This window comes from Macadamia integrifolia, chromosome 12 (assembly GCF_013358625.1).
Source record: "Macadamia integrifolia cultivar HAES 741 chromosome 12, SCU_Mint_v3, whole genome shotgun sequence".
In the NCBI taxonomy this organism is placed as follows: Eukaryota; Viridiplantae; Streptophyta; class Magnoliopsida; order Proteales; family Proteaceae; genus Macadamia; species Macadamia integrifolia.
The window spans coordinates 23985943-24056465 of record NC_056568.1 but is presented as its reverse complement, the minus strand read 5'-3'; the positions used below and the strand labels follow the sequence as shown (position 1 = coordinate 24056465).

The 70523-nt window shown below is 37.0% G+C and overlaps 7 protein-coding genes, 1 long non-coding RNA gene and 1 pseudogene across 11 annotated transcripts in view; 7 read left to right on the top strand and 2 right to left on the bottom strand.

Annotated features, from left to right (window-relative positions):
* Positions 1-598, top strand: part of LOC122057208 (sodium/hydrogen exchanger 1-like) — a 4584-nt gene extending 3986 nt beyond the window's left edge. Inside the window, exon 7 of the mRNA XM_042619234.1 lies at positions 86-598. Within this exon, the coding sequence (XP_042475168.1) occupies positions 86-403 (318 nt within the window). The 3' untranslated portion in view covers positions 404-598. The remainder of the gene's footprint in view (positions 1-85) is intronic.
* A 690-nt stretch (positions 599-1288) lies between these two features.
* On the top strand, positions 1289-4700 carry LOC122094815 (annotated as a pseudogene).
* Positions 4701-6198: 1498 nt separating this feature from the next.
* On the top strand, positions 6199-8172 carry LOC122094703 (BI1-like protein). 2 transcript variants are annotated; one of them, XM_042665302.1, is made up of 4 exons: positions 6199-6543; positions 6612-6725; positions 7343-7743; positions 7910-8172. In XM_042665302.1, the coding sequence occupies exons 1-4, from the start codon at positions 6375-6377 to the stop codon at positions 7928-7930; spliced, it is 705 nt and encodes a 234-aa protein (XP_042521236.1). In that variant the 5' UTR covers positions 6199-6374; the 3' UTR covers positions 7931-8172. The 2 variants fall into 2 exon arrangements, with proteins under 2 accessions (XP_042521236.1, XP_042521235.1); XM_042665301.1 differs by lacking the exon at positions 7910-8172 and having other exon boundaries at positions 7343-7816.
* A 12790-nt stretch (positions 8173-20962) lies between these two features.
* LOC122057235 (RNA demethylase ALKBH10B) lies at positions 20963-25175 on the top strand. Of its 2 annotated transcripts, none has more exons than XM_042619268.1 (7): positions 20963-21621; positions 22487-22605; positions 22891-23008; positions 23110-23226; positions 23388-23503; positions 23646-23800; positions 24241-25175. In XM_042619268.1, exons 1-7 carry the CDS (start codon positions 21060-21062, stop codon positions 24722-24724), a joined length of 1671 nt encoding a protein of 556 aa, XP_042475202.1. In that variant the 5' UTR covers positions 20963-21059; the 3' UTR covers positions 24725-25175. The 2 variants fall into 2 exon arrangements, with proteins under 2 accessions (XP_042475202.1, XP_042475201.1); XM_042619267.1 differs by having other exon boundaries at positions 22484-22605.
* Positions 25176-30815: 5640 nt separating this feature from the next.
* On the top strand, positions 30816-32638 carry LOC122094814. The gene is made up of 4 exons (XM_042665411.1): positions 30816-30923; positions 31611-32163; positions 32253-32327; positions 32373-32638. Exons 1-4 carry the CDS (start codon positions 30816-30818, stop codon positions 32636-32638), a joined length of 1002 nt encoding a protein of 333 aa, XP_042521345.1.
* A 3870-nt stretch (positions 32639-36508) lies between these two features.
* LOC122058102 (BSD domain-containing protein 1-like) lies at positions 36509-40290 on the bottom strand. Of its 2 annotated transcripts, none has more exons than XM_042620571.1 (2): positions 38608-40290; positions 36509-36950 (listed from the first exon to the last, which is right to left on the bottom strand). In XM_042620571.1, exon 1 carries the CDS (start codon positions 40102-40104, stop codon positions 38692-38694), a length of 1413 nt encoding a protein of 470 aa, XP_042476505.1. In that variant the 5' UTR covers positions 40105-40290; the 3' UTR covers positions 36509-36950; positions 38608-38691. The 2 variants fall into 2 exon arrangements, with proteins under 2 accessions (XP_042476505.1, XP_042476506.1); XM_042620572.1 differs by having other exon boundaries at positions 36509-36931.
* A 1707-nt stretch (positions 40291-41997) lies between these two features.
* Positions 41998-51992, bottom strand: LOC122058227 (calcium-binding protein 39). Its single transcript, XM_042620808.1, has 11 exons — positions 51655-51992; positions 51102-51266; positions 50899-51017; positions 49623-49697; positions 49035-49128; positions 48871-48930; positions 46672-46737; positions 46485-46583; positions 44295-44339; positions 43065-43167; positions 41998-42630 (listed from the first exon to the last, which is right to left on the bottom strand). The coding sequence occupies exons 1-11, from the start codon at positions 51772-51774 to the stop codon at positions 42542-42544; spliced, it is 1035 nt and encodes a 344-aa protein (XP_042476742.1). The 5' UTR covers positions 51775-51992; the 3' UTR covers positions 41998-42541.
* Positions 51993-60531: 8539 nt separating this feature from the next.
* On the top strand, positions 60532-61738 carry LOC122057341. The gene is made up of 2 exons (XR_006133507.1): positions 60532-60761; positions 60909-61738. It is a non-coding gene; the product is annotated as an uncharacterized LOC122057341 (long non-coding RNA).
* A 7891-nt stretch (positions 61739-69629) lies between these two features.
* Positions 69630-70523, top strand: part of LOC122057340 (glutathione synthetase, chloroplastic-like) — an 8062-nt gene continuing 7168 nt past the window's right edge. The window contains exons 1-2 of the mRNA XM_042619396.1: positions 69630-70300; positions 70397-70523. The exon at positions 70397-70523 is cut by the window's right edge and continues 43 nt beyond it. Coding sequence (XP_042475330.1) covers positions 69911-70300; positions 70397-70523 — 517 coding nt within the window. The 5' untranslated portion in view covers positions 69630-69910. The remainder of the gene's footprint in view (positions 70301-70396) is intronic.

Here is a 70523-nt window from a genome sequence, read left to right as displayed (position 1 = left end):
CTTTAGTCCATTGTAGATTTTGAGGTATGTAGAAGGTGATTCTCTGAAAACTAACATACTCTCGAATATGAATGCTTCTGTTTAGGTCTTTGGATCGATAACAAAGCCTCTGATTGATGCTTTGCAAAAGCCATCAAATGTGAATGCAGCTGAACTCCCGAGCTTTGAAGAACTTCATATCCCACTTCTTGAAGATGGAGGGCCAAGTGATGAGGGTGTCCAACAAACAATCCCCAGGAGAGGTAGTCTAAGCTTGCTAATAAGCCACCCCACATCAACTGTTCACTTCTTCTGGAGGAAATTTGATGACAGATTCATGAGGCCAGTGTTTGGAGGCCGGGGTTTTGTACCATTTGTTCCTGGTTCACCAACTGGTGAAGAAGTAGAACCTTCTCAAACTTGAAGGCTTAGCTGTTTACTTGTGTCTTGTAGCATATAATCGAACTTTTTCACCATTTCTTCATTTGAGTTGGTTAGGATAAGTTCACATTCCTATGGTCTGTTTCATATTAAATAAATCTGAGTCCTATTTTCGTAGGAATCATTGGCAGGTCTTGTAGTTCATTTAAAAAATAAATGAATTTGCTTTTTTCATTAATATGGCTTAGAAAAAAAAAAAAAGAAGAAGAAAAAGAAAAAGAAAGGACAAAGGTAAAAGAATAGAATGTATTAGAATTTCGCATGCCAATTAAACGGATGTAAGGGGGAGAGTGTCTCATGATTTGTGTAAACAATCTTCACAATCCACATGGTTAGGGAGGAGAAAGAGATTCTCTGGGAGGGATTTTTTTTCCCATTATTTATAATTCAAAATGTGTCATCTTTTTTACTTTAGGCTATGTTTGGATATCAGGAAAAGAAAAAAAAATAATACAAAAGGTATAATTACACTTCTGAGAAGATGCCTTTTCAAAAAAAGTGGGCGGGGAAGGTCGTTGCTTTGACAGGTATCAGTATGTATTGCAGATTGCAGTTGTCTTTGTGTTCTTGGAAATTTCCTCTCACCTTCCAGCCATATGGGAAGCAGAAAACGATTATGGATTTTTTTCATTGTAGGAAATGACTAAATTATCCAAAAAAATTGAAAAAAAACCAGGGTCTAGTAAAATGTAATCCTTCTCCTGTCCCAGTCTCCTGATGGCAATTTCGTCAACCTATTAACTTCCTTTGTTTTCCCTGTCTATATATATTTTTCCCCGCCAAGTTCAAATCTTGTTATTCAAATTCATATTTCACAGGCGATCCAGATTTCAGATTCCAGATTAGAGAGAGAGAGAGAGAGAGAGCTATGGAGGACTTACAGGAGGGGACGCTTTACCCTGTATTGAGCCATGGAGAGAACGAGGCGGAGCTTCGATGGGGATTTATACGGAAGGTTTATGGAATTCTGTCTGCCCAAATCGTCCTCACCACCATCGTCTCTTCGGCGACCCTCTTTTACTCTCCCATCAATGAATTCCTCTGGAGAAGCTCCAATCGATTTTCCTTCTCTACGTTCTTGCCCTTAATTCGTAATATCATCTCTCTCTCTCTCTCTCTCTCTCTCTCTCTCCATTTGAACAAAAACAGTTAAATAAGGGATGTAATCGGGTCGGGATGGGCCAGATCCTGCCCATCCCTGATTTAGGGCTTGAAAAATCCAACTTTGACATGCTCATTGGGCCGGGCAGGGCCAGGCTGACTCTGATTCACCATGACCACACGGGTAGGGGAGAGGGAGATACTGGGGCTGGGCTGGGCTCGTCTGGGCTGGGCTAGGGATAAGAAAAACAAGACAGGGCCATGCTCAGCCCGAGGCCTCAACCTTGGTCCGACCCTAACTCAGGATAAAAAATTCCCAACCTTAATCTGCCCTAAAGGTGATGGTATCTCAACCCAGCACTCATTGTAATAAAAATTCCCAACCTTGACCTGACCTCAGGGTGATGGTATCTCAACCATAGTTATCAATTCGGCCGAATAATTCGCGAACCGAATTTTTCTGAATTTTATCAAAAATTCGGACCGAATCCAAATTAAAAATTAAATTCTTTAAAATTCGCGATTTTTTCCAAAATGAATATAAATCGCGAATAATTCGGACCGAATCCGAATTAAACGGAATTATTCGGTCCATTTAAACATTATTTAAAAAAAAAACCAAAAATAAAAAATAAAAAAATAAAAAAACAATTTAAAAAAAAAAAAAAAAAGATTTTTTGACCGCTTTTTTGACCGAATCCTTAAATTAATCGTCCGAATTATTCCGAATAATTCTCCGTCCGAATAATTCCCGAATCCGAATTTGCTAACTATGATCTCAACCATAGTTAGTAAAATATGAGTATCATACACGTATAATATGTGCATTCGAACGTTTAATTCAAAAGTTCATAATTTGACGTATCAATCTAAAAAAACCGTTTAATATGCAGATTTTAAAGATAATTGTATTATACATGAATAATACTCGTATAATACGTTACATACTCAATAAAACTTTTGGATTAAAAAAAAAAATTGAGATTAACCCAAATGGGCCAAATCCCGATTCCCAACCCTTGTCTTCTATCAAAAACCCTAATCGATCGAAATTATAACCCTCCTTCTTCCCTCATCTAAGTAAACCAAAAAAAGGAGGAACCCTTGCCCCATTGACCCCTTCTCTTCTATCTCTGTTCTTGGCGGCCAACGACCGAGGGCGATAGGTAAGACATCAATACCCCTTGCTTTCATTCTCTTCTCTATTTCTCTTCCTATCGATTGTTGAAAACCCAATCAACCCTTCTTCTTCTCCGTTTCTCTTCCCATTGGTAGTTGAATATCCAATCAAGGGTGATTGCATCTGCAAATAATTTTTAACAAGAAGCAAGAAAGATTTAAAAGACATGACTCACATTGACAAAGATGGACAAGGGTGGGATTCTCCAAAAGGGGTTGAAATGAAAATCTTTCTAGGAAATTTAGCTCACATTAGCTATTTGAATTGGACCGACAATTATTTACAAACATAGTTGCAGCAGGACAATGTAAAGAATTAGAAAGAGGGAAATGACATAGGTGTTCTCCTCCCTCTTTTTTTGCAATACTGCATTTGAGAAATCAAAGGAGTTGAAGGGAGGAGGTTCTTGAGCCTTAAAATTGATCCGTGATGGGTCTTAGATTATACCCCCATAGAAATTTCAAGAAAATCCAAGCGTATCTTTAGGATGAATGATTGCAAACGCTTACTTTCCATCTTCTTGAACCTTGTTTTCGTACCAAGAAGAATAAGAGAATATGTAAAAGTTATGAGACGAGATGAGATTTAATTCTCCTCTTAGTTCTTTCTACCATATCCTTTTTTAGAGGTTAAATTTAATTAATATTAAATGTGAAAATTCAAAAGAATGGGAAATGATTTCAAATTGAAAAATCAGATTGGATTTTAATGTCCATAAAAGCATGATAGATTAGAATTTAGTTTCAAACAATCATTTTTAATCCCGGATTTTTGCTCTCGAAATTTTTCAGAGCACCTGTACTAAACACATATTGAACACGTACCATATCATTGCCGTACATGTTTTATTGCATCGGATTTTTTAAAACGTATTATTACCGTATAGTCCATTTAATTGCTATACATATCCATTCCAAAATTATTACCGTCCCCGAACTTATTAACTATGATCTCAACCCAAGCACTGCTCGGGCTTGGGTCGATAGGGCCAAACTTGCACACCTAGTGTCATATATAATTTTGTGACTTCCATTGGTAGCTATTTGCTACTAGCTGACACTGAATTTGTTTGTGCAGAACTTTTATGGCCCTTTTACATTTATCATCACAAACAGTCTTTGAACCCTGTATTCCTTGGGCTGTTCACCACATCAACATGTCGAAGTATTTTGTGCATTTACAGAAGGTTAGGTTGATCATCTTATATACTCATATCTCTCTAATTTCTGGTTGATGATTTTTTGTTTTTTGGGTACTTTATTATTTATTATGATAACCAATTATATATACATATTAATTTCCAGGAAAAATAGTACTTGAAGCAGTAATTTTAACCTCAGCTGCGGTTTCTGCCTTGACTGGGTACACTTTCTGGGCTTCAAGGAAACGCAAAGATTTCAGCTCTCTGGAACTATTCTTCATTTTGACAATCATTGTCCTTATCCTTACTGGCTTCATCCAGGTCAAGTAGATTTTTCAACTCCTTATATTGTCATGTGAAACTATATATTGATGCAATAGGTGTACTCCATGGCTAAAAATGTTAGGGATTGTAGTTTCACATTGGTCACAGGTTCAAAACTTGGAAACAACATCTTCTACTAAGTATGGGGTAAGGCTGCGTCCACTTGCTCTTTCCAATTCTTGCAGTAGCGGGAGCCTCGTATACTGGGTTGTTCTTTTTTTTTGGGTAGTATGCGATTGTTGGATTTATGACCTGTCATATATGCATTATACGGACTTAATATTTGATCTAAAGATCTAACACATATATCCTTTTTTTTCTTCCTTTTGTACTCCCTCATCACAAGCAGATGTTCTTCCCACTTGGGCCAACATCAGTACCAATTTGTGGTGCCCTCTGTGCCATGGGTTTCTTGTTTATGATACAGATAGACTGACAAAGCGCTTCACTTATGACAACTACATATCGGCTTCTACAGTATTCTATGTAGATATCCTGAATTCGTTGTTAGATATGAAATCCTTGATTACCTGATGTTAAGATGTGTACAACTAGCTGTCCCGTGATACTTTAAGTGTTGGTTGTTAGTCACGATTGGGGGTTTGTCCCTAAGGTGATGTACTGATGTGTTTTTGTTTAGTTTCTCGTTATGGTTTTCTTATTGGTTTTTAACTTGAGTTGTACTAAGTAGGAGTTCTACTTAGACTCTATTTGTTGTAATTAAACATTATAAATAAAGGTTGTTTATCCATGATAGTGTAGAAACATAATCCTAAAACGATGCAGAAGATAATGGAAAAATGAAGTGATATGAGATCTTGCTTCAGAGAAAGAAACCCTTGCCACAAATATATAGCGAAAAACCCTATCCCGAAAAATACAAAATTTCCCTCAAAAAAAAAATTTGTGCAGGGCTACGCCCCCTCTATGCAGGGGGCGTAGGCTCCCACGGCCCGCTAACCAACTAGTGAGATCGCCATGCTACCTGTCGAGGTGCTTGCACCAGTACTCCATAGATTAAACTGTGATGGAATACGAGACAACGTACACCAACAGATAATTATAGGTTGAATCTATCGTGGTTCTGCATATTTCTCTCTCTCTTCTTCATAGGTTCTGGTTGAGGGTTTGTCACACCTGACATATATATCACAAAAGCTTTATGTTACCGAAACTTGCATATGTAGGAATCTCGTGTAACACACTTTCAAATTTGCTTTTACATTAATGTGGCAAGATTTAAAAATAAAATAAAATAATAATAATTATTATTATTATAATAATAATAATAATAATATGAAGATTTAAAGTCCATTTATAGCCTGTTTAGAGCTCGTTTACTAAGATCGAACACATTCAAAGCCTATTTAAAACCTAATTATAGTCCATTTATAGATAAATGTGTTAAAAGGCCTTCTAAGGCTTGTTTAGCCTGATTAAAGATTGGTAGCAATAGAATGTTTTATAAATGAGACCAAGCCTAGTACATGAGAACCGATTACTTTTATGGATCAGTCACGGTGCAAAGTCCTAAAGTGGGAAAACGCAATTAGGCTCGATCAAAACATGCCCAACCCAATCATTTGACACCCTAGAGTCTTAAGTGTGTCAATTGATATTCGAAATTTGGTATGATTTCAGTATAATACAATAGACCAATAGTGGATACTTGAACCAGAAAATTTGAAAGAACATGGTTTTGACTTAGTACGATTTTTATCTTGTATGAATAAGATTTCAATACAATCCTATATGATTTCGATGTTTGGATACATTTCAATATTCAGTATGGTTTTGCTTTAAATATCATATTAGCAAAAACATCCTCAGCAGTGAGTGCGAGGGTGTGGTGAGTATCGAATAGTTGAGAGGACCTTGGGGTGTGTGTCCAGATGCTCTTAGCCATCCGATTCTCACAGCATCGCCGCATTCACTGTAGATAATAATCACTCCCGATATTATAGTGTATCAAGAAAAGAAAACTCATTTTATCATATCAAAATCGTACTGAATCTCTTTTGACACGATTTTTAAAATCGAAATCGAATTGACACCCTTACCCTATTCTGTATTAGGTAAGCGATCCCGAATAAGAGGAGGGTCGGAATTAAGATGGAAGGAATCCTGATTTAAGAGAGAGATGTACGGCTTCACAAGCGTTAGGAAAGAAGACTTATAGAGGAGCAGACGCTGTACCCTACAGAGTTCATGAACGAGCTTCGATGGGGTTTTATACGGAAGGTGTATGTTATCCTTGCTGCCCAGATCGTCTTCACCATCATCGTCTCTTCTCTGACTATCTTGTACTCTCCGATCAATCAACTCGTCGGGGCTATCTCCGGCCTGTTCTTCGTCTTTGCGTGCTTGCCCTTAATTCGTATCTCTCTCTCTCTCTCTCTAAATTTTCTAGTTTTCTTCTTGACCCTGATATTGACTGTGCATCAGTTTTTTGGCCCTTGTACATTTATCACCAGAAACATCCATTGAACTTCATCTTCCTTGGGCTGTTCGCTGCATCTCTCAGTATCTCTGTGGAAGTAGAATGTGCAAATATAGAAGGTTAGTCATCTTTTATATATATTTTATATCCATAATGGTTTTGTATAAAATTGTTAGGGTTATATCTTGTATTCCATTGCTTGCATAAGTGGGCTGATTCCGGAGGGTCATGCGAGAAATTTTATTTAGGGCTATATGATTATTCCGATAAATTATCACATGTATAGGGTTTCGTTATGTATTTGTAACGAGAGTTCTTTCTCTAAACTGTAAGGATGTTCGAGCAATTGTAATCCTATTTTCCATTGATGGTGAAATAGAATTCATCTACCAATGGGGTTGGTAGCCTAGTGGTGAAAATGCTCTCAATCCATCACCGTTCGAGTCGGCTGGTTATAGGTTCGAGTCTTGCATGCCCCACTATCGCCCATTCGTCGGGGGCTTGTCCTAGGGGCTATGATCACTACCATGGAGCACCCTTTTTTATTTACTAAAAAAAAAAAAATAGAACTCATCTCATCGTGAACGTAAGCAATTCTTCCGAATCACATAAATCTTTATGTACATTGTGCGATCGTATATTTATAATTCTCATTGTTTTAGCCTTTTAGGTTCTCGTTTTCTACATGCATTAATTAGCTTAAGCTTTCTAATCTATGATCCTTGGATATTTGCAGGAAAAGTGGTTCTTGAAGCATTAATTTTAACATCATCTGTGGTTTCTACCTTGACTTGTTACACTTTCTGGGCTTCAAGGAAGAGAAATCAAGATTTCAATTATCTTGAACCAATCTTATTTTCAAGCCTTGTTGTTCTTGTCCTTCTCTACTTTTTATCCCTTATAATGCAGATGTTCTTCCCTTCACTTGGGCTAACATTATCAGTTCCAGTTTATAATGGTGCCCTTGGAGCTATGGTTTTCTCAGGCTACATTATTTATCACACAGACAACTTGATAAAGCGCTCCACTTATGAACAGTACATATTGGCTTCTGCATTACTGTATTGGGATATTGTTTATTTGTCCCTCTCCATCTTGAGGGTGCTCAAGGGTATATATGCTATGTCTGATGGTGGTGTGAGTAATTACTTTGGTCTTCACTATTGACAGATTTTGGTTCTAAGAGAGATTATTTTTAGCAATAGCTTTCTTTTTATTGTTATTCTTTTCAGTTTCTAATGTTGCTTCTTGTGGTATTCTTGTTTTGCACTTACCAAATCTTTTACTTACTAAATTGGATCAGGCACCTCTCCATAGAGCCTGAGGGACGAGGTCACCTCAGCTGTGAGATCACTCTCTGTCCTGAGCTCTATCGAGAGGAATAAGAACAATAAGGGATCATTTCAAAAGGGGTAAGAGAGACCATGTAGCTGTCCCCGGATATTATAGACACAAGGCTGACATTAGTAGCTCCAGTATGCTGGTTAGTAGAGCTGCATTTGTGTTCTTTCTTGCAAACATATTGTTAGTTACTTTAAGAAGAGAGAGAATGCAAAGATTGCATTTTATTCTCTCTCTCTCTCTCTCTCTCTCTCTCCCATTGAATATGTTGTTCAACCAACCATGCTCTTATACTAAAGGATTTTATTCTAAATATATGAACAATCATAAGGTTTCTTACCGGTTCAGATAGAATCAACTCTCAAAATATCTGGAGTATACCGAATTAACCCAGAACGAGACTATTATCTTTAGAAGCAACATTTATCCATGTTAGCTTCATAATGGAGGCATTTTAGACCTCTTCTGTTATAGGCAAACAAACACTTATTATAAAAAATAAATGTAGATATATGAGTAGGCGGAATTACCATCCAACCTCTATTAAATAAAAAATCCCAGCTATGCATATGCCCTTGCACACGTTTTCATTGGCCCTCATACTGGTGCAGGGATACATGACCAGGTAGAGATTTGATAAGAACGAGTCTTGCAAAAGAGAATTTGCTGGCCTTCCGAAGATGTAATCTCTATTAGGTCAAATTTATTCCTTCATAACCTAGTAAGTTGTTTTGTTTTTACTAAATCCTGGTTTGGGCATAAGACATAAGTAGATGTGATGCCAATTCATTGATTTATACAGTCTACACAATGTTTAGTTGAATTATCTATGGGAAGGGGATCAAAACGCAACTCACATGTGTATGAATCTCCCACTCCAACCTAATAGATATATGGGAGAAAATTTCTGATCCGGCTCCTATCCATAGTGCAGATAGCCCATAGAGTGTCCACAGCTATCTGCTTGCTCGACACCTGTCCCAAGCTAATCCAGTGGCTCTGGATTGTTCTTCAAAAAAACCACCCATGAGATCATTTTGAAACCCACCAAGCAAATCCATGGAATGGACACGCTCATCCGCTCATGGATGCATAGGGTGGGTTACCACATCCACATATCATTCTCAATTGATATCAATATCAATACATAACAGTCGTATCACGTTGCATTGGTTGCTTCTGCCCTCAGCTTAAATTTACCCTTAATAAATTTACCCTTAATAAATAGCCCTTCCCATTAATTTAACTGCTCAAAACGATAATGCTAAAGTATCAACTGGTCAGGCCTAATCAATTCCCACTAATTTAAGGCTTTTGTATCATTATCAATCATTTAAGTAATTCGACCTTGTAAAGGCAAGGTATAACAAATTTTGATTTGTTCGGTCAGGTAATGGTCCATAATTGGGCTCATGTTAATTGGACTGTAAATGAGTTATGGGCTAATCGGACTATAAACAAGATATAATCGGGCTACTTGGTTTATAAATGGGCTAATCAAGCTATAAACAGATGATTAATGATCAGGAAAAGGAGCCAGTTGGGCCCGTCGGGCTACAACCACAAAATTACTGACCTCTCCATAATCGGGCTAGGTCCACCACAGGACCAGGCGGTCCATTGTCAAGCTTTAAATAGGTGGACCCAGTCGGGCCTGCCGACGCGGGCCAGCATTTGGAAACCTTTTAAAATTAGACCCCTACGCATGTCCCAGCCATCTGATGGCAATTTCGTCAACTTATCAACTGTATATTGACCGTCAACTTCTCAAGTCTAGTTATTCATATTCTTAGGTATAAAGTGCATATATAAGTAAGCCCAGCCCATCCCAGCCCAGCCTACCTTGCAAGTTTTTGGGCTATGACCATGATGAGGTCCAATCAAATATTATGGATCATATACTCACTCCCTTTTTTTTGGTCGAAACTCACACCCATTTAGGTCTTTGCTTTTTAGGCTAACCAATTTTTTGGGTGGGGGAGGAGGGGGGGGGGGGGTGGGAGGTTAATTATTGATTTATTCAAAAAAAACATGTACGGAGCACGTGGTGGGAGGATTCATGTTTCCTTCAACCATAGAGAAGAATATTATGCAGGACAAAGGTAAAGGAAAAGAGGGAGAATCTCAATGCAACGGTAATATTACTCCATCGTGACCTAATGGTTGTGGGTTCAAATTGGGAAACAACCTCTTCATGAAGTAGAGGTGATGCCACGTTCAATATGGCAGGTGCAATTACACCATTTACAAAGGTCAAGGACAAGTTAAGAGGGAAAAAAAATTAAAACATATGATCCACAGTAAGAATGGCCACATCAGCTATCCAAGTGGACCTAATGATTTTGTCTTTCTTCGATAGTAAGTTGGAATGAAAGCCGCCACTCCATTGATGGAAAAAAATCGTCTGCAATTCCGATCTCGTACAATTCTGTGCAATACCACCTTCAGGCGGTGACATGTGTATTGATACCAATACAATGGCCCAGATCTGATTTAAATGTCTTTTCACTGATTTAATGTTTTATTAGTTGTACCAGATCTGGGCCATTGCATTGGTATCAATACACGTGTCACCGCCTGAATGTGGTATTGCACGGAATTGTACGAGATCGGAATTACAGACGATTTCAACCCTCCATTGATTGGCACCATCACTTCAGGTCAACGATTTTGTATGATACTTATTGGAAATTGGTGTTCCACTATGAGCAGCTTTGTTAAGGTTAATGTTTGGAAGCTAAGAAAAGAAAAATTAAAAAAATAAATGCATCCAAGCATAGCATCTTGATGCTCAGAAACCACTTAAAAAAAAAAAAAAAAATCAATAGACCATATGCTTTAAAATTTAAACATTCCCTCCACCCAAATAAAGGAAATTTTTTCTTCATATTCCCTTTGCCTCTATTGTATAAAGTTTAAAATATCTTTACCACTATTTTCCGAGTATAATTCAACTACTAAAACCTATGGATTAAGAGATTCTTTTTTTCGTCTAGGTGGAGAAAAAAAAATCTCTATTTTGCTTGTCCCATTCTTCTCTAACTATAGTGTTGTTGGTTCAAATTTGGAAAGCATCACATTTGATCTAATCGCAATCTGGTGGTTCCCACATATCAAAGGCCTGCATGAAACATGCCTAAGGAAGTATGATGCTTAGTTAATAGCTTTAAAGAACTACTAGTAGATTTGTGCTGTTAGTTGTTACTTTTTCTATGTTTGTTTCCTATAAAATGAGATTTCTATTGTTTGCATTACCTTAATTTAACAAATATATATTATATTAAAAGAATAAAAAAGTAAAATTATAATTCTATTGTACCAACCTTAATTACAATAATATTTTCATATGTATAATATATATATTAAAGTGTCAAAAAAAAATTTCTAGAACTTGGCATTCTTTTCAGCTGGAATGTATGCTGCGGAATGCCATTCTTTTTTTTGTTAAAAAAATACTAATATATTAGAAATGATGGGGAAAAGGTACCATAAGTGTTCGAGTACAAGGGTAAAGCAATTTTGATTACTAAGTTACTCTCTCTAAAAGATTTGTTTATAGAAAGAATTTAAAATAAATAATAAGAAAAGGGAAAGGAATAACCAGCCAACCACAACTGGTCTACATCAGCTATGGACAAAATAATGATATAATTTTCATTTTTTTTTTTGGGTAATTTAAAGTAATGAATAGCCACCAGAACTTTGTTACACTAAAGGCTCTTAATTAACTGAAAAAACACTAAATTACCAAATTTTTTAGCCAATTAGGAACAATAGGTGTAGTTGCTTTTGGGTCTTGAAGGGAACCTACATTTCAAAACATTTTTGCCTAACCTTAAATTATCAATGATTGTGAATGGGTGTCCATATCGTATATGTTTTCATTATATATGTATATATATATATATATATATATAGAGAGAGAGAGAGAGAGAGAGAGAGAGAGAGAGTAAAAGTTTGGATGGTCCACATCGTTTTTGTCTGAGTTGCCAAGTCAATTCTGGACCGTCCAACCTTTCATAAAGAAGAAAGGGCAAAGAATGTGCTACACTAAAAAAAGGATATTCCAATTAATTAAGTATTCTATGTGCTTCTTACTTTCATCGAAAACTAATTGTATATTATGAAACAATAGAAAGGTTTATTATGGTTACTGATGAGTGTATTGTCTTCAGCCTAGGAAGGATGATAATTTTGTTTCATTATTTTATTTATTTATTTATTTTTTATGGATAAAAGAACATTCTCTGTTCATACAGCCCCAGGGTTCTGACACAGAAGTGAGTCAAAATGACACCTCCACCCTTATAAAATACCATAAACCCGATCCCTTTTGATGTCTATATACACTCTCTCATTGACCCCTGTGCACTTAGGGAGCATTATTTTTCTACACATTAGTCAAAAAAGGAGATGGAAGGGGCAGAAGGAGTTGTACCTTAAGGCATAAGGTGAAGATAGAAGAATTAAACTCGTGACCTTTTGAAAGCCTACACACTACAGACAATGCATCAACTAACTATGCTACCAGTTATCTTCACCAAATGTATAAATGGGTGAGAGATGAGAGTCTAATAGTGTTAACGTTCAATGGCCCCAGCAAAATATATTTTATATGAAAACTTTCCTTCATAACTTTTTTTTTTTTTCAATGCGTCTTTTATATTTTTCATTAAAATATACAGTGAAAATTTATTTATTTTTTTTCATACGTTTTTTCCCCTTTTCTACCTTTTTACATGGAAACTAATGGAACTCAAGTGGAATTAAAATCAATGCAGAATTTATTCCATTTGAGTGGTCTAATGCTCTAGACCATGGATTCACTTACATGATCGATGGATTAGAAAACTTTTGTCCGATGAATAATGTAAATTTACTAAAATTATCTTATTTAGTATAAAATCTTTTAAATTTTAGAGAATCTTTGGAGCTTTGCAAGTCCTGGGTTGATCCGGTTGAATCGCCATAACCATTCAACCTCCTCAGGTGAAAGTGAAACCTTTCAACATGGGCCTTTCATGTTTGTTCTTCACTTTTGGCTTAAAGGGAAATCAAAAATATTATTTTTGTTTTTAAATAAGGTTGGAATCTGACTTTTGCTCATTTTTGTACAACTCAATGTATCTGTCCATTTTGAGTTTCCACTTTATCCATGAGAAACTAGAAGTTTTTCCTTGTATGTAACTTATAACTACCAAATCACTACTTAATCCAGCTATTATTTACACTTAAAACAGAAAGATCACAACTTAATCAAATTATATGAAAAGAAAAAAAAAAAATGAAAGAATCTAAGAATCATGGTACCTTGATTTGTCTTCTTATTTTAATTTCATTCTTTTTGTTCATTTAATCCTAGAAACCTCCTTGGTCATTTTTTCCGACAAAACAAAATTTAATTGACGAGGGAACTCAAATTCATCACAACCCAAATTATATAGTATTATGGTTTAATTTATTAGTTGGTATGAATGGTTGAAATTGCCACTTGACCTTCATAAATGTCCATAAAACCTTACAAAACCATTATTACTTAATTGGGTTTGCCTAGTTGAATCGGTTGATCTGCAAGCAATATCAGTTTCATAGTATTTATTTAATTAAATACAACTTGATTAATGAAGGAAGTCGATAATTAAAAAAGATTCTTTAATGTTAATATGTTAAAATTCAACTATTATTAATTGTTAAGATGTTGAGAGTTATAGAGGTATAGTCTTTCATCGGTTATTTGGAAACTTAGATGCATCTTCATATATCATTTGACCATATTCATTGAATATTTTAAACTTTTGAGTTGGACCCCAAATGATATTTTGTGAGCTATCTGACTTTATTTAACAACTTTGATTAAATATTAATTTTTGAATTACACAGAATTATTGTTGATATCGATTATTATTTTTTAGTTTAATTTAAATATAATTTCATTCTGTTCCTTTTGCTTTACTTCTAATAAAAAGAGGGGGGGGGGTTGATGGACAATTCCAAATAACAATCTAGGTTCAACAGATTGATTATCCAATATATAATTTCATGTGTGTGTGTATATATATATATATATATATATATATTCCAAATGCAGCAATCAAAGGGTGAAGTGAGTGGGAATCTACTAGAAAATTTTGAGATGATCCAAAAGGTCTTAAGCATTGTTGATACTTTAATAAAAATGATATTAGTTTATTATCACTTATTATTATAATATAATTTTTTTTCAAAAAAATATTATAATACAAAAAATATTAAAAAACATAAAATATATACCAAGGGAAAAAGGACATATTAGAAAAAGAGATGCTAAGAAAGTTAGAGGGAAATTTACCTCTTTATCGAAGGAGATGTCTGTGGTTCTGGAATCAATCCATTCCTAAAGCAAGAACATTATAACATGAAAAGTGCCATTATGAAACCAAGAAACAACCTCACAATAAACCCATGCCACTCTTTTGCCTTACCAAATTAAAAGAGCTTCCCTTTATTCTTTTGTTCCAACTCCACATGTTTGTTGGGTCATAATCTATAATCATAACTTTCTTTTCAAAATAAAGTCAAAAGATGTGATAAATATTTTCCTTTAGGAGATCACCAAATCTTAACAAATTAGGAGAACTTTTTTTTTTTTTTTTTCTTTTTATGAGAACAAATTGAGAGGAATTGTTTGCTCAAACTGTCAAGTTTCTAAGTCTGGGCCAGTTTTCTTACAAGAAGTTTTCAGGTTTCTGAGCTAAGAAAATCAGAATCAAAGGGCTCAAGAGCAGAAGCAGTGGAAAATCTATTGAGCTCCAGCTGGATTCCAATTAATGTTAATCTTGATCCTTATTGTATATTTTGGAATCAACCATGAATGCTATTTGATCTTCTTTTCTTCTTCTTCGTCTTATTTTTTTAATGAATTAATTATTTTTTTTCACTTATTTAATAAACAAAATATTATAAAATCAATTAAACTTACCTATTTTCTAACAAAATCTACAAATCTTTTGAACAAAAACTTACAACAAAATTAGATGATTTTCTAAACAAGCAACATAGAGGAACACACCAATGAAGTTTTATGAAATGGTTAATACATAGAAAGATAATGAGGTTATTTCATAAGAGGAGAGAAAGAGAGAAAGAGAGAAAGAGAGAAAGAGAGGGTATTACGATTCCATGAGTGCTTAGGGATTTTTTTTTTCAATTTTAAAAAAATATTTTTGGAAAAAAGGTGGTATACCAAAATCTCTCTCTCTCCTCCCCTTGGAAAACCTTGGAAAACCCCTTTATACCTTTTTTATTGATTGAATCACTAACTCCAGAAAAATTGACAGTATACCTAACCTCTTCCTATTATTATTTCAATAAAAATTTCTTCCAGTAATGGAATCAAATTTACCTGCAAGGACAGAGTAGTACAGTTATAGAGAGAGAATGTGTCCTCTTTTGGGTGTTTTTTTATCTTTTTGTGGTCAGGTATCGTCATCATGTGCCCCTCATGATATCTTTTGCTATGAGCACCGAAGCAACTATTCTCCTTACGTTTATGGTGGGACCGAATTTCCTTCCTCCCGCTTCTCGTCTCTAGGCCAGCATTAGAACCTTCGTGGGTCCACCCACCATTGTACCATGGCCGGTGACTCCTGCTAGCAGTACTAGGACCACTATCGCCGAATCCGAACCTGTCGCCACGTCATCAATTGGCTGTGGCTGTGTTCGCCAAATGACTATAATACCCTTCGATCGACTCTTTAGATCCCCATTTGCTTATTATGGTAAAGTAACTTGAGGGCCCATTTAATTTTGCTTTTAGGAACGGTTTTTTGTTTTTTTTTGTGCTCAAAAACAGAAAAACATCTCAAAAATCGTTTAATTTTTCTATTTCATTTCACTTATTTTTGAAAATAAAATTAAAAATTTATACCTATTTCTGTGTCTGGAAACAGGAATAAAGAAACAAGCTAGAATTATTTTCTAGAAACAAGTAGGAGCGACAAAAATTGTGAAAAACCCAATACTTCACTCGACCTACCCAAACCCCAACCCATTATTGAAACTTGCTTGGATTAATCGGTTCAATTCTGGCTCGATTAAATAGTTTTTATCGATTTTGATTCAAGATAACAATGTTGAGCCCATTTAGGAATAAACCTGTTTTGAAACTCAATAAAGAAATCCGATACTGTTGGGTGTGAACCGTGACATCTAGGCTCAAATTGTAATTTATCTGGTTTAAATCAACAACAAAATATTAGAAAGGATTTAAAAATGGCAGGATTAACCAGTTTTGTTACTGGTTTAGTATGTATAGTTGGTTTACTAGCATCTTCCAAACCAATGGTTTAAATGATTTCACTTTTTAAAACAAAAATCGAACCATTGATCTATGGTTTCACTTCTTAAAATCAAAATCAAATTGATTAATAAAAAATTTGTCAATTATGGCTTTTTGATTTGTAGAACGTAAAACTGTTTATTCTTTGGATGATTCAGGATGTTGTAATTTTTCCCCCAATAAATTTCAACCCTATAATGTTCCAATTGATCTATAAATGGACTTATGATCTTAAGCTCCTTCTGCAGCCTATTGATGTAAGTATGTCCCTTAAGGATTACCAATGGCTATCAAATGGGCCTTTTTGTATTCTCATTTGCAATTACAATTATGAGCCAAATCCAGTTAATATTAGTTGGATCAACTTCTATATTCATGATTAATTCTCAATTTGTTATGACACATATGAACTACGGTTTCGTAGGAAGTCCTCAAGAATCCGAAATACAATAATTGTTTCAGGGCTTGCTAGGATTTTAATCTGTTGTTGATATTTCTAGTTTAATGATTTTTTTTTTTTTTTTTTAAATTTTGTATGTATGTTAAAGATGAGCAGACGAATGGTATTTGTTGGCCAGAACTTAAGAGGTTGGCATCTATATTCCATATTACAATTTTTTTTTTAACTAAAAACGGGTTGAATGAGAATCATTCAACTTTCATTGAAAACAGTAAAGAGTACTAAGCACTCCGTGTGAGTGGCCTAAGGTGTACCTAGTGGGAATCGAATTCATGACGTCTAATTTTACGACTCGTACCAAGTTCGTTGCTCACCAACTGAACTACCCCCTTGGGTTTCCATGTTACAAAAGTTGTCAACACTTTTTATATATCTAATCTAATTTTATTTTCATTAAAAAAAAAAAAAAAAAAGAGTGATGACCTGGAAATGTCAATCTCTTTCCTGCATTACTAGTTTGGTCCCAACTTTCCCTTTATAATTAATAATCACTTAAACCTACTAGTGAATAATTATTTTAATATTCTAATGGCGAAAAAGTTCTCCCACAATATGCTATTGAAAGGATCTCCTTAATGGGTATATCTAATTTTTTTTTCATGAAAAACAATGGTGCTGTGAATTTTCCGTTCGATGCCTATGGAATAGTATGAAAAATAGCATATATTAATATTTAGTACCAAATTCAACCATTTTCTCTTTCATTTAATGCTATACGCCTCTCATTTATGTCCTTGCACCCCACCCCCCCCCCAAAAAAAAAAAAAAAAACAATAGTCCCATGAATCTTCTTGGTGGTCCTAAAATTTTTAATTCCTTAATTTTGTCACTTGTTGGTAAATTAGGATTTATTTGAAATTTGACATGAAAGAAGAGGATCTCCGCACGAAAAAAACAAGGAAGATGAGGATCTTGTTGTATATTCATCCATAAAATTTCAGCCTCAACTAAGTTGCCATATGATAGATCTTAGTGCCCCGTTAAGAATATTCTTTCCCCAACATCCATGTAGAAAAACCATCAATTCTAATAGATGAATTCTTGTTCTACCAAAAAAAAAAAAGATTAATTCTTAGAATGGTATATATATTGACTTTGTAATTTAATAATAGTCTAGTTTGGTAGAAAATGTACTTGCAATACATCATATGGATATCAGATAAGCATATAATATAATTACTACACAGACAAGAACAGCGTATATGAATTCATGAAGAATAATAATTCATCGAATCTCTTCTTGTATGCTCTTTGTACAACACGATCAATATTGGTTTGATCTATCTTCTTTCCTTTTTGTTTTAGGTTATTAGGCTCAATTAATGAGTCAGTGATAACTATATATAGGAGTGAGGGTAGGGACCAACCCTGCAATAAAATTAGGGTTTCCTCTCCATTAAGGAAACAATACCTTAGATTCACACATAGTAATATATATTTCATACCATTAAGGTGTGCTAATAGAATCCAATATCACCATAGAAATCACTTACCAATAATATTGGATTCTTTCTGTTTACTCCATCTATAGTCAACACCACTAAACCTATTTTGAAAACAAATCTTTGACTATACTAGCCCACCTAATTAGAAATTTTATATAGTTTTCATACTTGCTTGCTTTCATAATTTGTAGCTACATCTAGTTACATCATAGTACCAACCACTTTTAAGACATTAGGATAAATTATTACTTAATGAATAATATTTGTATTAAAAATATTATTTAAAAAAATTTCATGCCTCCAAATTTTATTTCCTATGTAGAGTTGCAGATTGTACTTTTGTAGGTATTGATTGCACCATACTACACATGTGAACTACTAAAATTTTCTACTTAGAAGTTGACCAGATTGTGAAAATCAATAAAAGAGGTCGTGGTATTAAATCTTGTTGTATGCATTGTGTGAGTGTATATGTGTATGTTTTCTTATTTATTATGTACCTACCTGTGGGTTGTCCAGATGGTTAGGGCAAACTAAGGATTATGTGGATTAGGCACATGGTCTCAGGTTCGATTTTTCATCTATGCATCTGTGATTTAAGTGGAGATCATGGCAGTAGGTTGCTGTGCTAGTCTCCCCGAGGATTAGTTGAGGTGCGCGTAAGCTGGTCCGGACACCTTGGTTAACAAAAATAAATAAATAAAAAAAAACTATAAATATAGATATTAAGTTCTAAAATTTATTATTTTTCTCTTCCCATGTTCTCAATGCTCTCTTTCTCTCTCTAAAACATTTGAGAATGCAAAGATGTTTAGGTCTTCTCTTTGTTTAATACGGTTCCTTATATTTTTACTTTGTGCAAGATTTGGAATATTCATCCCTAACAAAAATAATATTATAGAATAATTAAAAAATATATTTAATAATAATATGATGGAAAATAAAGAATTATATAAATAGTAAAAAAAAATTGATTGATCATATTATTTTCTTTTTGGTTGGAGAGGAGGTTTCATCTATATTTGATGATTTGTCAAAAATGTAAATTAGTAGCTAAATATTTTAGTGCCTCCATGGTTCCTATTTTTCTCCTACCCTAATTAGGGAAAAATGTTCATGCATGCCGATTCTTGGAACCTTTCTAGAAGCCTTGCCATGTGGAGAGATGATATGGTTATTCTGACAATCTAATAGAGAGGTTATGGTATAAACTAGCCACATGTGAAATTTTAAAGTCTAATTCATTGAAATACCCTTTCATGTATTAGCATGTATTTTCATATATATATCCATACATGATACTCCGAAAACAATTGTGTACCCTTTCGATGACCTTGGATTTTCAAAGCTATGTTTTATCACGTGGAAAAATCCAATAAGGCTGAAACTTGACATGTAGTGAGGCAATCTAGTGGTCTACAAAAGTTGGACATATCTGTTCTATCATGTGGCCACTATTGGCTTTCAAATTGGATGTGTAGGAAAGGTTCTTCATATAAAAGTGTGGAAATTGAAATCTCATTTTTCTCCTTGCTCTAAAATGATATTTTAATGGAAAAAGATTCTCTAAATGCATTTCCGTGTCTATCTCTCTTTTTCATATAGAGTGACCTTATTGCCCTCCATTAATGATATCATTTTGTTATGTCTCATTGATGCATTTTTTTATGCCGTTTGCTTAGAGAACTCTCTCCCTGATAAAGTAGGAGATTCAGATCCAATGACTTCCTAAGACCCTTTTACCTACTCGAATGGATTCCACCAATACATTTGTCTTCAAACATGATTACTAGTTATGAGCAAGCACTTCATAGGTTATGAGACCAAATGGAGAGTGGTGTGGGTGTGTTCCACTGTAAGATTGCCTCCTAAATGATAATTTAAGGGAAATGATTTATTTTTAAAATAATGCAACATAAATTTAGGGATAAAGTTGGGTATACTCAGATCTATGTCTATCTCTCTCTTCCCTTTAGGAAAGTCTCCTATGTCCCCTCTCATATCAACCCTTCCATTGATTGAGTCCTTAACTCTAGGAAAGCCGGCAAAGTACCTAACTTCCTCCCGTAAATTTATTATATAATAAAATCCAAAGCATTACAAATCTAATTACTATAAGTAAATTTTTTTTATAAGAATAACTAAAATTATTCATCGTAGAGAAATTAAAATAATAATTATATTCTAGAATATAATAACTATATTCTAAAATAAATTTCCATCATCTTTTGTTTTTTTGCGAGGGATAAATTTCCATCATCAAATGTTGAAACGTGAAAGTGATTTAGTGTGGGACCCACTCACAAGTACCCAATTCTCGTGAGCCACGCCAGCAGCTTTTTAGAAAAAGATAAATTGTACGTTTTATTGTCCTACATCGGGTTACAAAGTCCATTCAATCGATCAAGTTTTATCTGTTGGAGAATAAGAAACATCATCAAATCTAAACCTTCCTGGCATTGCCATCTGCACCGATTCTATTCTGAACCGTCTTATGCACTGACCTGATAATGAAGAACTGGTCTAATTTAAATGCGACACGGTTGAGCCAATTAAAATTGAAAATTCCCACGTGCAACGGATCTAATCAAAGGACTATTTTGTAATTTCACTTCTCATTGTTCCTCCCCCGTCAAACACTTGCTTCAACTTCCCTTCTTAGCTCAGGTCCAACAAACATCCACCTCCAGTCGCCACGTAGATAACCTCTCTAACCGACTCGTCATCAATAGTCCCCATTCGCACGGGAGCCCAAAGCTTCTATATAATCTCCAAATCCTTTCACTTCCTCTCTCGTTCTCTCTCTCTACAAATAAAAGCGATAAGAATCTGAAACGCGTCGTCCGATACGACACGGTACGATAGCATAGGAGAAGACAAACCTGTTCAGATGCCGACGGCAGCTTGCCCAGCTCCACCGGCGGATAAAGCTCCGTTGGCTTCAACGATGGCCATCCCGGCAACTCAGATTCCTCCGTCGGAGACGTTCGCAAGAGATGCCATTATTGCATGGTTCAGGGGAGAATTCGCGGCGGCCAACGCCATCATTGACGCTCTCTGTAACCACCTGACTCAGCTTGATGGATTCGATGGTCATGGAGCTGAGTACGACTCGGTGTTTGCTGCGATCCATAGGAGGCGATTGAATTGGATCCCGATCCTTCAGATGCAGAAATACTTCTCTATAGCAGACGTAGCTTTGGAGCTTAAGAAAGTTGCGGCCAAGAAAATGATGAAAGAGGGAGGAGAGAGTAAGAAATTTGAGGAAGTAAAGGTTTTTTACCATAAAAAGGAAGACACGATCAAAGATGCCAACAACGGTAGTGTTCCGGTCGTGAATGGAGATTCCGGCGAGGAGAAGGAGAGTGAAGCTGAAGGTGAAGGAGTTGATGAGGTCGTGGAAGAAGCTTCCATTGACGATCAATTGGATCGTAAAGCTAATGATGAAACAGGTAACTAGAATTTGTGTGAAAAAAAATAGCAAATTTTGTCTCTGAATCAGAGATTACTGAGTTTTCAAAATTCCGACCTTCAATATTCGTAGAAGTAGAAGAAAAACTCATTTTCCTTCCGATTTATGCTCAAAAGTAGAAATTTTCTCCGGGGATTTCAGAAATTTTCTTTTTGGTATTGAATTTTAGATTGAATTACCTTCCAGGATTTTATTTTCTACAATCAAAACCAAAATAAACGAGATTATTTGCTATTTCGAATGGAAAGTTGAAATTTTGAGTTTGATTTGCATTACAAATTCCTGATTTTTGTGATAATAATCAATCATAAACTCGTCGGAAAGATCGCCGTCGTTCACGACTTCTACACTCTCCCCTGTGTTCTTTCTCTGCTCCTACTCGTGATTCGTGAGTTCAATTGATTATTTTGTTTAAACATGTTTACAGCTACTAATTTTTTAGCTAATAATTTCCCAATTTTAAATTATTTGTGCCGATTTGGTAATTAATTTTCTAAGAAATTCTATTTTAATATTTCCTCGAGGTTATGTGGTTTTAGCAGTTCGAGGTGGAAGTTTGATTTGGTATTACAGTTAGTTTCGGAAATTGCAAATGCCATCTTTCAGCAGACAATAAAGATTGCGTGGCGTGTAATTTCAACCGTTTGATCTCGATCAGACTTTGACCTTGTCTTTTGTTGACTTTTATTTCCTTTCACGTTTTTTTGCTCTTTTAACTCGTTGTCTGTTTACACTCGGCGACCTGCCCAACTGACCGAGTCAACTCAATCTTCCTCTGTAGGTCTTTCTGTTATTTCTCCTTTTGATCCTTTTTTTTTTGTTGCTGTTGGTGTGTTATCAAGAAGAGCAGCTCCCTGAGGAAAGCTTACAAATTTGCTCCAACCATGAAGACTGTGAAAATCGCAGAACCCAGATTAAGATAACCAAAGGATTTGTCGCCAAGGAGCTCGTTAAGGGACATATGGTGAGTTCCTTCTTTTCTCTGTTCAGGATAAATTCTTACTATTGAGAAGATAGATCATAAAAGATTTGAGGGAAATAAAAAGAAGAGTGGCATGTGTTTGCGTTAGGGACTTGGGTAGAAATCATCCTCAAAATTTAGTGGTTAAAGCCTGCCCAAGTACCTACAAGTCCCGGGCTACTCACTTTCGATGTGGGATTATTAATTCCGTCTTCCACGTTAAACATGAACCTGAACCCTGAATTGTGTGTTTAACTATTGATTGTGTTTGTGCTTGGCACTTGGCAGGTCAATGTGGTGAAAGGTCTGAAACTGTTCGAGGATATCTTCACTGAGTCTGAGCTCTCCAAGCTCAATTCCTTAGTAAATCAACTCCTCCTCGCTGGTCGAAATGGGGAACTTTCAGGTTGGTTCTTTTTTTCTTAATGTTCCTCTCAAACATTGCGATTTTGTTTGATAATTCTGTTACTGAAACAAACAAAAAATTGAATCTTATAATGAATACAGGAGAGACGTTTATTTTATTTAACAAGCAATTGAAGGGGAACGAGAGAGAGCTAATTCAGCTAGGGGTTCCAATTTTCGGACAGATTAAAGATGAAACAAATAGCAAATCTCAAAGGAGTAAGATGAATCACTGTAGTTGATATTTTTGCTTTGCTTCCATAAATTTGTGGTTTGTTCCTCATAAACCAAAAGCCCCATTTGTGTTTTCAACAACTTTTCATCTTTGCTGTATTCCTGTTCAATGAGGTCTTGTTAAACATTACTTTATCTGTTCTTAGGTAATATTGAACCAATTCCACCAGTTCTCCAAGCTGTTATTGACCACTTGGTTCAGTGGCATCTGATACCAGAGAGTAGAAAACCCAACAGCTGCATTATTAACTACTTTGCTGAGGTTGGTTTCTTCTTTTAGAACTGTTTCTGTTATCTATTTCTTTCTTTATCACAGAGATTTGTTTTCTCTGTTGATCTGTGTTCGAACAATTGAATTTGTATGCAACTAGGAGATTTAATTGGATTCTTTTCCTTTTGTGCAGGGGGAATACTCGCAACCTTATCTGAAACCGCCGCATTTGGATCAACCCACATCCACACTTCTTCTTTCCGAATCCAACATGGCTTTTGGACGGGTTCTCATGAGTGATCACAAAGGCAATTTTAAGGGTTCACTCATGCTTTCAATTAAAGAAGGGTAAGCATTCGAGATTCCTTAATCTGTGAGAGCACTCAAACTAGGGAAACGCAATCAGTGTTGCTGATTTCAGGCCATAAGCATAAAATAAAATACACATCCCAGGCATTAGGGCAAGCATTGTAACGAGTTCCTTATCACCATGGTGCCAATGTAAACTAATCCAGATTAACAGTATATAATTCCTTCTTTGATCTCTAGAGATGCTCTATGAAATTCTCGTGGCTGTTGAGATGTTGGAAATTACATAGATATAGTTTTACATCGGTTATTGACCTTGGATGTATCTAAATATACCCTTGGGGCATCTTCATCTCATACTTTTTAGATTGATCATAAGTAGTATTTGTTAGGCTATCTCACTTTCTTTAACATGGTATTAGAGTCAAGTTCGTTGATAAGACATCGATCGAATTAATTATTATGATATATCTTTGCAGGTCACTCCTTGTCATGCGAGGAAAAAGTGCTGATATGGCAAGACACGTCATATGTGCATCTTCAAACAAGAGGGTGAGCATCACATTCTCCAAGGTGCGGCTTGACACCAACAACCAAATGAGGCCACCAACCACCCCTTCTCTGACCAGGGCCATGACAGTGTGGCAGCCAGGAGTTCCACAGCCTTTTACAATGTCAAATGGCACATTCAACGAAGCCATGGAAATGGTCCCAAAATGGGGGGTCCTCCGTGCCCCACTGGTCATGTTGACCCCGGTGCCGCCCATGGTCATAAACCCCAGGAGGATCCCTCGTGGTGGGACCGGAGTGTTCTTGCCGTGGACAGTAGGGTCCAAGAAACCACCAAGGCATCTTCCACCACGGGCTCAAAAGGGAAGGCTTCTTGCATTACCTTCCCCTGTAGAAACACTAGCAGCAGGGGAGCCCATAGCTGATTCAGGTGCCAGGGAGTGTTCACTTTAGCTTCTCTACCTTTGGTTATTCTCTTTTTTTCGGGTTTTCGGCACCTCACACAGTCAAGAAAAGTAGTTTGGAACTTTGATTACCGGATGATGTCAAGGCCAAATCTGTACAAAATTGGCGAAGTATTACCCTGTCCTCCCTTAACTGTGGCGAGGAGCTTTGTATGTCATAGAGGGAGGGTTTGTGGGAGGGCACCTTTTATCTTTGGCCTTCTGTTTGTTGGATTGAAATGGGGCTGTGTAGGTACATTGATAGGGGATCTGTAGGCTTTTGATCTTGTTTTGGGCCTCTCTCATTTTAGGAAGATTAGAGATGATTTAGTGTTAGTTCATGAAGGATTATCAGGGAGAAGAGTGTTTTGTGAATTAACCCTGAGTGGGATTTTTGTATTAAATTATGTTCTTTTGGGCCTTTTCTTTTCTTCCAACTACAAAGGTGGAGTTTTATCTTATGCTTCATATTGCTCTGCAATTACTTTTGTGGTAAAATGGAATTAGCTTTTAGCATCTTTATATAATCGAAAAAATTTGTTCATGTAGAAAAGTATGCCCACATTACATGGTCAAGGTCTGAAGGATACTTCTTTGAGCTAGTGGACCTGGTTGGATAAAACCCTAATGGTTGCTTTCTATCTAAACAGTAAAAAAGATGGAGGGATGGAAGGAGGTTCACTACTTTGCCATTGTCCATACTGGTGATAGTTTTTCTTCAAAGACTTTCTTTAGCTTTAACTCATGCGTTCAAATTAACTTCACTTACACAAGGAAAAACTTCTAGAAACAATCTCACAAGGGGCTCATTTGACCTTTAAGAACAAGTCATTGCCTCATTGGGATCATTGGCTATTGGGCAGCTATAAAATAGAAAGGGAGAGAGAGTAGGGGCCGTGCCTAGGGGTGTCAACCGGTCGGGCCGGTCCGGTTTCGGTCGGGCTTAATCGGCCTTGAAGACTTTCAAAGGCTACACCGTGTCCGCCCATTTAACTAATCGGGCTTAGTTATTGAGGGCATGGTACACTTTATATTCGGTCGGTCGGTCTCGGGCTATAATCGGGCTACCTTAATCGGGCTTTAGTCGAGCCTTAACTGGGCTACGGACATGTTTAATGTTAAACAGGCTTTAACCGGTTTTTAAACGGGCCCTCTTTAAAATGTGCTCTTATATTCAGGCCCACTCATGCAAGCCCAAAAAAATGACAATAAATCAATTAATGATACCAAATATAACCATTATTTAAAATGTGAACATGTCTTTTACTTTTTAGTTTTTATTCTTTAATTTGGGGGGTAAAATAGGTATTCTACAATCATTAAAGGGTCGGGCCAAGTCGGTGCACAATAGGCCGATCTCAGTCGGGAGTTATTCGATCGGTCTCGGTCGGGCACCCGACGATCCAAGTAGCAAAACCAAGACCGACCATTTGTAAACGGGTCGGGCTCAAGCCCGACACGTTTAATAAACGGTCCGGGCAGGGCCGGTCTATAAACGGTCGATCCCGATCAGTTTAGTCGGGTCGGGCCATGAATTGACACCCCTAGCCGTGCCCATACACATAAGACCGCCTCACTCCCGTGAAAGGTGGAAACCCCTATCATGTTGATGCTCCGAGGTGTATCCACATTGGCTCTTGCTCTGGTGTGGCCTTTACACTCTCGAGCATAAAATATTCTCCCTATACAAAAAAAAATTAGTATTGAGTTTTCTTTAAGTATCAATGAAGAGAATCCCTAGACTATAGGATTTCAGATGTGTGCAAGAGGATATTTTGGAGAACATATTAAAACCCTATAGTGGTTTGTGAAATCAGAATGGTATGGCAAACTTTCCTGATGAAGGAAAATTTTCTAATATATATATATATATATATATAAAATTTTATCAATTAGTTAGGTTATAAAATTGATTAGACTCATAAAACAGTTTTTAGCAAATTCCATATGCACAATAGTTGCTCTCACATCAATTTAAAGATTTTACAAAATTTTCAACAGTTTAATGTGAGTGTGTGTGTGTGTGTGTGTTTTCTTATTTATTCTGTATCTACCCGCGGGTTGCCCAGATGGTTACGGCTAACTGGAGATTGTGTGGATTAGGCGCACGGTCTCAGGTTTGATTTTCCATCTATGCATCTGCGATTTAAGTGAAGATCATGATGGTGGGTTACTGTGCTAGTCTCCCTGAGAATTAGTCGAGATGCAGCGTAAGCTGGCCTGGATACCAAAATGAATCTCTTATGGATGTCTCCTTGTGCACTCCCACTGGCCTTCACGCATGTGCAGGAACTGCACTCTCCACAGAAAACACTACCCTCCACTTAATACCATACTGCAGTTACACACGATTTACCAAAAAAAAAAAAAAAATCTTTCATGAGACATCTCCATCATTTTTCCCATGTTAGGTCCCAACTAAACCAAGTCCTACACAACTTCAACCCATGTTCCAGTTTACCCAAACCAAGTTACATTTATCAAAAATATTTAGTACCTCTGTTCTTCTGACATGCTTTGGTAGGTTTAATTGGGTATGAATTATTTATACATTTTGATTTTTTTTAATGAATTACATTTAGAATAGTACTTTATATGAGTTGTGCACTATGAGTTGTTTTCACATTTAGAAATAATATTTTACACAAGTTGGCCACTAAGTAGAGGGAGAGAGAATCAAAATTAAATATACTCTAAGGTCGAGAGTTTCTTAGAGTATATCTTTGTATACATTAGTGTACATACATATGGACTTTACAAGCTTTGTTAAGTTAAAAATAATAATAAATACTATACTTATTTGTGCACTAAGTGCTCTATGCGTGGAGACCAAAAGCATGAGAGCATCAAAATTAAAAGTACTCTAAAGCTCAAGAACCTCTTCTGAGTGCGTCTATTTGTATATATTGATGTATGTATATGTGCATGTATTTTAATCTTTGTAGAGTTAAATAAATAATAATAACGTATGATAGACAACTAATATATCCTCAATATGTATACCATATACATATATATATATATATACCATAGGATTTTAAAATTAAAATTGTGCAAATCAAAATTTCATTTTACCTCAAGCTTGCTATCAACCATGGTTTTTTATTATTATTATTATTTTTTTGTGTGTGTGTGTTGTATAGTATTCTCTCAGGCATTTGAATTCAAGGATTGTAAGTACCCTCCCTCTAAAAGCATTAATTGAGAGCAGGACCGGCCATCCTAAGACAAGAATTTCGTCAGTAAGGCTATGTTTGGAATGCAAAAATAAAAAATAAAAAAATAATGATATTATTATTATTATTATTATTATATATATTTTTTTCTTTTCTATTTAGCTCAGTTCTCCTTTTGGGTTGAGTTATATGGGCTGAACCTGCCCCAAGTTGCAATCCCAGCTGAACACTCTATGAACCAGCTTCAGAAAGAAAGCCAAGGGCCATATGCATGAGCAGGTTAGGGTTATGGGGAAAAACACAGAACGTACCATTTATGGATTGCCATTACAGTATGAGACAATTTTAATGAATTTTGCCATATTTTATATAGTATAGAGTAGAGTAGAAGCTTAGTCAGTTTCTACTTTCCACTACGAACAAGTGATATCAAAGCCTTCACAGGTGAGGAGCCCATTATTTCCTGTAAAGGTCATCATTTTGGTTAAGGGTACGCAGCAGTAATGCACCCCACTAGGAATGATATTCTAAAGGGCCGACAGAATGAGCGGCTGGAATTATTAATGGCATGAGCGTCTTGACTACGTATGCATGAGTCATGATCCTTGTTAGTTAAAACGCGTTTAAAATGTGGTTGCGGTTTTTTGCCATTTAAAACCCGTTTTGCCGTATGCTTCTATACAATGCGGAAAAAAATGGAAACGACAGTATAAAACGTTTTAAACGCACGTTTAAAACGCGTATACGTTTTGTAAGGGCAAAATAGGAATTTTGTCATACTATTTAAAAAAAAAAAAAAACCCAAAACTAAAGAAAACGTCAAAACCCTTCAATTCGTTTTCTTCCCCAAATCCCTAATTCTGAAATTCACATTCCGTAGTCCCGTGAGTCCGTGACTCTCGTCATCTCTCCCTTCTTCTCCGTTGGTCAAAACTAAAGAAAACTGGGTTCATTTTCCTCTGAAGTCTGAACCCTTCTTCTCCGTTGTTCAATCGAAGAAAACTCAGAGAAAAGAAGAAGAGCAGGTCGTCGGAAGTGGTCAGAAGTCGTCGGAAGTCGAGAAAAGAAGAAGAGCAGGTCGTCGGAAGTCATCGGAAGTCGGGCTCGGGCATCGACAGTAGCAATAGCAGGTATAGTAGCATCTCTTTTATATATTTTCCAGTTCTTCCTTTTTTCCCACTGCCCATCAAACTCCAACAAGGAACAGAATGGTTGCTTGTGCTGGGGAAGAGTTAAGACCATGAAAGACATGAAACCGATAAGATTAAAGGGGAAGGGGGGACCTCTGTCCTCTGTGCTCTACAAAAACACCGACAAGGTCATGGGTTCATCCTTTCCCATGCTCTGCAAACTGGTCCCGTGAGGCCGTGATTCGGTACTCGTCCATGAGTATGTTTCTGTTTGGACACATTATGACATGGGTTGGGCTTAGTTTAGAATTTTATTGCTTAGTTGTGGTTTTAGGTAATCCTAATTTGAAGGAAGAAAGCTATGACAACATTCTGGGGCACTTTTGGCAAGATGTACATGATTTTGGGTTTATAAAGATGCAACTTTGTACATTATTCCTTGTTTGGATAGACAGCCCAACTGCAAATCCAAGTTCCATTCTGTTGGAGAAGATGAGTCAGATCAATATGGTTATCATTTGAACTTGGAAGTGTAGGATTTAACTGTGGTAATGGTGGTAGATCTTTTCCCATGAAGTTCTCTGTGTGGGTTCATGGGTGATGCCAGGGAGCAGAGTTGTATCTAAAAATTGAAGAGAAGGTGAAGCTTTGGGGATTGGGCAGAGAAGATGGAGCTTTGTGGATTGGGCATTGGGAATGGTTTGGACTTCTTTTTTGTCCTAGCTTTATGTCTACATTTTTAAGTGAAGGACCAATTGGCCAGGGATTTGAGGCCTAACTGATCCTGTCTTACTTGTTTCAATACCAAAACTTTATGCAATATTGTGCGCAGTGAAAAGAAAAAGGGGCTTACTAACAGAAATGTGGCAGCTCCGTTTCCAAAATCTTTTATCCTTTCCTTGGACAAGGGTGCATTCATCCCTAATGTATCAATATGCTACCTAATAGCTATGTTTTATCAATATGCCGTGATTCGGTACTCGTCCATGAGTATATTTTAGAAGTCAAAAGTAGTTTCCTTTAATTATGTTTTTTCTTCAGGCTCAATCAGTTGTAATTGTTTTGGATCTATTTGTTCCAAACTACTTAATACCTTGACTGTTGGAGACATGGAGATAGCCTAGCCTTTCAAGGTGTGAGGATCCATGGATTCTCAATGGTCTGGGTTTGTGCCTTTTCCTTTATGCGTCAAGATAATTTGAAAGTGAAAGACTTGCTTTTGACCTCACACTAAGGAGAAATTTGAAGCCATCATCAGTGGAAAAACATTTTTTTTATTATTTTTATTTGGTAGAATAACACCAAAATCTACTCACCAATTTTTTTTAGAAGGTATTGATGACCTAATGAGAATACTTTTATTGAAATGTTGGCATTTTACATCCTTTTTTCTTTTCATTTACTAATCTATGATTTAATTTTTTTGAAAGGAATGTACTCATCGTTTATTTGTAATACATTAATTATTCTATTTGTTGAGATTGGAAAGGATGTTTTATTATATTATGTAGGTATTTCAAAGTTGAGCTACCTGAACTTAAGCAAAATGGTGAGACCCAAGTATAAATTTTGGGAACATATAGAGCAACGTGGTTTGGGCCGTTTCACATATAACTATTGTGGACTTAATTATTCTGGGAGTGTTTCACGAGTGAAGGCTCATTTAGCTTGTCAACCTGGACATGATGTTCAAATTTGCACCTAAGTTCCTGAGCACATTCAAGTTGATGCCCTGGCATAATTTAATTTGAGTAGATCTGCTAAGAAAAGAAGGAGTGATTCTCCTGAAAGTGGAATGGGTTCCACAAGTAGCACACCTTCTATGCCTCATGTTAGGAGTGCACATCAACCCACAATGCTAGAGATGGCTGCTAAGCAAGACAAGAAATCTTTGGACATGTTGGTAACTGATTTTTTTGTCAATAATAACATTTCCTTCAATGTTATTCAGACAAATTCTTTTATTGAGATGCTTAGGGGTGCATGTGCGTATGGTACAAGTTATGTTGCACCTAGTTATAGCAATCTTCGGACCAGTTTGATTCCTGAAAAAAAAAAAGCAAAAATCATACAATATGTTAGCAATATAAAGACGACATGGGGTATCACAGGTTGCGCAATTATATCTGATTCTTAAACTGACATAAAGAAGAGGTTGTGGGTTAATGTGATTGCTTACTCTCCTGGGGGTGCTGTGTTTTTGAAATGTATTGAGTGCGGTATAAATAGATTAACTTCAACATTTCTTTTCAATGAAATTTCTGATGTCATTGAAAAAGTTAGACCAAACAATGTTGTGCAATTTATTTCAGATAATGGTTCTAACTTTTGTTCTTGTAGTGATATGTTGTCTGGAAAATGGCGTCATATATATAGAACAAATTGTGTTGCTCATGGGATTAATCTGCTTTTAAAAGATATTCACAAAAAAGTTAAATGGGTGAGGGAAGTTATAGAAGATGGAAAACTTGTAGTGGACTATATTCACAGGCACACAGGTATTGTAGCATTGATGAGAAAATTCACCAACAATAGAGATATCAAGCAGCCTTGCAAGACAAGGTTTGGTACTTATTTTTTTATGTTGTAGTCTCTTATTGTTGTTGAGAATGAGTTGAGGCTTTTTGTTGCATCATCTGAGTGGAGAGCCTTTCAATTCAATAGAGCTAAAATGGCAGTGAGAACTGTTGGAATAATTCAATCAGATACATTTTGGGAGGGGGCAAAGGAAGTTGTTGCTTTCATGGAGCCACTTATTCGCATTTTTCGCCTTGTTGATTCAGATGGTTCTATTGCAGATTACTTATATGACGCGACAAAAAGGGCAAAAGAAACATTGAGAAAATTTGTGGAGAAGGATGGAGGGAAGTATTTAGCCATAATGGATTTGTTTCAATTTAGGTTAGAGAAGAACATTATTCATCATGTTCATCTCTTTGGTGCACTTTTGAATCCTTCTATTATGTTTGGTGGTCGACTTGATATTGATGGAACTAAATTTATGAATGCACAAGAATTTATTATGGACATCATGGTTCCTTTAGAAGATCGTGAACAATTCATGCAAGAAGTCATTGATTATCACATGAAAAGTCCATTGTTCAATATGACAGGGCAGACAATGATAAAAACTAACCATCCAAGTAAGTGACTTAGTTAATTAGTTTATTATTGTATTTTTTTTAATTAAATATAGCATTCTTATATTTTTTTTACTTATGTTGATTTGTAGGGATTTGGTGGCAATTTGTTGGTAGTGCATTTCTTGTTCTTCAAAATATTGCTTGTAGAATCTTGAGTCAGCCTTGTAGTTCCTCTCCTTGTGACCGTAATTGGAGTGCTTGAGATGCAGCACAAACAAAGAAAAGAAATAGATTAGCCCTAGAGATGCTAGAGGATTTGGTGTACATCAAGATGAACTCTATGATGAGGGAGAATTATGAAAGCCAACTACATAAAGATTCAATGCCTATTGATTTAGACAATCTTGGTGACTTACCTATAGTAGACTTTGAGCTTGAAATGGAGAGGCTTGAGCAAACGTACGAGGAACCTGAACCATCTGACACTGGAGCTGATGGAGGATCTACTTCATATAGTTTAATATCTCCTCATTGATCTTTTTTTTTTTTTTTTTTTTTTTTTTTTTTTTATCATTGATCTTTGGACCTGTTATAATGATACTGAGTTCTTTAGACATCTTGGATGATATGGATGTTTTTTTTTTTTTTTAATATATATTTTGGACATGTCTTTTTTAATATGGTGTATTAAGTTTTAATTTGGAATTTACATTGGATGCTATATTTTGGTTGATATATGCATGAATGTTTGATGTTGATGTAGTTTAGAATATTAGATGCAGGTATACAGGCAATAATCTCTTAAATTACATGATGATATATTGCTGTTTTTTTTATTTCATTTTTTTGAAAACTACACGTTTAATACTCGTACCGTTCGTTTCCGTCCGTTTGACGTTTCTTATTTTTTTGACCGTTTTTTTGATTGTACCGTTCATCGTTTTTATCTGTTTAAAACACGTACCGTACGTCTCTGTTTTTTTTCCGTTCCCGTTTTAACTAACAGTGGTCTCAACACCTTGATATGGACACCCAATCAACCCTCGAACGGTATCTTAGATTGGTCCAAGTATCAAATTTGGATTGATGGATCAGCCATTCGGGTTTGTTTAGACCTAGCAGGTCGGTTTATATACGGTAGGGCACTGATGGGTTTGGTCTCTTTCACTCGGAATGACTTTATATTAGTTGGTAGGTTCTATCGCCCTGCACATTTAGCGCGGTCTCAGTTTTCAGCAATCAAGCCTCACCAGGCTAACCGGTGTAAGTCTCTGCTTGACACCCCTAACTCCCTAAGTCATTTAACACATGTAGGAGTTTTTAAGTAAAAGAGTCCCCATTACCAAACTGAATCGGTATAGTTTTATTAAGTTTCATTTGATTCTTACATCATCTTAGTAATTCAGTTCAAATTTTATTTAAATGAAAATAACTGCTGAAACAAATAAAATTGGTAAAGAAGTTATAACCTCGTGAAGATACAATCCCACAATGTCAAATCTGATTCTTTCATCTCTTCTTATAGTAGGTAATTGCATACAACTCAACAATTATACATAATTATAAGGTTTAAGATTATGTATAAGGTTTAGATTTAGTTCAATCATGTTCATTAGTCTGGTTCAGTTCATTTCAACAAGTGTTTTCAGTCTCAAATCAAAACCACAACCAAACCGAATAAAATTTCACTTTTCCAAACGAAACCTGAATTGAATTTTTTTTTTAATCAATTTGGTTCGATTCTAAATTTCCGGTTTTTATTTTGGGATTCGATTCTAATTTGACGCCCTTGAAATGATTCTGTACAGGCATCAATGGCTGTCAATGTTTGCTTTGCCCCTTATTTAGTTGAGAATAACCTCCATTGTTCGCTTATACCCTATGAACACCATCCGAACCCGTTGACCTCAGGCGTGGGAAAACTTGGTTCCATATCCTCATATCAGCAACACCAAGCAGCTCAGGAGGATATGAATTGGGACCAGCAGGGCAATAACTGTTAAAGGCTAAAACAAAGTAGAAATTTAGGGTTGCAACTTGGGCCCGAAAAGACTGAACCCGCCAGAAATTTTTCTTGGGATGGGATTGTTGAGTTCGTGGGCTAGGCTCAGGCCCAGAAATCCTATCTTGAATTGGCCGAGACGAGGGACCTGGGCCAACTTGGTCTCAAATAATATGCATGTAAAGAAGATAGGTTTGCCATCTCATATAGCACCATGGTCTTTTTTAAAGTCACAATTGATTTAGGATATACAAGTTAGTACTGCCCCATGCTGGGCCTAGGCTTTCAAAGACAGAGCCCAGGTCCAGCCCAGCCCAATCACACACCCTACTAGAGATGAAGAGGATTAGTAGACTCCATCAGCAAAGAAAATTTTAGTTCTCGTAGTGATAAGTTTATCCAATCCTATTCGACATTTCCAACTTATCCTCCGATTGTGGAAATACAGGAACTAATACTATTAAATTATGAGAGAGAGTAATAAAAATCCTCTTAAGACCATGGTTGGAAAATTCGGTTTTTCGACCTGACTCGTCCGGTCAAAAACCTAGCGAGTCTACTTGGTTAAACCCAGTCAAACCGAATCTTGTTTTTTTCTATTTTATATATATTTAAATGCAATAAATATGTAAATAAATCATAAAAATACAGAAAAATATGAAAAATGCAGAAAAAAAAATCACATATCAATAATTCAGGCAAGAACCTTTCTCTTGGTTAGAAGTTAGGTCAAAGTTAAGGATTAGAAAATATAAATTATGTCTTCCAACAATCCAACTTTCAATAAAATAAGAACTTTGGATTTAGGAATACGGGAAGTTTCTTGGGTCCCAAGTTCCTTTTATAAAAGAAAAGGAGTAGGAGAAATTGCTAAGTTAGGAGTCTTGGGATTGTAAAGAGATTTTATTTAATTTTTTTTTTAAACGCCTTTTGATATAATAACCACAGGGTGAGTCTTCGTGACTCTTGACCAGGAATCTCAAATTTTGACTAGACTCGAGCGAGTCTTTCTAGCCAAAACCTGGTTTTCCATCTATGCTTGAGACAACAAACTAAAGTTTTAGATAATCAATTTGATTTTATGCGAAGAAGATCAAGCACACAAACAAATTTTTTTGCTTAAAGAGTTGATGCAGTTAGGCGTGGGAAGATTTGGGATTAACTTAGCACTTTGATTTGTTTCCTTTATTGTTGATTTGTTTCCTTTATTGTTACTATAGGGTGAGATCAAGTTAATAGGGAAATTCAATTTTAGATTTCAGTTTCTAATTTAGGTTAATTTACATTTTAATTTAGTTTCCATAATTGCTGGTATTTTCCTTCAAGTAGTCATGTAAGACGATAGAGATTTCAGTTTTAAGATTTTGAAGAATTGAATGATTTTTGCTTGGTTAGAAACCATGGATGATGTGAGGCTGTGAGCTATACCTCTCACCCCACTGATCTTCTTCTCTTCTTTTCCCTTTCTTAGCTTCTTCTTCTCTCTAATCCTTTTCCCTACTTCTTTGCTGCTTGTTTCCATAGTTTTTAAGGCGCTGCTAAGGCGACGCCTTACTAGCGCCTTGGCGCTAATGCGGTCTAGAGATGGTAAGGCAGTGCTCCGCCTTACGTGAAGTGGTGCCTTATGTAACATATTTTAAAATTACTTGATGAAGATTCCAAATATAGATTTTTTATTGGTAGGTGTATGATTTTATTAACACTTGAGATGTATGGGACCAGATTTACTCCACCAAAAATAACCAAAACAAACAAAACAAAAACAAGATTCACAAACAAGGTTTGGATTTTGTCAAGGGTTTTAAGAAAGGACTTTGAGAAGAAATCAAGGAACAAGGAAGAACCACTTATCTAGGCAACCATTTTGCTCCGGTAGCGGTGAGCTTCATTCTTCATTGACAGGAGTAGAAATATAGTGGATGATCTTAGGGCTTAGGCACTCATTTTGGCATAATAGAGGTAAGTATAATAAATACTTATATTTTTTATGTCTTCTTTTCTTTATTTTTATAATTTTGCTTCATAATTATGTATTTATATTATATATTAATATGTTATGATGATTGATGATTGCTGAAGATGAACTTAGTTTATTCACTTTATTGATTTGTTTTCTTAATGAATATCTTACATTGGTATGAATATGAACCTTTAATATTTATTTAACATATGAGTAATAGGATTCAACTAGGATTTGAGTCAAATAGATTGGTTTTATAAAAAAATTACACATGAACGCTTTAGTCAATAAGGCGACGCTTTATGCCCGCCTTATCGCTAAGGCGCTCCGAAAGACCCTTAAACGCCTCCGTCGCCTTACCGCCTTAAAAACTATGCTTGTTTCCACACCTGAGAATACACTGTTCTGGGCGTCACTGCCATCCCTAGTATTGGAGATCAATCTTTACAGATACCCATCAAATCAGCTTAATATTTCTGAAAATCATTGTTGCAACAAAACGACTCACCATACACAGAATCAAGGCAATGTTTGGTCACCACTGGAAGATCTGACAAGAATTTCAGATTTGGTTTCATTGTTTTCCCAGGTTCAAGTTGCAGCAGCAATCAATCTCCTTTGATTGACGATTTGAGATATCTATAAGTCGGAAACGAGAGCCCATCGAGATTCCCACCTTTGTGTGAAGTTACATGGCGAGCAAAGCTAAGTAGTGACCTCTCTCAATCAAAACCAACCTAGGTCTCCACTGGTTCTGAGCTCCATCGTGAATGCTAATAGTTGAAGAAGGCTAGTCCTCTATATTACAATTTGAGCTATCTATTATGCTTGTGGCCCCATAAGCGATCCGATTCCAGTTTTGGAACCTGGATCCACATTAAGAGACTAATGAAAAGATTTAGAAAATGTGAGAAGAACCTCCATATGATAATTATTGAATTTGATAAAAACTTATGATAAAGTACCTCGAAAGTTAATTTGGAACTGTTAAGAGAAGAAAAGTGTTTCGAGTTTTAATATGTGGACATAGTAAAAGATATATATAATGGTGTAGTGCTTAGTGTAAAAACTGCAGTGAAGCAAGGCAAGAACACCCCCCACCAACCCCCGCCCCTTTTCTTTTTCTTTTTCTTTTTTTCTTTTTTTTTTTTTTTTGTTGGGGTGGGGGGGGGTGTGTTGGGGGGAGGGCCAAGGGGATTACATTAAGGATCAACTTTACCCATATTTGTTTATGTTTATCATAGATGAATTAACTAGAGGCATTCGCGATCAGATCCCTAGATGTATGTTTTTTGTTCATGATATTGTTTTGGGGGATGAAATAAAAGTAGGGATGAATACAAAGTTGGAATTATGGAGATCAATTTTAGAATCAAAAGGTTTTAGATAAACGGAACAAAAAAAGAATATATGGTGTTTAACTTTAGAAACAATACGACTAGAAGTGAGGTGATGAAAATTGATGATAGAGAGACCGCAAAATGGAAATATTTGGTACCTGAGTTCAATCATAAATAACGAGGGAGAATTGGAAAATGATGTTGCTTAAAGAAATAGAATAGGGGGTGGATGAAGTGGAGGGGCGTGTCCGAAGTGTTGTGTGTTCGATGTATTACCTTAAAACTCAAAAGGAAATTAGGACAATTAAACGACCAATAATGATGTATGGATCAACAACATATAAACAAACTTAGTATTACTGAAAAAGCAATGAACAAATTACAGCTCATTTATATGGACAAGTACAACGGAGACCTTTAAATACTCCACTAATAATGGGTGATTAATTCATATTGAAGCTAAAAGAACCAGTGGTAGTCTTAAAATGACTCTAAGAAAAGTGAGGAAAGACATGAATAGCTTACAATTAGTAAAAAGTATACTTTGAAGTTGAGTTGTACAGTACAATAGTAGAGGCAAGACAGCAACATGCTCAATCAGTTTGTTTCTTACCTGAACTCTCAAGTCAGAGAACCAGGAGGTCATAAGCCACAAGGAAGGGAGGGGGGAATCGGTGTAGAGTCTTGAGATGACAATAATAAACAAAGGTTACAGAATGAGAGCAAGTGAGGAAACAAGCACAGTGTGACAAAGAGATGACAATAAGAAACAGAGGAGACAGAATGAGAGCAAGGGAGGAAGCAAGAAGATAGAGAGATCCACAAACTGTTGAAAGCATAACTTCTATTTGGGTATTATAAGCTAGAGGGGAAACTGATTTCCAACTACAAACTTCATCTGTTGACACAACAATGGCACCAAAGAAAAAAAAAAAAGGGGGTGTGTGGAGGGGTGGGGGAGGAGTAAAGAGATAAGAAGCAAGACATGAGAGAAAAAAGCATCTCACATACTCACATGACAATTAGCATTCAGGATCAAAGGAAGAACAGTGGAAGAAATAATAATCGTGGAGACAGTTGATTCAACCTTAAATATTGAGATACAGAGATGAGTATTTACATTATAAACAAATAAAGAAGACTAACCAATCGGTAATCATCAATAATGCAATTAACATTCACAGCAGATAGTATTAACTTACAGGAAAGAGAGGAGAAAGAGGAAAAGAATGGTAATATCTTCTTCTGACCACCAGCATCCTAGTATCAGGGCTTCACTTCACTGGCTAGTCATCATCCTCAATATCCCAACTAAGATCTTCCTCTTCATCAGCAGCACTCAACCTCTTGCGAAGATCAGCTCTATTTGGGCTCCCACCGTTAGACTCTTTCTTCTCATCACTACTACCAAGATCTTCAATCTCATCCCATCCAAGGTCCTCTTCTTCCTCAGGCAGTGATGGATGGCTTGAGACAACCGAGAAATCACTGTCCTTGGAAGATTCACCAGAGTCAGTCTTCCCTTCCAGTAATGCATTCTCTCCGGATTTGGTCACTGACTGATCACCATTCAATACAGATTCATCAGACCCATTATCACTAACAGATTCTGCAACTTGACCCATGGTAGCAGCAGCAACCTTAGGACTACTGACTGGTTCTTCCTCGACAGTCTTCTTCCCGGATGCAATCTCCGAAGAGCCTTCCTTCTCCAACTGCTTTTCTTCCGATGTACTAACCTTGGCGTCCGCCGAACCAATCGTTTCATCATCATCGTCGTCAACGTCCCAACTCAAATCTTCCTCCTCTTCCTTGGAAATCACTCTCTTCACAAGATTAGCTCTAGCATCTTCAACTTGCTTGAGTTTGTAGATTCTATAAAAGTAACGACTCCAGAAAATCTCATGATCAACGGCACTAGGGACAAGCGTCACATAAATCCCCTCCATAACCCCATTCTCGCGGCATAAAGTCTCAATCTCCTCGGCTTTCTCCTCGAGCACAAACCCCGATTTCCACTTATTGAAGTCATCCAGATCTTCTGGCTCTCCACAGTAGGTGTTGACATCAGTTTGAACTGCCTGAACCTGCACCTCAAATCTACTGTACCGTTTCGAACTGAGAGTCGGATTTCTAATAAGCTGCTGGGTATCAGAGGAATCGCTTTCGGAATCCGCAGCGAGGAAAGCTTCCTTACCATGAGAGATGATTTCGGCCGTCCCACGCCACACGGAGCTCCCAAAATCGTCAACTGCTTGTCCAACAGACTCAAGCGATTCCTGGGCAACCGTAACACCGACTTCAAGAGACCCCGGAAGTCCCTTCACAGCCCGACTTGCAACTTCGCGTATCACATCCGTCTCCTTCTTGAGACCGGAACGAAATTCCTCAAAATCGCGACGGTAAGTTTGAAGAACCGATTCAGATTTTGTGGACAAATTCTTGATCAAGCCCCCAAAACTCCATCCAGAACCGCCTGAAGATTTAGGGCTAGGGTTGAGATTAGGGTTAGGGTCTGATTCTGATTCTGATTCTGGATCGTGTTCGTCCAATGGCGCTTCCCCATCGTATTCTTCTTCTTCTTGTTGATGTTCCTCATCATAATCGGGTAATCTTTGAGAAGATTCTGAAACAGATGGGTGGTTTTCTTCATCTGATAGCTCTGAATCGTCTGCGAAAACAGCTTTGAAGAAATTCATTAGGGAAGAAAAAAAATCAAATTTGATGTAATTAAGAGGAGAATTGAGAGAAAAAATATCCGATCAAGTGAACGACGAATTAGAATTTAGACCGACAGAAGATATAGGGAGTTGTGTTGGAGTTTGAGTTGGAGTTCAAGACGTTAAAGACTGTCGCGTAGAGGTTTGATGGAAACAAGTGACGTTATGAGATCAGGCAGTAAACTCTTTTAGTATACGCATGGTGCGAAGAGCGCACCCTTTGCGCCTCCTTAAGTAGGGTGAAAAGTTTGGTCCTACAACCAAACTCAGCCTGGCCAGTCCTCGAACTGTGCTTGGGCCAAGTTCTTTTTACCCTGAGGGTCGATTATGGTTAAAAAACCCAGGGTTGGGTCGAGCTCAGGTTGAAGCCTCAGCCCAGCCCAATTCACTCAAAATTTTATCCTGAATTTTTATATTAGAATCTAGTATTCTTATTGGTATTTTATTTTTCTATAATTTTTTAATGTATAAAATATGAATGGCAAAACTTGATTAATCAAGGTTAATTCAACCATTACAGAAGCCAATGTCAACCCAACCCAGCCCAATTAGACCCAACCCAACCCTAATAGGGTCACTTGGAGCTGGGTAAGTTTGGTATGAACCCCACAAGGTTGGGCCTAAACATGAACCAAATAAGATTGGATTAAGCCTGGGTTGAATTTTGAGACCTAAGATTGGGTTAGGGTTTTAAAAACTTGACCCAACCCAGTCCTGTTTCATCCCTGTCCTTGAGACTTAATAGTTTACTTGTTATTCAAAGTAATGGTAAACTTGTTGGATTCTCACTTCTGGTGGGCTTTGCATTAATTTTAGCTTTCTTTGTTTTTCCAACTAATATTTTATAGGAATTTGGAGACTTCCAAGTTAGGGGTGTCAAACCGATAATTTGATCCAATTTTGGTTTGGTTGAATCAGTTTCAGGTTGAAAATGGATGAAATCGAAACTGGCCAGATAAGAAAAGGTTTATTTTTATTCGGTTTGATTTGATTTGGTTTTCGATTATTTTTGTTTCTTTTATCAGGCTACCATCGATTTGATATTGGGTTCAATTTTGGATTACCACATTACATAAACAATTAAGGATTTTTTTTTTTTTCTGGTTTTTGGGTTTGTATTGGTTTGGTCAGCTCGGTTTTGGTTCTTTTGGGATGCAATATTTACAAGCCAAAACGGACTTGAAACTGAATAGATTTATTATAGTCCCTGCTCTTGGGGTGGGGGGCTGGCTTCAATACCTCATTAGTCATGACTTGGTTGTGGACCATGGTTTGAATATTTCGATTTTTATTCATTGAAACGAAATGACATGAAACATAAATGTGCATAATTTGAATTATATTTCGGCTATTCTGGTTATCTTGTTTCGCAAATTTTGGTTATTTCAGCCATTAACCCCCCCCCCCCCAAATGGACAAGCAAAATACAAAAAAAAATATATTGTTTCAACAAAATTTCGATGTTTCACTAAATAAAACGAGATCTTGAACCTTGTCGTGGATGACCAATATGACACTAATAGTACCATCCCTGGGACCAATGTACATTCTACACCAATCAGGTCAAAATCAAGGATTTTAAAAATTGGTCCCAGCCAATTCTGATCCAGATAAAATCTATCCCAAGAACCCCAGAATCAACCTCTCAATTCTGAAACCCAGCAGTTCGATCTCAAAAACCCTAGAATCGGCCATTCTGAATTGTCTAGAATCAGAAAAGGTCATGGTCGATTCGACCAATCCGATTCTGGATTTTGAAACTGTGGTCAAAATGGATTAGAGATTACAGATTAACTTGACTGCTACTCTAACAGGCTTCCTCTCAAACTGAAAGCAACATAAGGATTCCCTCACAATTGGAAGGAAAGAAAGTAAAGAAAACATAAAATACATATATTAATGCACCAAAAGATCAGCACAGATGGAACTAACCATAAAATACATATATACTGCAGACCCAGACCAGTTAAACAAACAGTTAAAAGGACCCAGTTCAATGACCACACTTGTGCCATAGCTTGAATGTCCAAATCCAGGTAATAGTTCACCAGCCTCATATTAATTTACAGCATCTTCTCTCACAAAACAGCCAATTTAACACTCAACAATGACCAAAAATCAACTGTACACACAAGATCAAAAGCAACATATACAACCTGCTTTTCAGTCCCAAAATGCAATACTAGAAATGAGGGCGATTTCTGTCCCCGAAAACCAATTCTCCAATAGCATTTGCAGCTCCCACAATTGCGCCATCCACAAGATATCTCAGATGCTTCTTGACTGGCCTTTACATGCATGGGATTGCCAAATAATCCATATGGAATAATGTCAAAAACCAATAATGCACAACGAAACCTAATAGCTCATGATTTGGATGTAAAAAGAGGCACATTGTGTACTGGAACAGGAGAATTTAACCAGCAACAGTAGGAAGGCGAGATATTCTTTCAATTTCCTTGATGACCAATTCCTTTTCCTCTTCGAATTGCTCATCATCAGTACCTACATGGAATGTCAAAGAAAGAAGGCATTGAAGACTGACCCCTGCACGAGTATTTGGGGACTCGGAGAAAACCTAGAAAGGAAATCTAAGATACCTCTTGCATAGACTGCAGGAAGATGTACAAATGAAATGCAACTATAAATGTCAGACATGCAGGGTGGGACCTAAAGGAGGAGGAGAATGATCCCACCATATTCATCCATCAGCTCTCCCTGCACTCTGCCCTAGGTTTATAATTCTCCTACTGTTCAAATAAACTTTCTGAGTAAAATGACTCTGATCATCAAATCAGAAGGCTGGCAGGCCCAAGGTAAATTGACAAGTGAATTCAGATACCGGTGGATCCCCACAAGTATCCTTATGCCTTGGTGTATTTTCTCTTTGTCCTACCTGAAGGCTAGCTTAAATTTCAACAATCTGGAATTAACTTTACCTTTGCCAACAGAAAGACTGTGAAGCAGTTCTAGTAATCTTTCATGGTTTTTGGCCAGGATGATAACAATTTCCCGAGGCTTGTTGGGATTAGCAACAAACACCTGTAAAACAGCAAAAAGAACAATCAAGACAATACAGTACAACCAAGATTACAACAGTTGTATGACTATGAAACATTTAACCTATGTTCAGATCAATAAGGCGATGACAGTTGTGTACCCTTGCCTACTTCTAGATGCATTTGACCAGACAGCACTCCAACACTAAAAGGTTCTCAATGACTAGCTGGTAACAATATATGATCCAAATTAATGCTGAGTGCTTATCACAAAAGACATTGGTGCACCATGCAAGTGAAGACCATAATAATTTTTTTTTTTTTTTTTATGTGATCTGAAGCACCTGCAAGGAAGAGTGATCTGATCCAAATAGAAGGATGTAAAAAAGCTAGGGGTAGGCCAAAAACGACCATAGGAGAAGTGGTGAGGAAAGACATGCACAGATTAGACCTTGCTCCAAGTATGGCATCGAATACAGCAGATTGGAGGGCCAAGATTCAGGTAGCGGACCCCATCTAGCTGTGTTCTATTTCGTTACTATTTTTGTGATTTGTTTCTTTTCACTTTTAGTTTACCTTTTCCCTATCCTTGCTTGGATCCATGTGGCCGAACCCATTAAGTTGGGACAAGGCTTTTTTGTTGTTGTTGTTGTTGTTATTGTTATTGTATTTGATAAGACCACGGGGAATTGATTGAGCTATGGTAATATGTTGTCCCTCTTTAAATATTAAACCTGCATCTTTATCTAGCTTTACAGTTCCTCATTAACAAAAATAAATAAACAAAAATATCCAGATCATTAGGGGTACAACTTGGTTATGGTTAACCGGGTTTTGTCCAGGCTGGGCTGAGTTATGGCTCAGGCTTCAGGTTCACATGAACGGAGGTCTTTATCATCATAAAATCTGTTGGAATCCAGCACTCAAGCACACGCTTTAAAGTTCCATTACACCTAAATTAACTAGACCGGATTTCTGTAACCTTCTGCAAATTTGTGTGGCCTTGGATAACTTCTAACTGGTGCTAACCAAAATATTTTGCACTCCTGCATGTACAACAGACAGATTTCTACAGTGTCTATCCATCTCTTAGCATTCCAAAAAAACAAAAGCCAATTAAGATGAACAACAAAATGGCAAGCATTAGAACAAAGTAAGAAAGCACAACACCTTGAAAATGTGGAAGGCAGATATCTTTATATTTTTGCTTGAATCCTGCATGAATGACCATATTTTAGAGCACAAAGAAAATATGAATGTATTATAAGTGCTTTTTCAGTTTTTGAAAGGTATATTGGAAAAGAAAAGCCAAACTTTCCATATGAAGGGGTGATGCAGGACAACAGAGAAATCCCGTAGCTCAACAAGTATAGTAAACAAAAATATAATAAACTCAAGAACAGCAATGATCCAGAATATACCTACCAGGAGATCCAACTAACCCAAACATAGCAACAAAATATAATACAAAACTTCACAGGAGTAGAGTAGACTCAATATATATAGGCCACATAATTTCAATGCAATTGGTCAACAACAGAGAGGTGAAAAAAGGGAAAAAAATTGATACCTTCTTAAACCAGTTAATAGAGATTCAACTGAGACAAAACCTAGTCGCATGACATGGCAACCCATTTCCACCAAGTCCACGTTGCCTATGTGGGCCCCACAATTAATTCTTTTCAAACCTAGCCCCTCATTAGGGGGAGTTAAGCTCAATGTTTAAAGACAAAGAGTACACTAATACAGTACGAGTATACAGAGTATGTACAACCAAGACTATCAGAATGAGGAAGAATAGACCAATGGTGCAAAGGTATACAAGAAGGTAAACATCCCCCAAAAAAGGTTTGCTCAACCCATCTCATGCAAACACAATACCTTCTGCACATATTCAGCCATATCATGGTCTCACTATTGACACATAAACATTATAATTTTGACTTATTGGTCAACATACCTCCCAAATAAGAGAAAATCTACGTTATCTAAAGAATACATGTTGGGTGCTGCAAAGATTCCCTTACTTGCTTTCTCAGTGTCTTACATAAGTCTTGGACATGAGGACAGCTCATAATTCAGTGTGTCCAGGAACATAGCTGAAAATAAGCAAAAGAATATTAAGTGGCAGGTTTGGTGCTGGTGGTGCTTCTGGGAATGCTGGTCTATGAATGTAATCATGGTGCCATTTTGATAGAATTATATAATGTACATCCATGGGAATATAGGTTATGAAAACGACACTAAAGAGTTATTGGCTGGATACCAAGGGTAGTCGTCAGAGACAAGGAAGATGAGCATTCTTGAAGAGTTCAGTGAAAGTAATGAGCTCAAAACTCAAAAGAAAAGAAACAAGGTTTCAAACTGTTGCATTGAATGACAACAAACGTAAATAAAGTTAGCTGCACCACGAAGAAGAAACTATTATAGAAGCTGAGGATCTTGAAAGACCTTCGTGCCCAAAAAGTATTACACTACGTAAACTGATTGGTGTGACACCACAAGATGAGTCACTCTGTTTAATAGAAAATTTAGTGTGATAGCCTTCTAGTGGCTCCAAGGCATGGTGGGTAAGTTCCATATCCGTATTGTAAGAATACTACTTCTGTGTGACATCACAAAATGAGTCATTCTGTTTAATAGAAAATTTAGTGTGATAGTCTTACATGGTTCAAAGAAGAATTACAGACTTAAAAGTCATATGTATAAATGTCTCCACTATGATTTGCACAACCATATCAAATACAGAAGCAAATGGCAGCAGAAATTCCAAAATAATTTTAACAAAATATGGTAAGGAATAGAAGATCAAACTGAAGGTTTATACAGGGATGGCAGTGGAACAGGTTCTGCCCTGTTTTTAATTGTTATGATATGAAGCTTATCAGTTTAGGGTTGGGTATAGAATTTTAAAAACCTTGGGCCCAACCCTGTTTACCCTTTAAATTCAGTGAGTGTCATGCATGTCTCAACAGCAAGTTATGGTTGGGCATTGTATAGGCGAAACCACTCCCTTGTGATCCCTAGGTATATGATCAGCAGCCTTGAGCCTACAGCTGGAATGTTTGCCTGAGGTAATAATAAGACTAAGCATGCCTCTACATTAAGATTTTTCATCCACACCACCCCCACCCAAAAAAAAAAAAAAACAGTTATCAAGAAATATGAATATCCATACAAGCATTTTGTTTTCATATTGGCACATATATTTCTAGAGAATCATAAGTTTTCAAGATTTAATACTGAATTCCCATTCTACTAAATATGCTTTTTGGATTCATGTACACATTAGGTGCTCTCATCGAGCATATAAACATGCTGAAGAGAATCTGAGTTGCAAGGGAAGACATTTTTCAATACCTTGAGCAAGGTCATCATGACTTTCAAGTACCGAACTTCCACAATGTAGCGCTTCATTATATGGGAATTTGGAGACTCCAAAAGAAATTCCGAAAGAAGCTAAAAATACAACCATCACATTATGGTTAAACCCTTTAGCACTTTGACTTGTACAGGGAAACTTCAAAAGACAACAGCTACAACAAACCTTCAACGACTGCCTCCTTGTTACATAGTTCGGTGATGTGAGGAGCTTCTCATAGAGCTCAAAGAACTGGAACAACATCCTCTAATCAGATGAGATTTGGGAAAGACAACCAACAAAAGAAGGTGCAAATGTGCAATAAATGTAAAGAAGCCACATGCCATGTGCTACTACTGCCAGAATTCAGAGCAGTCCAACTGGAACTCGTTGGTTGTGAACTTGGAGGAAAATTAGGTTCTCTCTCTCTTTGGTTTGTGGATAAATGATGACAAGAAAATCTTTTGCCTATGTCTTTTACATGGTTAGAGTGAACCTAACGGAAATTTTTGTCCAACAGAACTTCCAGGAGGGACCCAAAAATGCAGATCCCAGCAGCCCTGAATGATATCCATGATGTATTGTACAAGCATGACAGAAGCCTCTTCCATAAATGGTTCAACATTTCTTGAGATCTCTAAATTTTGGCAAACTCAATTTCGCTTTTTTTTTTTTTTTTTTTTTTTTTTTTTTTTTTTGGGGGGGGTGTGTGGGGGGAGAAAAAGGTAAATTCTTACCAAAATTGTCAAAGATGTTAAAAAAAAAAAAATAAGCAATAGTATTTTGTTTAAACACGTTAAAAAAAAAAATTTCTTAACATTTTTCTATGATGCTGTCAAAAAATTTTAGCAAAATCAGTTTACATCAACTAAAGCCCAAGGTTCTGGACAATATATTCATTAACTCCCAAAAAACATATCTCCCAACTAATTTCCTAATGTCCTTTTACGAAGGGAAAGTCTTGGTTATGGTTAGGGGTGTCAACCGGTCGGGTCGGTCCAGTTTCGGTCGGGCTTAATCGGGCTTGAAGACTTTCAAAGGCTGCACCGTGTCCGCCCATTTAACTAATCAGGCTTAGTTATTGAGGGCATGGTGCGCTTTATATTCGGTCGCTAGGCTTCGGGCTATAATCAGGCTTTAATCGGGCCTTAACCGAGCTACAGCCATGTTTAATGTTAAACGAGCTTTAACCGGTTTTTAAACAGACCCTCTTTAAAATGTGCTCTTATATTCCATCCCACTCATGCAAGCCCAACAAAATGACAATAAATCAATAAATGATACCAAATGTAACCATTATTTAAAATGTGAACATGTCTTTACTTTTTAGTTTTTACTCTTTAATTTGAGAGGGTAAAATAAGTATTCTACAATCATTAAAGGGTCAGGCCAGGCCGGTGCACAATAGGCCGGTCTCGGTCAGGTGTTACTCAGTCGGTCTCGATCGGATGCCCGATGGTCCAAGTAGCAGGACTGAAACCGACCGTTTGTAAACCGGCTGGGCTCAAGCCCGACAAGTTTAATAAACGGTCCGGGCCGGGCCGGTCTATAAACGGTCGGTCCCGGTCGGTTTAGTCGGGTCGGGCCACAAATTGACACCCCTAGTTATGGTGCTATAAGACTACAAGACCCATAAATGGAGGCACCAATGATTCTAGTATCAAGACCAATACAAGCAAAATACCAAATCAATCTGACAACAACTAGCCATTTTATCAGTGCATTATTCTTTTCAAATTTCTTCAAGCTTGTTCAAAACATTTTTTGGACCTCTTTTTTTTTTTCCTTTTTGAGAAAAAATCGTACATTAGAAATTCAAATTGGGGATTTCTTGTGCAAGCTGATTCTTATTCACATGAATCACTCAAGTTGATCTACATAACAAGGGGATCTAATACTTGTAGTATGATCACTTGGCTGTATTGCAGGAATATGGTAACCAACACTATGACCACCTAACTCAGAATAAGGGCAAATATTTTGACCCACTTCATTACCAGTTGAACTCCGTCCTCAGTTTCTTACTCATAGTGCATTGCCTTTATCAATTTTTTTACCCTTACTGTCCAACCATGCTTATTTTAGCATTCCTTGAAGGTCCAGGGAAAAAATTCAGGCTTTCTGTAATGTGATTATGCGATTCCTAATTCCACAGGTTCTCAGTTATTTTGAAACATTTCAACAAATTCCTATAATTTGGCATAACTGCTTAAAGGATAAATACATCATCAATATAAGAATTTTCAACCATTTTTCCATCCTGCCATGAACATTTCTCGTGGACATATCTACAGTGACATCTACAATTAGAAGTTTCAATCAACAATTAGGACCAACAAGAAATGTTCCTACACAGACGACATTTAGAAGTATAAGTTAGCTAACCTCTTCATAATGGGCAGTCAGGAATTCGGAAACTGCAGTTTCATGTTTCGTAAGCAAATCCTGCCAGACATTCATTTCAGGAAACAAACTCAAAGGAACGGTACATAGTGTGCTTTAAGTTTGACATTTAAACAACATCAAAACTACCAGAGAAGAGAACTGACCTTAAATGTGACAAAAGCATCCGAGGCAACATCAAAGTTAGGAAGCTCCACATACTTGAAGAACAACTCAGAGCTAGTAGAATCCAATATGTATCTGAAAAATCGCTACAAAAATCTAAACTTGTGAAAATCAAAATTCACTTTCTGAAGAAAGATTTTGCATGGAAGAGCACAATCTCCAAAAGAAAAAGGCAATGTCCATATTTCTTCATCTTTGGAGAGATACTACTTGGATAATGAAATGGAGAGCAACCAACAACTACAACATGGCAAATCACGACTATATGATATTTATTCACTTTAGAATTACAATTGTTCACATCATTGTCAACCTTGATCCTTGGAAGTGCCAGCTATACAGCACCACATTAGAAAAACACAGTAAAGATATACTAAGAATACTACTGAATGAGATTCTTTCACTAAACTATTTTACCTATTCTATTGTCTTCCTTTTTAACACAGCCCATTACCTTACCAGTAGGAGGATAAGAATAAAAACATGTTCACCAAAATAAAACAAACTTAAAGAGGACTTCACACAGCTGAAAAACCATAAAGAATTAATGAAAAAACTAAACATCTTACTTCGTGAGGGTTGGGAATTTGATGCACTCCCTCAACATACTTCCACAATTCAAGGCAATTTCTTTGTTATCGTAGCTGTGCAGCAAGACTACAGTCAGTTACATGATTATTACATCATATCACAAATATAAAATATGATAATAATAAATAGATTTTTTTTTTTTTTGGTAAAATAATAAATAGATATCAGATGGATAATAGAAAAAAAAAATGTAATTGTGAATTCATATGTATAAATTCATGCAGTGTCTTCAACATCATAGCTGCTCATGGAAGACCAGAATGAAGTCCCAAGCATAATTACATCACGTAGATTAACATATGATGATAATAAATAGATATCACTAATGTCTGCACCTCTGCCTACTTGTGAAGTTTATGTTGACTATAAATGCTATAATAGTTCATCAGATGCATGGGACATGTTAGAGTTTTTCCAAATGCTGTAGCTATATTGTTTTAACATTTACGTGCAAACACCAATCTAAGAGATAAGAGCCCAAATCCTATAAGTTCTTCAATAGGTTGTGTGAAACGTCATCAACAATCCTTGAGTTTCTTTGCCTCCCAATTCCTAGCCGATCCCAAAGGCAGCATTTCCCACTTATTCTACGAGAGCTGAAGGGGAATGTGGGTAAGAAATGAAAACCTCTTTAATAGGTTCTGGCATTACTCACTTGACTTTGAACACAACCAAATAGAGCAGACCAACATCCAAGGCCAAAAACAATGGGCAATATGTCATCATACCAATCCCTCCTATTCAATACCCATGATGATTGCCTATTGCAAACCTAGCTCCTCAAAAATGTCAACTACTAGTGTATTTACAAAACCAAAAACCCAGACAAATGCCTTCCTGTCTTCCCAAATCCTCCCAATAGCACATCCCCAACTGAAACTACAGAAGAGTAATAAACCTTGATGGAAAAATGCCTTTTGAGTTTCCTTTAAATTATGCTTTTATGCATCTTAAGTTACTAAAAATGTTTTTTAAATACATTGTCTCCCCTCCCCCAGCAACCATAATCATATCTTTGATCAATTCATTCTGAAACTGATACTGCAATTGATCACAATGAACTCAGTCAATAAATGACTGCAGTCCATTGGCCATTCTGCCACAATGAATGCCAAAGTTTTTCTTAGATTAAAGCCATGAGATGCAGTTTAAAATTTGAATACATGACAAGGAGGTATAAAAATAAATAACAGCATACAAAAATTAAAATAAAATCGAGAGAAAATAGTGATGGTGCAAGTGATAGAATCATACCACACAACAAGGAAGTCTAGCAGTTCCAAATGATTCTCAATATAGTCCACACAACAATAAGTTGAACCAACCATTTGCTTCAGCAATATGGACCAACAGTGCACTAAATCTTTTCTTGTCTGTAAAATCAGTATTTGGAATCACTTCAAAGCAAGTAGAACAATTAAATATGTGCTAATCCTGCTGACAATATCATGACTTACTTCCCATCCCAAAATAGGTAACTTGTGAACAAAAAGGCCAATAACATCCTCTTTGCAGACTTCTACTGTAAACTGTGAGACATTATCTGCATTTGGTTCAGCTTCTCCATCTCCAGAAAGCAGTTGTCTCATTGCCACAAAATTCTTTTCTACTTCTTCTAAAGCCTGGCAGAGAATAATAAAAGAATGTCAATGTGAACAGATTCTAAATCAAAAGAAAATAATCCTTCACCCAGATAAAAATATCGACAAAAGGGCAAATGGGTCATGGGTGTGCTGCCATGTTAACTCTTTTTTTTCCAAATTATGCCAGTTTTCCAATGGAACCAGACAAATGAGGTAAAAATCCGAACACCAAGTAATAAGGGAGAATCAAACCCCAGGTGAATGAAATCAATTATGTATGTCCATCAAAAACCGAATTAAGGGAAAATGCAGATGAAGAAACCCATATGGAAAATCCAACAAAATCCAAATCCGTCAATCAATGTGGTCACTGAATGCTGGTTGCAAGCTGAGAAACAGAAATCAAAAGCAAACAAACGAAACGAACCTTTTCAAGGGCTTTAACTTCTACAACGGTCTTGGTATCAAGGGCAAGAAGGCTATCTCTGATACTTATCACAAGCTCCGGTGCTGATTTGGGTCTCTGCTTGAAGAAATAGAATGACATGATTAACTACCCACTTGCAATTTTTCTCTGCAACTCTCTCTCTCTCTCTCTCTCTCTCTCTCACTCACTTCCCCTCTTTCACAGAAGGAATGCTTGTTTTCAAAGTCTCTTCCCAATTATTTCATCTCTGATGGCTCTGATCTCTTTGACTGTGCAGGTGGGTATCAAGCATAAAAGCGAATTACCGATCATGATTCATTGGCTTTGGACAGAATCCAACTGTATTAGGCTATTGATCAAATATACAAGAAAAGCTCTAAAAATGGACAGAAAGTCAAATCCTTTATGATAAAAGGCTGACCAGTGTACAGCCAATATTCTTAAACCAAAGTAGAAAAATCTACAGCCTATATTCCATCTGGACACAATAACTTTTTGGATTCCCATCCAACCATTGATCGCTCGGCCATACTCGTATTGGGGTGCTCCAAAGTCTAGATAGCTTGTGAATTTATGACGGCAAGGAAGTGTGAGGCCACGAGGGGATGAAGTGAAAAATTGGCAGGAGCCTTTTTGGGTTTGATGCTTTGATGCCCATTTTGTTTTTACAAACAATGGTTTTGAGGGCTTTGGCTCATTGCAGCTATTCATGGTACATGCGGTACACATCTTCAGTAGCAAGTGATGACATGCAATGATCTGGCGGCTGATATCATCTGGACATGCATCCCAAGGAACTCCTAGCCATTCGATATTCACTACACTGATACAGCGACTACAAACAATTTTCCCACTGATATGTGTGGTCAAGCTTCTTAAATTTATGCTTGTAATCTTATTGGGGACAACTTTGAATTACTATGTGGGATAAAATATAGGTGTAATTATTGGACATATTTTTATTTATACGTGTGTCCATCAAATCTATTTCAATGATGATCGATCTTATCAATTTACATTGTCATTTTTATGTGTGATGGTTATCTTGAAATGTTCACGACTAGAGACAAAATTAGGCATGATGATTGATCTTCTTAATTTGCATTGTTATTTTTATGTGCGATGGTTATTTTGAAATGTTCACAACTAGAGACAAAATTGGGCATTCTATTATAATGGTTATTAATTACATGGTATATTGTCGCATTGAGATTTTGTAATATAAGTGTGAGCATTTATATGTATGTATATTGAACTTGATCATTCGAGAATCTTATATGGATTATTGTCAATTGTTTGAGAAATAACAATCTCCAATAATATTGTCATTATACCCAAGAGATTGTTACCATTGTAGTTCGTGCACTATGCATTTGGGATGTTCAAGGTGTTGATTACCACACTGACTATATATTGATGCGCTTGACTTACCATGTTATGTTGTAAATGGCCGATATACTCAACATGGTATCAATTTCATGAAAGTGAGAACATTCAGAGTTTTTTTTTTTTTTTTTTTTTTTTTTTAGAAATTCAGAGAAAATTGTTTGATTTTGGTCGGACACAAATTTCAGTACTTGTATTATATTTGTAAAGTGTTTACAAGTTATTTTCAATATTATTATTAATATATAATTATATTTAGAATTTATTTTAAAGTGTTTTGCGTCAAGACACTTGTTAAAACTCTATGATATTGGTTGTTCAATGAAATAAGGTCTTTCCATACCGTATTTCCATAATATGATGTTAATAAATGGAGAGACAAAAATGTAACGAAAATTTCTATCACTTGGGGGTTAAATGGTTACATCTTGCATATATTATTCTTTTCTATGTTAGTGGACAATTTGCGAGATCACCCGGCCTACTGAATCACATCACTTGGCCTAATTGGAACCGTTGGTTCTAAAAGTACTCATTTATAAATGTAAAGGCAATGGAAACCCTAATAAAACTTCTACATCAAAAGGGGAAAAAAATTAGAGAAAACCCTAATAAGACCTGTGAATTGAGAATTCAAGACTTCGCTATTGAAGGAGCTTATTCCATCGGGCACTGATCAATTCAAATGTCGCTTTCCTTTGAATAATTTGCCTTTCTCGGACACCTTGGTTAACAAAAGAAAAAAAAAATGAGAATTTGCCTTTATGAATCTCAAAGTTACCATAATCAATATCAATTGATTGATCGCAAATACCCTAATGCATGTGAAAAGACGTTCTCAACAGCAAATTTTAATTTAAGGGTAATTTACAACACCACCCCCTAGAGAATGCCACTATTATAAGAACACTCTTTCTGTTTCACCAAATTAGACTCAGACCCCCTATTGTCAGTCACTGTTAAGAAATATACCTTATATGCTGATGTCAACTGAGTTATTTTTTTTAAATACCAAAATGCCCTCATAACAGGTAAACTACCAAGTATGCCGTTATCATTCTTCCTCTTCTTCCACAAATCAAATAAATGATGATCAAAATGGATTCACTTTGGACTTACCCATACCCTACTTGCTTCCCCCAACCTTAAAAGGGTAGGGGAACCCAGGAAACAGCAGTAGCGACTCGCGAAGAAGTATCATTTACTATTCCACTCCCCATCGTTTGGAGATGGGGAGCTCGAACACCGGAGCAAAGGATGAAGTAGCTTTAAATGACAATGACAGCAATGGGGATCCTTCCGCTTCAGACACCGGTGTCTTCTCCGAAAGCGAGAAGGTCCTCGCTTTTCACGGCCCTCAACTCTACGAAGCCAAGGTACCTCTTCACTCCCCCCTCCACTCGACATCTCTCTCTTTCCCACTAAGTTCTGCAGTACTTGTGTTCGATTACATTTTTTGTCACTACATGATAAAATCCTTTTCGCGTGCCATTTTCGAACCATTCAATGGTCACTGTGACTAAATTCCCTCTCAAGATAACAAAGCCGGCCTTTTTAACTTGATAATTCGAACACAAGTACTGCAGAATTGAGAGAGAAATGGCCCAACAGAGCAACTTGTTGGATTTTATATTATACAATATAAAATATTACTTTAGTAAAGTTAAAGTTTCAAATAATGTTCAGAACCTTTTCCCCCCTTTTTACTTTTTGAATATTGTTTGTACACTAGTAAGGACACCTAGAGAGTTAAAAGTAACTTTTCTCAAGTCTGTTTAGTCCCACATCGGACATGGATGAAAGGTGTGAGGGATTTATATGTGGGAATGTTTCTTAAGGGTACAAGCCCTTGAAATAGGCACTCTCCCTTGTCATGTGTGTGGGGGGATTCCTGGGGTGCTTTTGAATCGCACACGCCAGAATTTAAACTTTTGAAATTCAAATTAAGTGAAAGACACCCATATGTACATGAATAGACACCCATTAATACACCTATACATGTAAAGATACCCTTTGGCATTGGACATGTACTTGTACGTACAGACACCTTCTCCTTAATAGATAGTAGAAGTCCAAAAACTAAAGATATAATTCTGGAAGTATTTTGGGAAAAAATGCCAGTGTCTTTTCCTGAGTGTTTTAAGACAAACAGTGACTGTGTTTTATCAAAAATCTCTCTGTTTACTACCGTTTTTCATACACAGTATATATTGAGTATTACCTTTGGTTCTCCCTATTGTAATCATTTATTGGAGTTGCACATTAAGATATTGGGGAGTTGTTTTATCTTGGAGGTGAGGGCATTGGTCAACCCGGTTGCATACAAGTACAGGACGTTAAAATACCTTAAGGAGAATATTCTTTTACGACTCAACTCTACATTAGTGAAGGACTTCTATTTACAATTCTGCATATTCGGTTTGACTTGTAAGTGATACTCTCCTTCTTGATTTAATAATATTTTATTAAGAGAATTGTCAAAGTCTTATACCTAATGCCATATTCTATTTCTTACACAACTTCCTATGAATTCCCGCTCTGCAACTCTTTCACCTGGTCTCGAAAAATTTCACGAGTCCACGAGTACTGGAAATAGAAAACAAGAGAAAGGGATTTCCATTGTCGTTAGTTGATCCTGCCTTTGTTCTTCTTTATGTGCTCTCTCTCTCTCTCTCTCTCTCTCTCTCTCTCTCTCTCTCTCTCTCTCTCTCTCTCTCTCTCTCTCTCTCTCTCTCTCTCTCTCTCTCTCTCCCTCTCTTGCTTATCAAGTTAAAAAGGAGGGCTTTGTTCTTCTTCTGCTCTGCAACTTCCCATGCTTTCCCGCGGATGCATCCTTAGAATGATCCAATAGAGCAACAGCCCTCCGCTCTGCAACTCTTTCAAACCATTCGATGGTTAATTGACGAATACAGAGAAAGAGAGAGAAAGAATAGGAAAAGGAAGAGGGGAAGAAGAGAGAGAGAGAGAGGATGTCACACCCCGTTCACATAGAACTGGGCCAGTGACAGGGTTAACACCGGTAAATCCAAACCTGCCAGGATCATCTGATACAATATTCCACCACAACATACACACAACTAACAAAAGCTTATCAGTTCAGCGGAAGACTTGGTTTACCTGTGAATATTCCCATAATACTTGATACCCGAATTGTGATACAATAGTTATATACATGTGGGTTCGAAGGCATGATATTTACACAATAAGAATATAATTCACATATCAAGTACATAGAGGAAATCATCAAAAATCAGAGTATACAGCTTCGCTCTGTATCAGAACTTAGAGCTCAGCTCGATATCAAAGGTTGAACCCAGCTTGGCTTCACAAGGTAGAGCTCGGCTCGGCATCATAAGTGGAGCTCAGCTCGGCATCAAAACTGTGGTCCCGTAACATAACTCTCGCACTAGCAATCAGTGCCGTGCCCTAACTCCTCAGGGGCCCACCAGTCCTCTTCAGGGAACTCGATTGTGGGACCCGCCCCGTGCTCTCCAGATGGATGATCTGCAAAATCATCTAAAAGAAGTGTACACGTGGGGTGAGTTCACTAGCTCAGTAAGTGAAAAGATGGACCACACAGCAGTCCACACAACAAATCACAACCATATGCACTACATGTTATGCAATACATTTTAAATCACATCCACCTAAGCAACATTACTAAGTCTTTGGTTTAGTGCTACTACAGCCACAGTGTGCGTATACTTCGGGTACGAGCCACGAACTCCATCCCGCGATACGCCCATAGGGCTGTCGGAGAAGGCCCACCGTGAGTACTCAAAAAAATAAAATATGCCGACCACCGGCTCTCAACATAAAATAAATAACAGAAATTAAAGGTGCTGACTCCAGCAATTTAAAAGTAGTACGATTGGCCCTCTTGAATATACCACTGGGGTTGCCGATTGTCCTAATGACCAATCGGGCGTAATGTCTAACCGCCACAATGACCCGACAACCGTGACCACTGCTTCCCCCCAAATGGTAACCCAACACCTTAACCCCTGTTGGGAAGGGTCGTAGCACGAGAAGGTGATAATCCTAAACCGCATGCTCCTATATGACAATAGTACGATTGCATAGTGCCACCGCATCCCATACCACGGGCCATCAATACACTCGTTTCCAAGCTGACTACGGCATCTAGTCTATTAATGCATCATGTACAATGATGTCAACATTCATCACAGAAACATATTATCACTTGGCATTTAAAAAATAAACACAACACCCATGCATAACCATGTGAGGATGACTAAACTACATAGCATTTTCATGATGGCATGACTAGACTAGATGCAATTAAATGAATGTCAAACAATGCCTTGAAACAAGGCCAAACGTCCTCTCCCCATTTACTTATAGTGTACAAGGACTACCGTTCGGTACGGGTGAGATCCGGTGCGAGAAGCGTGAGACTTGGTGAACCTATCATAAGTGAGCGGGGTTAGCATTTCACCATTTTGGGATCAAGGTTAACACGATCCAATGACAAGATCATGTTTGTAATCCTAAAAGAAGGTCACACGTCCGATTTGGGTCCAATCGGACGTAAAAATCACATTTGGAGCCTCTCGGGTGGGTCGGACAGCCCACCCGTCTGACCCACCAGTCAGACCCACCGGTCTGGACCGACGGGTAGGTTAGTCCACCGATTGGCCCATCTGTCTGGCCCGACGGTTGTGCCTGAGGGCCCTGCCCTCTCAGGCGGGTGCCCACAGGCGGGCCAGATGGCCATCGGTCTGGCCCATCGGTCTTGGCAGGAAACCTGCTGTTTCTTCCCAACTTCCCCCAATCTTTGGGGATTCAAATGGGGCTTTTCCAAACTCATTCTTCACACATTCAAGGTCTTATAGGATGGTTCTAACCTAGATCTAGGTTAGATTTAAGGAATGTGAAGCCATCTTACCTTATTTGCTCAAGAACACCTTCAAAACCTCAAAATCACTTCAAATCCACAATGCTTCTCCAACCTTGTAAATACTTCTTCAAATCCTTCAAGATCAACACATAAATCATCTATTAAACCTTAGATTCATCATTTCAAAGGGGATTTACAAGATCTCGAGAAACCCTATCCAAATCAAGGGTTTTACTTGGGTATGGTGAAAATTTAAGGAACCCAACATTTGCTCACCTCTAAACGTAGATCTAGTGTTGGAGATCACTCTTCCGGCGTCGGAATGGGAAGATCACACCTCGGCGCCGTTGACATCCATCTCTTCTTCCTCTTCCTTCTCTTCTCCTCTTCTTTCCTTTATTTTCTCTCTCCTCTTTACTCTTCTCCCCAACGTACGAGTGTCATAAATGAGGAAGAACAGAAAATAAATGCTATATATATATACTTCTTTAAAATACTAAGTAATTAACATGGGTGGGTCACTTAGGTGGGTGGATGCGCCCACCTGTCCGCCCACTTGAGGGCCAAAACTTGGGATTTTGGCAGAATTCGGCCCTCAGCGCGAATCAAATGGAAAAAATGGTAGAGAGAGACACACAAGTAGGTATCTCTACTTAGCCAGAGGGATGCACCATAAATAATATGAGCTTCCCTACTTGACCAGAGAGTACTCTTATCTACTTGGCTTTAGGGGAAGTGATGCAATATAAATAATGAGAATAAAAGAATGGTTCCATGGCTAGAGAGGGGCAAAGCCAACACATGCATCTAGCAAAGGACCTTGGTGGAAAGGGAAAGCATCAAAGTAAAAACTCAAATTTAAATCCTAAATTAAGAATGATGGGTAAAAAGAAGAGGGAATGAGAGGGGAGTGAGACAACTTATGTAAAAGCCTACTTACCTGAACTTCAATCCTTGAACTGAAAACTTGATTGATTTGAGATGCCACCAACCCTAAAAACAGATATGAACTAAATCAAATCCAAAATTGCTAGGCCAAGAGAAAACAAATCTAAAAGCAAAAATTGAACTTGAAAGAGATGCTCCACAGGTTGGTCTTGTCACCTAGAACTAAGCCTAGAACTAGAAATTAAAATTATTACACCTTTGAATAACTTGAATAATAAAATAAAAGGCTTGCATTAATCAAAATAAAAGACTTGCATTAATAAGAAAAAAAATTTACAAAAGTGCTTGCATAAAAAAAACTAACACAAAGAACTAAAGAGAAAAAGAGAGTGTAGCACCCAATTTTGTCACCCTCCTTAGGCTATGATGAATTACGGATCATAGACATGACCCCTTGCTTCTGATTAATAGAGGTGATGATTGACTGTGGCAAACTTGTCCATGAACACTTCATACCTACCCAAAAAATGTGCCAGCCCTCGTGCCCCCGTGCGCTCGCTGCCTACTAGCCCTGTGCACCCTTGCATGCCAGCCCCACGTGCCAGCTGCCTGCCAATGTGCGTGGGCTCAGCCTACCCTATGCACCCATGTATGCCCCGTACACGATGTAATATACGTATGCACCTTAATATACGGCTACATATCTGCTTTATCCGTACATGGCCTTATGATAGGTGCATGTGCACGGTTTGAGTATTCCCGTCTCTTCTGGCACTGGCTCGGACTTGTCGGGTCAGCCGGTGTTTAAGGTCACTCTTGTCATCATAGTCCATAAGGAACCCGCTCTAATTCTCTCCGGTTCGGGTCCTGCATGGTTAAACCAGGTCAACCGTGTAATCAAACCGGGTTTAAGAAGTAAGGTATTACAGAGGATGTATGGTGTGAGACGGTACAAGGGTATTGTGTAAAAGGGTAAAAATGTCAATTCAGATTCTTACTTAACAGAGACTGATGGTAGGGGGTCTAAGTCTAATTTGGTAAAAACAGAGGGGGTGTTCTTATAATAGTGGCATTCTTTAGGGGGTGGCACTGTAAGTTACCCTTAATTTAACATTCCACATTCCTTGTAACAATAAGAATATTTCGTTTGAAAATTTTACAACCATAAGTTGGAGAAACCCCACGACCAGGGGGAGTGAGTGCTTTGACCTTCTAAAGGTAAAAATCCCAAATAAAGTGTTATTATTTCACTCCTTTTAACTCCCATATAATTAATAAAAATTGGTTCCATTCGGCTTATTTCCACAGAGCCCATGACCAGAGAGTGATCCTACAATTGGGAGGATCTGGACATGCATCCCGAGGTCATCCCAATCATAAAATTACTCTCTAGTCCTGGACTCCATGGAGAGAAATCCTATCTGATGTATAGAAATTTAGAAGCAACTGAAGAAACCTAGCTCAAATTTGATTCATTATGGTGATTCTATGCAAAACGAGACATCACCCAGTTTAGCTCATCTACCACATGGTTTGTTGTTGGACTTCATGGACGAGTCAGTGGGATTTGAAAATGTGATTTCAATCCGATCTGAATCGTCTGGTTTGGACCGTTTCAAGTCGATTTCAACCCGATCTGAATCGGAATCAACTTTAACCGATTCAATCCTGATACCAATTTTCAAACCCTAAATGGTACCTTTGGCTATAAATAAGAGGAACCACTTCTTCCATTTCAGTGCTCAGGTTTTAGATCTAGCAGAGTTTCTACGTTGATTTCCTTGAGCTCGTCGCCGGCTTCATGCTCTTGTAGTCCAAGAAGGGATGGAGTTTGGTCTACCTAAACCTCTTTCTCTTCTTGGATTACACGAGCACGAAGCTCAACGACGAACTCGATGAGTTCATACTTCAAGCCTCTGATCCTGGCCAAGAAGCTGCAGAGGTTTAGATCGCCGCCTGATCTGTGCAACAGGTAAGGTCATCTCTTTCTCTCTCTTTGTTCTGTAATTTTGAATCGTTTTGACGATTTTCTTGGATGTATCTTCCAGTGATTGGTCTGATCTGTTTCTCTTTTGCGATTTTGAACCATTCTGATGATTCTCTCCGATGGATTTTCCAGGGATCGGTCGGATCAGGTAAAGAAAGGTTCAGATAGAAAAGTGGAAATCTTGCCGGAGTTAGAAAAACAGAAAATAATTTCCGGCATCAAGTATCAATAGAACACATGAATCCATCCCAGAAACAAGATATTTGTTTTTAGTTTCCCCAATAACAATCAAATATGGAGAGTTTAGTATAAGTAAAAGGGTTTTCCCCTAACAAATTTCGAATTTCTTTAGAATACCACGGATCATGATGGATCTGGAGCTGCTTCACAAGCTCCCTCACCTGGTTAGCTCATTGAACAAGGGAATCTGCCGATCTGCCCTCAATCCCCAACATGCGCCGATTTAGATTTTAATTTACAAATCCGACAGATATGCGAACAATTTGAATATGGGAAAAGGGTTTTAATTCATGTTTAAGAGGAAGGATCTACAATGTTCTTGGAGAAGGAAAAAAGAAAGGATGAGAGGTGAGAGGCAGTGGATTGTGAATCAGTGCGGTAACGTGGTCAAAACATTTACTTTTCGATGTGAGGAAGCTGAGAGGTTCTCTGAGCCTGAGGTATATTGAGTTAGGAAAAGTCATCCAAATATGCCTATCAACATATGTAATTAGGGGAATTCAATACTAATCCTGTATCAACAAATTAATGTTGATCATGGTAGATTCAAGCATCATGTGTTACATCATATGTTTGAAAATATGTATGTATAATTTAAGAGTGGGTGTGGTTGGTTGAGTTGTGCTATCAATCAATCTCTTTAAAATTGTAGACAAAGACATGCTTATGGTGGAAATTGGATTATTGCGAATATTAAACAGCCCTGCAAGCTTCTCAACTTAGTTATCATTGCACTTGCTTACTAAACTACGTCAGGCAATTGGATACTAAACAATATGAGAGAAAACCAAGAGAAGATTGAAATTGGAGTTACTTCCCAAGTTGATTGAGAGGATTAAACCCCCTTTCGTCATAAGATTGAAATTGATATTATCAGATTGACAGAGAAAATGGATTAAAGACAACGTTTTATTAAGGATTGTCTTCAAACGATGCGTTAAAAAATCATGATTTTTTCAACTTGATTTATATACTTATTGATCATGCAAACTAAGGACATGACTATGAAACTGATATTGTTTATTAAAACAGAATTGAGCCATTTACATTAAAACAGTAAAGCTGTTTAGTAAAATAGTTCATGTCTTAGGTTTAAGATCGGTTAGTTAAATGGGTTGGTTTGGTTTGGTTTTAATCGTTTAACCTATCAGTTTCAAATTAAATTGATATCATGAAAATCGAATCGCTAATACCGTCAAAATTGATTTGTTTAACATGCATAGTGATTTAATAGAATAAGGGGGGTTAATTGATGTGTTTTCAGTTTCACATGCACTTTAACTATACGAGAAGTTATGTTCATTAGAAACTTTGTTTGTATTTTATTTTCTCCATGTAATATTTTCTTTTGTTTAGTTGTTTGGTTATTTTAACAAAACATGATGGGTTTAATGCAAGGAAGAATTAAGGTTATATAAGTTGTCCAACAGTCTATTTAATAATTTAGTCATATGCTTGTTCAATGTCTCATTTAATTTGATAAGAAATTGAAGCATTTATTAACAAAAACAACTTTGAATAAGGACGTGAATAAAATATAAAACGATTGTTAACTGTTTAGAAATAGTATGGATTAAACTGCGATCAAAACAGTTTAGAACCGTGAAATTGACATCGTTTAAAAATCGTGAAACTGAAACCATTTATTAAATGGTTCAATTTTGGTTTTAGCCAAATAAATGTGAATTGAACCGAATTGTATACATTGAAACCAAACCGATTAACACCTTTAAATTTCAAAAAAGTGTTTCAACAGTCAAAACCTATTGATCACTTAGATGCCTACTAGGAAAAAAAGCCTTCTAACTAATCTTGATGAAAAGAAATCAATATTTAGAAGCATTAATTTAAAAGCATTTAAAATTTCAATAATCACCAAATGATACAAAATATTCGGAACAAATTTAATTGAGCATGTTAGAAGTTGTATGACATATCGTTGTTGATATATTTTGGATTTGAATCTAAATTAGAACAAAAGGCCTGGACATAAATTGTTGAATTTTTTTTTTGAAAATATTATTATATAAAGGATTTGTTAGAGTTGTGTTCTTTCCCATTCATAAATGACCAATGGATGTGGCTATTAGAAAATATGTTTTGAATAGCCAATAAACATGTCTTGTAGAAATAACATGTTATTTAGGCACATGTCTCTCCTCAGATAGTCCTTGGGTTGTGTCTCTTCCTTCTCTATATATAGAGAGAATGTTTGGCTTATTTCTCTAACAATGATTTGGTAGACAATCCTATCTTTGTTTTTCTATCGGCTTTCTCTCTCTATTTTTTATGACTTTTATGTCCAACTAAGCACAACTCTTGGTATCCTTGGATATGTCTAGTACGTGAATGCATCACTACTGGATAGCATTATATTTGTTAGGGGTGTCAACCGGTCGGTCCGGTCCGGTTTCGGTCGGGCTTAATCGGTCTTGAAGACTTTCAAAGGCTACATCGTGTCCGTCCATTTAACTAATCGGGCTTAGTTATTGAGGGCATGGTACACTTTATATTCGGTCGGTCGGCCTCGGGTTATAATCGGGCTACCTTAATCGGGTTTTAGTCAGGCCTTAACCAGGCTACGGACATGTTTAATGTTAAACGGGCTTTAATCGGTTTTTAAACTGGCCCTCTTTAAAATGTGCTCTTATATTCCGACCCACTCATGCAAACCCAAAAAAATGAAAATAAATCAATAAATGATACCAAATATAACCATTATTTAAAATGTGAACATGTCTTTACTTTTTAGTTTTTATTCTTTAATTTGGGGAGTAAAATAGGTATTTTACAATCATTAAAGGGTCGGGCCTAGTCGGTGCACAATAGGCCGGTCTCGATCGGGCGTTGTTCGGTCGGTCTCAGTCGGGTGCCCGACGGTTCAATTAGCAAAACCGAGACCGACCATTTATAAACGGGCCGGGCTCAAGCCTAACACGTTTAATAAACGGTCCGGGCCGGGCCGATCTATAAATAGTCGGTCCCGATCGATGTAGTCAGGTCGGGCCACGAATTGACACCCCTAATATTTGTGTTGTTTTTATTTTGGAGGTTGATTGGCAAGTAAATCTAGTTGCACTAATAAAGGGCTTCTACAATCTTGAGGTGAGTATCCTTCCAGCATGATTAAACACATTTAAGTGTTGTAGAATCTTCGTCGAGTTGTAGTATTGGTGAATTCGAATCAAGTGAAGTTAATACACTCCTATTTGTGGACATTGTTACATAAGGGATAACTCTTATATTCCTTTGGTATTTACATTTTTTTTATTCGAATTTACATTTTACTACATATTGCAATGCTATAAAAATAGTAACACTCTTGGGTTGTGGGGGGGGGGGTTCTTCTCTTTCTTAAAGTTTGGTATTGTTTCTTAATGTCAACTCTTGATTATGGTCTTCATTATAGCTATTCAGTTATAGTAGTTGCTCTTTGCTGTTGCTAAATCCCAGATGTCTCCCTGTATAAATTTCAGCTCATGTGAGACACTCTTACCCCTTTGTAAACTGCCTCTTGATATGGCATTATTAAAATACAGTGTAACATCATTTCTGTTTGTTAGTTATTCTGAGAACAAGGCAGATTTGCTTAGGATGACCACTACCCCATACTTTATACTTTGGTTTCCTTTTTATCTGTGTACTATTTTTTCTTAACTACTTGAATCTAATTTTCAGCAACTTTTTTTTGCTTGGAGAAGTAGTTGGGGTTTTCCCAGGGGTTTCTTCTCTTTCAGTACTTCTCCTACCATTTATATGTTTGGGGTATTTTGGTCTTTTGGACCCTTATTGACTGACATGATGCCCTATCAAATCTTGTGTTGACTTCAGAATTTTGATCTTTTTGGATATTTTGGTAAATTTCAAAAAGTAGGTACACTGATTTAAAGAGTGGACCTTGATAAAATGGTAAGGTTGCTCCATTGCGATCTAGTAATCGCTGATTTGAGCTGAGAAATAATCTCTCCACAAAGTGGGGATAAGGTTGTATATATCATGACCCCATGGAGCTCCTAGTTGACCAAGAGGTGCCTTGACAATGCTGTTTGGTGGCTTTGCATATTTTTGGTTACCTTTACCTTTACTTGACTGGAAAGTCTGTTTTTCTTGTTTGTTTAAGACTAGGTGTGCCTTTCCTTGTTAGAAGAACAACATGACATATTTGTGCTTTAAGAGTCCCAATTATATATAGTTATGGGTGTCCTCTTGGATAACTTGTGAAATTTTATCTTTAGACTCACAAATCCTCTTACATGGCTTTGAAATAAAGCAACTGGAAATAAACATGCAGGATTACTCAAGAGGCTCTCCATTATGTTTCTTTAAGATTTGCTAAGATTACTTGTGACCATATGAGTTGCCTAGGTGTCGCTCAGGTGACCGCCTTTGCATCCAAGGTCCTTGATAACTAGTGTCTGTCGCCAGTCAGGCTAAGGGGATTTGGTTGACTTGGCCGCCTTTTTGGTGTCGTCTTGCTTCCAAGCCCCCTCCAACGCATTGGTTCGCCTAGACGCCGTGATAATTATGCTTGTAACTGACCTTTTAGCTTAAACTGAAAATACCTTCCCCGTCCCCACTCCCACTCTAATTGTGCTAAAATCCTAAAACAAATCAATCTCTTAGATATAGTTATGCCCTAATTCAATTCAATTTAACTAATAGGATATTTGGATATTAAATTGATTTGATTTAGTACAATTCGAGTGACAGGGTTATGGATATAAATTCAGTGAAGGCTGTCCTTTACTCAAGGACATAGGTTTATCAATGCACTAGTCTTGAGTTATGCCACATGAGTTATTTCCCATTTGTAACTTCAGAAGTAGCAACAATGGTTTCTAGTTGCATCAACATGAATAAGGTCCTGTAGAGAAATGGAAGGTCTCCCAGAGGAACCAGGTGAAGAGAAATGGTCTGAATTGTGCACCTCAAATTTCTGATCAGAGATGGCTCTAGGTAAGGTGGTAGCACAACACTATCAGAAGGGTGGGCACATATGTGAAGTATTGTTGTTGTTGACATGGTTAATGATGAACCAGTTTGGTGAAGATTTTGAATGTGTTTGTGTTCATGGTGTTGGTGTACAATGTCTTGTATTCCGTTGCAGTTTAATCCAGCGAGTACTGGTGCAGACCCCACCCAATAGAACTACGGTCCTTCTACTCATGGCCCACCATATAGGAGAATATGGTCTGATTCAAGAAATGTAGAAAAACATTCCAGTACTCCACTCAATGTAAGGAATCAAATATCAACAGAACTAACTATGATATCTTTGCAGGTTCCTTTCTTCTTCTTACAGAAGTCGACGAAGGAGATAAGAACCTTTGGGGTTGAAAAGGCAAGAAAAGAATGTATCATAACAATTACACTGTTGCTTATACATTACTCTATCATCAAGAATGGGATCTACTTATGTCACAGAATAGAACTCTTCTTTTGTACCTCCATTTTCCCATTGTTCTCCTTTACCAGAAGGAGAAATGGAGAGAAAAGGCAACCAATTCCCATCACTTGGAATCTGCCAAAGGCTTTTCAACTTCATCTTTGACAGCATTGTTTCTCGAGGCCTCAAACGTATCACCTTGGGCCCTCCTAAGGCAAATGGTTTTGTTGATATCCCCATTACTGGCTCCACTGGAGCTTACTCAGTTACGGACAGCAGCTCTGAGAATTCGCCATCTTCTATTGTCGCCGACGGTCCTCCAATTATGGGTGGCACTCAAACTCAATTGCAGAAGGATGTTCCGATGGGGATAGGGACGGGGACAAGTTCATTGAAGACAATTTCATTGGAGGGTCAACAATCCAAGCAAAACATGAACAATGGATCAGCAGAAGTGGTAACACCTACAGCAACTGATTCTGAAGTAAAAGTTCCGAAGAAGATTGTCAGTTTTAGAGATGATGTAGAGGTGAGGGTCATGTCTAAAGGTAAAGAGAAGAGAACATCAAAAGAGAAGTCTACACAAGCTTCTGAGCCAGATAAAGGTGGGAAAGGGGATCCTCCAAAACCAGTTAGACCCATTCTTAGGGTAGCCTCCAACATAAATGAGAAATCAGATGCATTCATCCGAAGCAGGAAGGAAGTTCTAATTAGATCAAACTCTACCCCTGATCCAAAAGGATCATCTTAGTTTACACTAATGGGGTTGATCCAATGGCTCTGGGCTACAGCTTATAACCATGAAGCATGAAGTCATTAGCTTGTTTAATAAGTCCCTGCTGGAATAAAAGTTGGTTTCAGTTGTTTCTCTCTCTCTCTCTCTCTCTCTCTCTCTCTCTCTCTCTCTCTCTCTCTCTCTCTCTCTCTCTCTCTCTTCCTCCCCTTCCACCCCCCTTCTGTTGAAGCAAATATCCATGGATGAGTCTCGTAGTTTATGAACTCTGGAAAATCCAAATTGGTGGGGATACTTTCAGTAAGCATCTTACTTGTAAGTTACATTGTTGGTTTATTATAATGGGGAAAGAAAGGAGCTGTGTTGATGACTTGCTTGGTGGGCATGCTTTGTATTTTAGTACTTTATTGGAATGTAATTTGTGGGTTGTTAAATGTATAATCTACACCCTTTCCTCTTCAAAGTAAAGAATCAATGTACTGTTTCATTAGTCAATATAGAAAACTGATTTCATCTTCCTGGTAATAGAAATTTTTTATAAATCTCCAATATTTAAAGCAATTTTCTTATGAACACCACGTAAGTGTCAAATAAGGGAAATTGATTTCTGTGGGGGACTGTATCCCCTATGCCTATACACATGGGGTTATAAATTGGGTAGTCGGGCCTCCATGAAAGAAAAAATGATTCTTCTGTGAATGCTTCCTCATGTGTTTTCATTGGCTCCCGTGCACGCACATGGACTACACTCCCCCACGGGAAACACTTGAAACACTTTCCCATAAAATAATTTGCATATTTATTTTTTCCTTGTTAGTATGATATAATAGTACCATTTTACATTTGTACTCGAAAAATATGCATGAATAATGACATCTTTTAATACATTTTCAACTTATTTTTAAAAATCTTTTTATATTGACATAATGATATATTTCTTTCAATTTATTTTTGAAAAATCCTTTTATACCCCTATCTTAAAGGATTTTTGTGAATATGATAAAGGGTCTTTCAAGAATAAGATAAAGGGCTTTTGTGTTGTAAGAGCAAAATTTTTTTCGGGGTCAGCAATTTGGGAGGTGGCGATGGAAAGAGGAATAGCCACACTACCCCTGTGCCGCACGCTAACTAGTGACACCAAAAGGAATGCGGGACTACACATTATAGTATCATACAAGAAGGACCGGGAGAAAGACAGCTACAATGCCCACTAGCATACAATGCTGCTGGCATACCAAGCTCTTCCCCCAAAATATGACAAGATCCATGATGCCATCCTCTTACATAAGTGAACGACCAGTTCCATCCTTCACAAAAAAATAAAAAAATAAAAAAATAAAAAAATAAAAATACAACAGTTCCATCTGACCACCAACGCAACTCGATTGAGATATTTTTTTGTCACTATTCGGTCCAAAAGGAAAATGACAAGATAGGCTGAGGATCACTACTAGGTCGTCGTGTGGCCACTGCTCACATTTGCATTGCAAACCAATTATAGTAGGTGCAAAGACATCCAATTAGGGGTAGGATGATCTTTTTACCACCTTTGTGTCCGATCATAGGGGTAAGCCATCACACACGGCCAGGTAGCGATCTTTTGATATGTGAAAATCTTTAAGGCTACAATAGGTAGTCATCCAAATTTTTTCTCACGTTTTTTCATTCTATGGGAATAAAAAAAAAAAAAAAAAAAAAAAAAAAAAAGAATAAAGTGTTTGGTGTCAACTCAATGTTTTTCAGTTTTTTTTTTTTTTGGAACAATAAGGGGAAAAAAATAACTCTAGAAATGCAAAATAATGGAGTGATGAAACTTTGTTTGGTCATTTCGGTTTTGTTTTAAATACAAGAAAAAATGAATAATTAGGGTAATCCTTCCTAAAATAGGTTTATTGGCTTCTTTGGTATCATTTTTCTTTTTGATTTTTACCTAATTAAAAAAAAAGTCATTAACGAAAACTATTTTTTATCAAAACATAAAAGTGGTTTGGTAACTACTTGAGAAAAATGGTTTCTCATGAGAAATAGTTTGGTATCTCTACGTGCAAAATGATTTTTTTAAATAAACAGGTGAAGAGATTCTCTTCACAAATCTACTTTATAACTCTCTTTATCCACTTTGGATTGAACAAGAAGGGATAAGGGGCGTGGATTTCTAATTACAAAGCAAATGATTATTTTACCCCTTTATATTGAGACTTTAAGCATGTACTCATCAAAGTTCAATGCAAAAATAGTTGAAAATCAATTTTTGTCAAAATACATAAATGACTCTTGATCTTTTTTTTTTTAATATTTTACCAATTTTTTTTTATATATAGAAACAAACTCTATAAATGATATCGCAAAAACCATTTTTATGAACCATTAAAAAAGAAAGAAAAGAAAAGAAAAGAAAAGAAAGAAAGATATCAAAGGGGCCTAAATGCTTTTTTTTTTTATTTTAGAATGATATACACAAAAACTAAAAATTCTATTTTTGAGATCACACGTTGTTTCCGAAACAAATGATATCAAACGCAGCCTACCAGTTTAACTCCTCTCCGTTCTCAGCGACAGATTCCCAATTTCCGATTGGTTTTGGAGGGTCGATCGATCCTGAGAATCTCTCTCGTGCGTCAACGACCCATCTATATCGAACTTGACCTGGGTTAGATTTGAAATTTTGGAATCACAGTCACCGGGAATCCGTCATTGAATGGAGACACTTTCTAGCGCACACCAACAAAGAAGATGAAGGATATCGACAAAGCAAACAAAGTAGAATAATAGTATATGGGGTGTGGCTGCTCCTGCTCGTCCTTTTCCTCATCCATTTCCCAGTCTCTCTTTTCCCCATATCGGGTCTGTTATTGTCCCACCACTCTCCTCCCCAGTTGTACAAAGCCGAAGAGCTTTACTTTCAATCCCACTTCTAAGACTTCGTTTCAAGGCTACCTGCAGAAAACCCACCAAGCCATGAAGAGTGAATCCGCATTTTCTTCTTCTTTTGTGAATTTGAATTCTGGGATGGTTGAAGAGGAGAAAATCCCAGATGAAAGTTCATCAAAACCCATAATTTCTGATCTTTCTGATGTCAATCCGGAGTTGTTTCAGCAATTGGTGTATGACGCTCTGGTTTGGAGTTCTCTTCATGGGCTTGTTGTTGGAGACAGAAGCGTTCAGGTTAGCTAAATAGTTGTGTTCTATAATTAATGAATCTTGTTGCGAATAGAATATTAGAATTACCTTTTAGTTATCAAAATTCTTGTTGTTTTACAGAGATCAGGGACTGTTCCTGGTGTGGGTCTTGTACATGCTCCGTTTGCTTTATTGCCCACGTTCTTCCCTCAAATTCATTGGCAACAAGCGTGCGAGCTTGCTCCCCTTTTCAATGAGCTTGTCGATC

Excerpts from the sequence above, each read along its gene's own strand:
- LOC122058102 (XM_042620571.1), bottom strand. The coding sequence starts at position 40,104 with ATGAATTTCTTCAAAGCTGTTTTCGCAGACGATTCAGAGCTATCAGAT.
- LOC122058227 (XM_042620808.1), bottom strand. The coding sequence starts at position 51,774 with ATGTCATTCTATTTCTTCAAGCAGAGACCCAAATCAGCACCGGAGCTT. Across the intron at positions 51,018-51,101 it reads TACCTATTTTGGGATGGGAA|ACAAGAAAAGATTTAGTGCA; the intron begins GTAAGTCATGAT and ends CTGATTTTACAG. Across the intron at positions 49,698-50,898 it reads CTAGACTTCCTTGTTGTGTG|CTACGATAACAAAGAAATTG; the intron begins GTATGATTCTAT and ends CTTGCTGCACAG.
- LOC122094703 (XM_042665301.1), top strand. The coding sequence starts at position 6,375 with ATGAACGAGCTTCGATGGGGTTTTATACGGAAGGTGTATGTTATCCTT. Across the intron at positions 6,544-6,611 it reads TGCGTGCTTGCCCTTAATTC|TTTTTTGGCCCTTGTACATT; the intron begins GTATCTCTCTCT and ends ACTGTGCATCAG. Across the intron at positions 6,726-7,342 it reads AGAATGTGCAAATATAGAAG|GAAAAGTGGTTCTTGAAGCA; the intron begins GTTAGTCATCTT and ends GGATATTTGCAG.
- LOC122057235 (XM_042619267.1), top strand. The coding sequence starts at position 21,060 with ATGCCGACGGCAGCTTGCCCAGCTCCACCGGCGGATAAAGCTCCGTTG. Across the intron at positions 23,504-23,645 it reads TTATTAACTACTTTGCTGAG|GGGGAATACTCGCAACCTTA; the intron begins GTTGGTTTCTTC and ends CCTTTTGTGCAG. Across the intron at positions 23,801-24,240 it reads ATGCTTTCAATTAAAGAAGG|GTCACTCCTTGTCATGCGAG; the intron begins GTAAGCATTCGA and ends ATATCTTTGCAG.
- LOC122094814 (XM_042665411.1), top strand. The coding sequence starts at position 30,816 with ATGGGTTCCACAAGTAGCACACCTTCTATGCCTCATGTTAGGAGTGCA. Across the intron at positions 32,164-32,252 it reads GATAAAAACTAACCATCCAA|GGATTTGGTGGCAATTTGTT; the intron begins GTAAGTGACTTA and ends GTTGATTTGTAG. Across the intron at positions 32,328-32,372 it reads TAGAATCTTGAGTCAGCCTT|CACAAACAAAGAAAAGAAAT; the intron begins GTAGTTCCTCTC and ends CTTGAGATGCAG.